Source organism: Spea bombifrons, chromosome 1 (assembly GCF_027358695.1).
Source record: "Spea bombifrons isolate aSpeBom1 chromosome 1, aSpeBom1.2.pri, whole genome shotgun sequence".
Lineage (NCBI taxonomy): Eukaryota > Metazoa > Chordata > Amphibia > Anura > Pelobatidae > Spea > Spea bombifrons.
The window spans coordinates 107198454-107270542 of record NC_071087.1 but is presented as its reverse complement, the minus strand read 5'-3'; the positions used below and the strand labels follow the sequence as shown (position 1 = coordinate 107270542).

Below are 72089 nucleotides of genomic sequence, written 5' to 3'. Positions count from 1 at the left end.
TGTTACTTGTGTCCAAGCTAAAATTTAAATCCCTAACCTAACCGGGCACATGGTAAAAACACTGCCAATTTCTATGTTAAACTTCTGATAGCAGGAGCAGCTTTGTTGTGAACTGTTGGTGTCTATTCATTAAAGTGTGTGTGCTTCCAAGTTGTCAGAGAAAAGCACGTTGTTCCTACCACTATCTTAAATATAATTTAAAATTGTATGGGACCCGGGCGGGCAGGGTAATGTGTAACACAGACCCCCGAAGTAAAAAGCACTGAATTTTTATCCAAAATATGTCGGCCCATATTTACACACACTCTCTCACCACACTCTCATTCTTGTTCACTCTCTCTCATGTTCTCTAAATATTTCCCTACCTTCTCTGTCCACCACTTCCACTTCTGCCATCTACTTCCACTTCAGCATCTTCTATCTAGAAGCATCTTCTATCTAGAAGTTCAACATAGGGCAGAATGAAGATTCTTGGAGGATCAGGAAGAAGACATCACCGGCGCAATCTCGTTTTTGCGGACATTCTCACTGGGTTATGTTTGCAGAGATTACGGCCGAAGACAGAAGATTGAAGATAGAAGAGAAGGGAGAAGATAAGCAAGTAGACAAGAATGAGTGTGAGTTAATGTGGGTACTGCACAACACATTTTGTTCCCAAATTAAAACCGTCCCTGAATTTTTGGCCAAATTTTTCCTGAAGATGAATGATCACTTGCTGCCTAAAATATCCCACCCACTGACAGATGCCATGATAACAAGATTACCAGTTATTCACTTCACCTTTTGGTGGTTATAATGCTATGGCTGATCAGTGTACACACACACACACACACAACAGTGGATCCTGTCTAGTGAGTTTTTTCTTTTTCTTCCGCCCAAAGTGTACAAACTAGACATGTCATCGAATAGGGCCCACTATGGGCATTATTACCAATTTCAAGAGATTTAAAGCTGTCTTATTGAAAATGCCCTCAGTAGGCTTTTTAAAAATGTAATATTTCTAGACAATCAAGTGTATAAGCAAGTGTATTCTAGGAAACTCCTGCCAGTTGTCGCCTTCCTGGTGTTTGATGGATATGATTTTCATATGAAAAGACTTAATTTGAATGCTTTTCTCCTGTGTTCTCTGCCTACTATGCTCATTTTCCTCACATGTGCATTGATATGCAATAGCTATTATCAAGAGCAGGATAATTTAAGAGGCTTACAATGAACTCTGCTTTTTTAGCTTTAACACATGCTACATTCTTTTTATCACAATTTGGCACACATTCTGCTAGCTGTGCATTCATTAACAGTGTCAAATATAATTACATAATGTATCCATTTTAGGCCAGCTCTGTGAAACATGCTGACAGCATTGATTACCTTTCCTCATGCCTCTAAACACTCAATACTTTACTCTATTGTTCTAGTATGACATTTACATATCTAAATTCCTTGATTGTAGAGTTTTGAGTAATACATTTTTAAACGAAACCAGATGTCATCTAGCTACAGTATAACACCCATGATTTAAATGATATTTCTTCCGATTAAACCCAAATAATCCATTAATCTTTTAAACTGCACATCATAGCGACACCCTCTTGGTTAATGAGTTCATGCATCTATTATGTAATATATGGCTTACATTACTCTACTAGACCACTGCCTTTCCTCTAGTCATTTTAGAAGACACTACTTACAAGTGATTGTATTGACAGTAAGTTAACATGGGCTCGCTTAAAACATTCAATAATGCACTTATAGTTGACAATAAATATGTGCACAAATTGACAAAAGCATTTGATTGTCTTTCACTGTGCACATATCTACATATCTTAATATATATATATATATATATATATATATATATATATATATATATATTAAGGACTGATTTAACAGGTAAATTGAATTGGTTCTTGCTTATAGAAATCCCTTCTATTCCCACACAGTATTATTATTATTATTTATTGTTTTATATAGCGCCATCAATTTCCGTAGTGCTGTACAACGGGTGGACAGGACCAAACAAGTAGTATGTAACATAACAATTTGGCTTACAGAGACAACAGGTGAGAAGGGCCCTGCTCAAATGAGTTTACAATCTAGAGGGATTTAGGGTGTCTTTACACAATAGGTAAACTTGCCATTGTTAGAAATGGACCAGCCACACTAGTACTGCAGGAGAGGTACTAGGAAAGGTGAGCTAAAGGAATATGGGAGGGCGTTAACGTGCAATGTTGTAAGCGTCCTTAAAGAAGTAGGTCTAGGGATTTTTTGAAGGAATAAAGGCACAGAAAAAGACAGATAGGCCGGGGGAGAGCATTCCAGAGGATAGGGGCAGCCCTTGAGAAATCTTGTAAGCGTGCATCAGCATACAGGTGGCATTGAAAGCCAAATGATGCAATTAGATTGCCTAGTGAGGAAGTGTAGAGAGAGAGAACAGAAGGGGTTCTAGAACTGAGCCTTGGGGTACCCCCACTGAGAGGGGGAGGGGAAGTGTTACCGGCGAAAGAGACGGTGAAGGTATGATCAGAGAGATAGGAAGTGAACCAGGAGAGAGCAGTGTCATGGAGACCAAGAGCATGAAGAGTTTGAAGGAGAAGAGGGTGGTCCACAGTGTCAAACACAGCAGAAAGGTCCAGCATGTAGTGGCCCTTGGATTTGGCAGTTAGTAGGTCATTTGTAATTTTAGTAAGGATGGTCTCAGTAGAGTGTTGAGGGGAAAACCAGATTGAAGAGGGTCAAGAAGGGAGTTAGAATCAAGAAATTTAGTTAATTGTGTATTAACAATTCTTTCAAGAAGCTTAGAGGTGAGAGGAAGTAGAGAGATGGGACGATAATTGGACAGATCAGTCAGGTCAAGGGAGGGCTTTTTCAAGATTGGAGTAATGGTAGGATGCTTGACAGAGGATGGGACAGATCCAGTAGTGAGGAAGAGGTTGCAGATGTGAGCTAGAGTAGGGACAAGAGTAAATGAAAGAAACTGGATGAGATGGGAAGGGATCGGGTCAAGGGGGCATGTGGTTGCACAAGAGGAAAGAAGAAGAGAACTTACCTCCTCTTCAGTGACAGCAAAGAATTGATGTAATGTAGTCAAGGGAGAAGAGGTCAGTGGGTAGGAGGGCACAGTGTCAGAGGGAGGGTGAGGGCAGGGTGGTCACTGTACAGATATATCATATCTGATAGTATCAATTTATTATTGAAATATGTGGCAAAGTCAGGGACATTAAGGTTAGTGGAAGGGGTAGTCGGGATAGGTCGAAGAAGGGAACTGAAAGTGCTAAAGAGTCATTTAGGGTTATGAGACAGGGAGGAGATGAGGGAGGTGAAGTAGGTTTCTTTAGCAAGTTTGAGAGCGGAGTAGCAGGAACGTAGCATACATTTGTAGTGCAGAAAGTCAGCCATGAAATTAGACTTTCGTCAACTATGCTCAGCAGTGCGGGAACAACGTTGTAAGTGTCGGGTTACAGTCGTGTGCCAGGGTTGGAAACGTGAGCGTCATGAGGAGCGAGTAGTAACTGGGGCTACATCCTCAAGACCAGATGTGGAGTTATAGAGAAAAGTAATGTTGTTAGGGCATGACATGTTAGAAATAGGAGAGAGGAGAGGGAGTAAATTGGTTGAGAACTTCTGAAGGGTAATATTAATAGAGCTGAGGTCTCTGGTTAGGCAACGATAGGGTGCAGGAGAGTGAGTAGGAGGCAGGGTTAGAGAGCAGGAAAGGAAGTGGTGGTCAGAGAGGGGGAAAGGGGAATTAGAGAAGTTAGTGAGAGAGCACATGCTAGAAAAAATAAGGTCCAGAGTGTGACCATCATCAGTACCAGATTTGTGCATATCAGGCTATACAAAATCCTGTCAGAGTTGATCTGTATTGACTTTTTTACTACATTTTAGTTTGGTAGAAAAATCTGCCCCCAGAAGTCATGAGATTGGTATCTGATCTGCATGTTGACATCATAGACAAATGCAGAGGAATAGTGAGCCAACTAGTGGATTTATTAGGCATTTCCCAATATTGAAACTTGCAAGTTGCACAAAGTATTATTAGTGCTTCAGACCACTATCTGTGGCAGTCAAATGCCTGTGACTTACTATAAGTCAAGTAGGGAATGAAAACACAAGACTAAAGAGCTATGTTTATGGAGGACCAGATATTTAGATGTAGTTTATAGAAGTCTTATTTTGTGAAGAAGGTGGTAGATAAAGAAAACAGCCTCCAAAATGCATAAACGTCAGAACCAAGGACTAATTAAGGACTCTACATCAGCAAAAATGAGCAGACTACAGTATATAGGCTGAATAGGGATCACACATCTGTCATATGCATTTAAGTGCATATGATGGCTGGAGGGTGATGTCATATATCGACTTCTGGATGCAAAACTCGTGTCTATACTGATAAGTTATCTTGTCATGTTTTATTTGCCTTGAGTTTAAGAATAAAAAAAGATGTTCCAATCCAATGCAAAGTTGTCTAATGTTTTAAACAGACCAAGCCAATTTTCAAAACTGGCCAAGGGTCAATCACAGAACTGTCCCACAAAAGCAGGGACACCTGGTCACATCACTTTTCTATTTAGTTCAACCTGCATTGGCACTTTAAACAGGAGTAAAAATAAGTCATATATTTTAGTGGAAATGATTGATTGGTTTTGTTATGTGCAGAAGGTAATATGAATTATCTATCCTAACCTCTTGCCAGCAAATACAGCCTGAAGAAGAAATTACTATGCAACTACTGCTCTGCCTGTAACAAAGGCTATAACGTATGTGTTGGCTTCTATTAATGTTTTCATAATTCTACAGTACCAACTAAAGCAGAGACAAAACACAAATTAATACAGAAAAACTAAAAGAACTAGGTCAAAGCCAAAAGATATTAATTGTTTTGGTGATTCCAGCTTCAGAAATTTCATACAGATAAAATTAAGATGATGGGCCTCACTGTGAAATTTTTATATAGAGAGATAACAAAACATAACAAAAATGTAAACAATTAAACTGAAAATAAATTGGTAACTTTAAACATTTACTAAGGTGCAAATGTAACCACGATTATCTCAAAAATAAATAAAATAAAATATAGGCATCCAAATATCTACTCAATATTGCTGGACACTTCTTCTAGTACTATAAAATAATACAAAACAGAAAACACTATTTTTTTCCAAAATGTTCACATCTGTTTTTTTTTTTTATAAAATGTTTTTTCCCATTAGTATAAATGACAGAAGTAAGTGACCAGCACCAGTGGGTTCTTCAGTTTTGAACCTGAAGCGTCTGTGAGGACCTGCATAGAGATCACAGTGTGATCGGTGCAGGGGGATAGCGGGGATAGAGGGGAGTGAGAAACCATGTCTCTCACCCCCCCCCCCTCCTGTCCTGAAACAGAGAAGGAGAAAAAAAAACTTTTATTCATTTAAAAAAATAATAATACAAAATCATTAAAATAATATAAATAATAATAAAAAATAATAATGTGAGCTAAGTGATGTCATTGTGACATCACTGGCATGTTCAGGAGGTCCCTAAGAGGACCTCTTACCATTGTATTTAAAAAAATATATATATATACAAAATAAAATAAAAATACAAAAAAAATATATAAAAAAGATAATAATCATAATTATTTTTTTTTTAAAAAAACCTTACACCCCATTGCCCTAGCACAACATCTACCCAGTATAACCCTCCTGCCCCCGTTCACAACCCCCAAACCAGTTAAGCCATAAGCATAAAAATTCTACAAAAAAATGTACACCTTAAAGTATGTTCCCTGGTGCTGGGAAAGTATGGAAAATCTATATAAATTAGGTATTTCTGAAATCAGGACACCTGAATTGATAAATTTGGAGGGGATTTTCCATCACTTTACCTAATTTTGTGAGGATTCAGAGGGAAAATTTTAAAAAAATTAGGTGTTTTTTTCAAATTTTCGCTAGTTTTTACTAAATTTCTCATTCTAAATTTTCAGCTAATCATCCAACTATGGTATCAAAAGAAAGCTCTATCTCTAAAACAATATATAGTTTACATGGGTACACTATTCACAGGAAAACAGCATAATCGCTGAACCGACATAGCGCAAAAATGAGGTACCAAAAACCCCTGGGATTGAAGGGGTTAACTAAGGAGGGTTTCACTTCCTTGATTTGCCTTTCATAACAAGTACAGAATTGAGGTTATTTTAAAGAAGTACTGACATTTCGTGGCCTGTATTTTTAGCTGGAAAGGTTACAAATTCAAATGTTTATAATAAAAAAAATATTAATAAATATACAAGTGCCAACTTTATATAACAGTCACATATGAGCTTTTGTTGAATGAAAATAAAAATCCCCTTTTGCTGAAACTCGAAATTGTCGGTCATTTTGATGTCGAAGTATTTTGAGAAACAATCAAAGCATTGTCTATTTTTATTCTAGTTTAGTGTGAAACCACCCACTGTGTTTTTTTTTTTTGCGTGAAGCCATGCATTTTCAATTATGGTTAACAACAATCAATGTTTAGCTAGGTCTTTGAATCGAACCTTGGTTACCTTAACCCCTTCGTGACAAAGGCTGATTTTACTTTTTGTACCCTTCGTGACAATGGCCGTTTTAACATTTCTGCGCTGCTCGTGTTTAGCTGTAATTTTCTTCTTTCCCGTTTACTGAACCCACACACATTAGATATTGTTTTTTTCAGGACAAGAAGGGCTTTCTTTAGATGACATTGTTTTGATTGTATCATATTATTTACTATTAAAAAAAGTATAAAATATGGTGAAACATTTAGAAAAAAATGACTGTTTCTAACTTTTAGTTGAAAAATCTTTTACTCATCTATAAAAGGTAATAAAAAACCCTGCTAAATAGATGCTACTATTTGTCCTGAGTTTAGAAATACCCAATGTTTTTATGTTTTTTTGCTTTTTTCTACACATTATGGGGCAATAAGTACAGGTAGCGTTTTTCTATTTCAAAGCCATTTTTTCCAAATCTGGTAATTCTTCCCCCCATTTGGGGATCCACTGCCCATGCCCTATTTGGTACATCTTTGAGCCGGGCCATTTCAGTGTGCCCAATAAACCCATATATTTTTGAAAACTACACACCCCAGGGTATTTTAAATGCTGGTATTTTAACTCTTTGCATGCACACATTTTACCACCAGCATTGTTTCAAAGTTTGCAGTAGTATTTTTGTGTGTATATTTTTCCCACACACATCTACTTTATGTATGAATTTACAGCTCCTGGTATAAGCCGCTGTCACACGACACCCCAATATGTGTTCAGCAACATCTTCTGAGTACAGTGATACTCCACATGCATGGGTTTGTCATTTTTTGGGGGAACTAAAAGGCCACATTTGGTACGTGTGCATTTTTCTAATTGGAAATTAGATGTGTGGCCATCCTTCCCCCCCGTGTTAATTGGGACCTTGTTGAACCCGGCCAATTCAATTTACCCCATCAAATCATACATTTTTTAAAAGTAGACACCCCATGGGCATTTAATATGCCAGTATTTTAACTCTTTCCATGCGAGAATAGTTTTAAGCTAATATGCTACTTTTAGGACTTGCTCACAAAAATATATTTTTTATATATATATATATATTTTTGCCTTTTTTTAAAAAAAAATTTTTACATTTTTTTTCAACTTGAAGGTTCCCCTGATAGTGAGAAATTTCCCCTGATCAGTGGGAAATTATTTTTACATTTTACTGTTTTTTTACAATTTTTTTCTAATTCTTATTAATTTTTATTTTATTTTTAATTTATTTTTACTAATCACACTGTGACTAGAAAGCTGAGCTCCATTGACTTGCATGGTTGAATGCAGTACCTGTATTCAACCTGCAAGTGGAGCCAGAGTTCTCTAGAGGGTCTGGAGACCGTCTAGCGAACTTTTTCGTCTTTATTGTTTTTTTTCCCGGGCCGCCGCCATCTTGCTTGATGGCGAAGATCACCGGCAGCTCTCCGGAGCGGTCACAGTCCATCCCAAGGTAAGTGTTTGGTGTCGCTGGATGCCTCCTAAACGCTTTTAAAACGGGCGTCTGCCGCCATACAAAGTATGGCGGATGTTGACGCCCCGGGGAGAGGCCAGAGATGGCCCCTTTGTGCCGATCATGGCGTTGCTGAATGCCTCGAAGTCGAGGCATTACAGCAACGCTGTTTCGGTGCAGAAAGCGAAAATAGTTCGCTTTCTGCACCCGTTTAAAGACGTGCCGGTCCTGGCACGTCAATTGTCGTTATCGACTTGATTTTCGGTGACGTGCCCGGACCGGCAATTGTCATCAAGGGGTTAAAAAAAAAAAAAGATCAAAATTAAACATATAAACACAATATTTATTTTCCTTGTTGAGCATGTATTGGAAATTCTCAGTTTCAGCACTTCAAAATTATGTTAAAAATCACATTAAAAAATGCTTCCCATAGAAATATTGTATTAAAAACATGATCATTGTGTTTCTTCATTTGTGCACACTCTGAATTGTCAGACCCCACCACTAGGTGGCTGACCTGAGCTGACCTATGTTAGCTATCAAGAGCTTACCGAAAGGTGTGTATATACTGGTTCTTGGAGACGCTGAAGTGAAAATAGTCTTGCTATTCTGTACAAAGTCAAGTTTGGTTTACAAAATACAATGACAAGCTAAATGCTTTGTGTCTGTCCTAAAGCAGTTAAGTTGTTTTTACTCCAAAAAAACTGCCAACTACTTAAGTGTATATTCTTGCAAGTTAACAGGCTTCTGGATGCAAACTGTTCAACCCCTTTGAATCAGCATAGCTACACTATATGGACAGAATTATTGAGACACACCTCTTAATTATTCAATTAATGTGTTTCAATCAGACCCACTGCCACAGGTGTATACAATCAAGAACGTACCATGCAGTCTGCCTTTACAAACATTTGTGGAAAAAAAAGGTTGTTCTGAGAAGCTCAGTAAATTAAAGCAGGGTACTCCAATACAATGCCACCTTTGCAATAAGTCAGTTTGTGAAATTTCACTAGATATTCCATGGTCAACTGTGAGTGGTGCTATTGGCAAAAAATTGTCCCAGCTGTAAAGTTTGACCTTTTGGACAATGCTATGCTTCCAACCAGGCCCGGACTGGGACAAAAAATAGGCCCGGGCATTTAAGTCTGAGCAGCCCATATTTATTTATTTATTTATTTATTGTTAAAGCCCACCCTTCATGGTACCATCTTTGCATTTAATCATTCACACAAATCATTAACACATTCATTAATGCAGTCTCACAAATCATTCAAGCAATTCTTCCTCACATGAATTCATTAATTGTCATACGCATTCACACAATTCATCCACACATTTATTCATTCATTCTCATACGCATTCACACTACCCCCTCTCATCATCTTATCTGCCCCTTCTCACTATGTTCCCCCTTTTCACTATGTAACCCCCTTCCCCACTTATCAATATGTACCGCCTTTATCTATCCCCTCTCCCCCTCTCTCACTACCTAACCCCCCTCTGCCCCTTCTCACTGCAGCCCCCTCCCTCACCCTACTTACCTTGTTGCCAGAGCAAGCAGCAACTGCGACCGCGCCTGTGGCAGGGCAGGATTGACTTAGGGGCTGATGGAGCTGCAGCTCCAGGCTAGTACCTTAAAATATGGCCGCATTAAGGCAGAGCCCCTTAAGCCCGCCGTAACTGCAACCGGGTCCGCCACTCTAAGGCAGAGCCGGCCTTAGGTGTTCTGGCGCCCTGTGCGGACTACTCCTTTTTACCTGTCCGAAACCGAAATGACCTCCCCACACCATAAAAAAATCTAACACTTTAATTTAAAGTAAGTAACACACCAAAATAGGACAAAACAATTAAAAAAACAATATTATATGTATATATATATGATTGTTAACAGCAATCACATTCCTATCATGCCCAGGCATACCCAGATTCCAGGATGTACTCGCAGACTTGGCATGATAGGAGTATGATTGCCCTATCTACCCCTTCTCACTCCCTTCTGCCCCATCTACCCCTTCTCACTCCCTTCTCCCCTATCTACCCCTTCTCACTCCCTTCTCCCTATCTACCCTCTTTCCCCCGTCTCACGCCCTTTTCCCTATCTACCCCCTCCGTACTATCTACCCTCTCCCTCTTTGAAGTTCACTTACCTTTCAGGAGTCCTGCGGTGGGGGTGCAAGGCCTCTGCCTCCCAGCTCTGCCACTGTATGGAACAGTATAGAGTGATGGGAGTTATGATGTACTTTTAGAGCATAATTAGATCATGAAAAAGACATTGGAAATGGTACAGCATAACACCCATCACTCTCACACACTTACCAATCCACACATATATACCAATCCACACGTATACCAATCCACACCTATACCAATCCACACATATATACCAATCCACACGTATACCAATCCACACACACATACCAATCCACACGTATACCAATCCACACGTATGCCAATCCACACGTATACCAATCCACACGTATACCAATCCACACATATATACCAATCCACACATATATACCAATCCACACATATATACCAATCCACACATATATACCAATCCACACATATATACCAATCCACACATATATACCAATCCACACATATATACCAATCCACACACATATACTAATCCACTCTCACTGAATATTTTCCTACCTTTCCTCTTTTCTCCTTACAGCTCCTTTTCCTTCTCTTCGCTCCTCTTCTTCAGTTCTTCTGTCTTCTCTGTCTTCTTCCGGTTCAGAGGGCAACAGCTGCTGTGCGCCGGGGTTTGTTGTCAGATCCCGGCGCACAGCAGCTGTTGCCGCGCAGATCACAAGGGAGCGGTATCGGAGGTCTTTAACAGACCTCCGGCTCCCTTGAGTGATTTTAAGCCGGGTTGAACCCGGCTTAAAATCACTCAAGGGAACCGGAGGTCTGTTAAAGACCTCCGATACCGCTCCTATGCGAACCTGCTCCTCCAGCGGCGGACATTACTGTCCATCTTTGGAGGGGTGCCGGGTGCCGCTCATCAGGGGGTGCCAACTTGCGGCACCCGGCACCCCTCCAGAGACGGACAGTAATGTCCGCCGCTGGAGGAGCAGGTTCGCATAGGAGCGGTATCGGAGGTCTTTAACAGACCTCCGGTTCCCTTGAGTGATTTTAAGCCGGGTTCAACCCGGCTTAAAATCACTCAAGGGAGCCGGAGGTCTGTTAAAGACCTCCGATACCGCTCCCTTGGTGGTGACCGCCCCCGCCCCCTAGAGTGTGACGCCCTGTGCGGTCGCACACCCCAAAGGCCGGTCCTGCTCTAAGGGGCCGGGAAGCCCCCACCAGGGCCGGCCTTAGGGGTCTGCGGCCGCACAGGGTTTAAATTAAAACATCGGGGTTTTTTTTCAACTTTATTTAACATCCTCCATGTTAAATAAAGTTAAAAAAAACTTTATTTAACATGGAGGATGTTAAATAAAGTAAAAAAAAACCCGATGTTTTAATTTATACCCTGTGCGGCCGCAGACCCGTAAGGCCGGCCTTGGTGGGGACTTCCCGGCCCCTTAGAGTGGCGGACCCGGTAGGTAGGGTAGGGGCCTGGAGCTGCAGCTCCATCAGCCCCTAAGTTAATGCGGCCCTGCCGTGGCCCGGCCCACCGGGCAAATGCCCGGTGTGCCCGATGGCCAGTCCGGGCCTGCTTCCAACGTTGTAAGGACAGTTTGGCTGTGCCCCAGTGCACAAACCCTAAGCCCCCATTCTGTAGTTAGCATATTTGATTTGTAGTAGCTTAAGCTGCTCTATCACTGTCAACCTGTGCTGTCTGTGAGCTCTAAATTGATGTGAGGTACTTTTATAAGATGAGCCAGCTTTAGCTGATTAATCCAGTAGAGCCAGCTCCCTTCTCCCAGTGTTTATCTCCACCAAGCAGGAATAGTGGGAGGGTTTTAGGTAACAGAATATGCTCTGATCAGTTGTCTGACTTTCCTTTCCCTCTGTTACAATGGCTTGTGTGTCACAGGCTATAGTTTGTACACTGCAGGTAAGAGGACTGCAGCCTGTCATGCAGCAAGGAAGTTTTCAGAATTGCAATGGCTGATTGAAACTCTAGGGCAGTTTAGAGAATCCTAAGTGTCTAGTGTTTTCCATCCTAGTTTCAAGGGCAGGTTTAAGGTTAGTGGTGCTTGGATGTAGTATTTGTTGGTGCCTCCCATAACAAACATACATACATACATATTAACATGCAAACTTGCTCTAACACCCAATCACTGTGCACAGTCTTTCTCCTTCTCTCCCGTCGGCCACTAACCCTAGACTGCACTAAACACTATACCCTTACATACACTCTAACACCATACACTAATGCACACACACTTTAGCATTATATGCTGAAGTATGTTCAGTCTCTCTCTCTCTCCCAGGGGGGTCTTGTTACATTTTCAGGGTGTCCTGTTGCTTAGAGGGGGGGAATGAGGAGGAGCTTGGTTTTGTCGTTTGGTTGAGCTACTTGTTTACTTCACGTGTGTGTGGCGGGTTTTGTTTGGTCGAGCTACTCCTTTGCTTCGGGGGTGAAGGGGGTTTCATTTGGTAGAGCTAGTCGTTTGCGTTATGTGCTAGGTGGGAGGAAGGGAGTTGAAGTTCATTTTGTCAGAGCTGCTCACCAGCTCAACTTGTTCTATGTGTTGGGAAAGAGGAGCTGTGGGAGTTTCAGGACACTTGGTGTATTTATTTATAGGTGTCATATCTGTTGTAGCCTCTAGAGGCCACCAGCACTGTGTAGACTAACGACCTGACCAGCTACATCTTTTTACCTGGGTGCAGCCCTCCTCCTTAAATACCAGCTGATTCCACCATTCTGGGCCTTTGCATTGTGGTGTATCTGCCTTCTGCCTGGCCCTGTTCTCCTGATAGCAGCGTTTTCATTTAGATTAACCTGTTCTGACTTGGCTTGCTTCTGATTCGGCATTGATATCATCCTTCTGGTTCTGACCCGGCCTGTGAGACTACATCTGCCCTGCCTGAGGGCGCCCTGCTGTGTGCCCTGGCTGACAGCTTCCTGCCATGTGCCCTGTCTGAGGGCTTCCAGCTGTGTGCCCTGCCTGTGGACTTTATGCCTTATTCCAGAGAGCGGGCCTTGCCAGTGCAGCTAAAGCATCCTAGTATCTATCTTGTGCCCGACTAGGGGGCTATCGTGGTGTATATCTGCCTTTGTGCCCTATTTGGTTGTGTCTACAGCCTGTACTTGTACCTGTCTTGCCAGCTTCTCCAATACAGACCATCTCATATTAAGAATCAGCCTGCTGTGTGTTTAATTTTGCATGTCTGTATGTTCCTTCTGGTACAAACTGAGCCTCTGATATCCCCTGCAACAGGGCTTCTACCTGACCTGCTTATCCCAGCCCTGACACTTGGGCTGTTTTGTCATTACTGATAAACTTTCTATCTCTCTTGGGGGGTTGGATTGTTTAAGCATGCTTGGGCAGTTTATCTCTTTACTAATATACTTTGCCCTCTATCAACCCTTTAGCCCCTGCTGGATTCTACAGTTGTTCACAGCCTTACTCTGCTCCTACACTCTGCATTGGTTCTTTCTTTGGCTCCTTTCCTACCTAACTAAAGGGATGTTTTCAGGGTCTAGGCACCTATCCAGACCCACTGAGCATTTTGCACATGTTTTACACCTATTCAGAGATAGTAAGATGGGGTAGATAGTGAGAAGGGGAGAGGGGGTAGATAGTGAGAAGGGTAGAGGGGTAGATATTGAGAAAGGGGGGGATAGATAGTGAGAAAGGGGGGTAGTAAGTATATTGAAATAGGAGTGAGAATGAGGGAGAATTAATGAATTAATATGTGGATGAATTATATGAATGAGTAAGAGAATTAATGTGAATGTGTGGATGAATTGCTTGAATGATCTTTGAGAATGCATTAACGGATATGTGCATCATGGATGTTATTTAGGGAAAGGCAAAGATGGCACTAGCAGGGTGTCTGAGCCTTGGGGACCATGTTGCCACAGGACATGCTGTTTGGGGACAAAGTTGTCTCACTCTGGACTGCAATCTGTTTGTGTAATCTGGGTACTGGTCAGGTTCTATGTGAGCAATGTGGATGCCAGGGCTGGCTTTGGGCGCAACCTGTGATCTATGCCTGTAATTTAGTGGGTTTTATCTATACCTTAAATGCTGAGTTTGCATGTGATTTCTAATTGATCTAAAGCCTTCTGTTTCTGTATCTGATATGCTATGTTTCCATACATTATTTATGTACACCTGCAAATACAGGGTTTGTATGTCTTATTCAGTTGATTTATACCTGCAGTGCTGATTCAATGTGCTGTTTATTTGATCTATAACCTCAAAGCTGTGTTTGTGTGTTATTCTGTTGATCTATACCTGCAATGCTATGCTTACATACACTTTTGTAAGCATAGCATAGCATAGATTTTGTTTATTTGAGCTATACCTTCAATCCTGAGTTCACATGTGAATCTTAATTGATCTATACCTGCAAAGCTGGGTTTTTGTGTTCTGTTCATCTATACCTGCTATGCTATGTTTCAATTATTTTTGTATACCTGCAAATATAGGGTTTGTATGTCTTATTCAGTTGATCTATACATGCAATTGCTGTTTTATGTGTTTATTTGAGCTATACTGGAACTACAGGTAGTAGGTAAAAGAGGTGTGGCTTAGTGAATGAGGGGACACAAGGACTCTGGAGATGATTATGGGGGAGAGGACCTCTCAGAGTCAGGGTCAGAAGATTAGTCTTCCCCTAATCTGCAGTCAGTGTGGCAAGTTTTATTTTTTTGGTGTGGGAGTGGATGGAATGATTCCATACTAGGGAGCGTGTCCCTAAGGAAATGTTTGCCTAGGGTCCAAGTTTTCAATATTTTAAAAAAAATGTTTTTGTTACAAAGATTACCTTTTCTTTTCTATATTTAATGTATTAAACGTACATTATTTTTACCAGTGTTTCAAGTTTTATTTAATTTTACTTGTTTGCAAAAAAGAGATGGGGAGACAGTGGGGTAGGGGGATAGTAAGGAAAGAGGTATCTGATGGGGAGAAAGAAGGGGGTATCTAATGGGGAAAAATGCTACCCCCCCCAGATTTTTAGGGTTTCCTACGCCCATGTATAAGTGGTATCCTTACCTCCACATAGGGCATGGGATGGTAGGTGGAGGAGCATAGGCAGGCTCAATGCCTCCCAAGGGTACATTTTAGCCCCTACTCCACCAATAAATTAAATATTAAATATATTTTTAATTAAGGCAGATGATTTTTCCCGTTTCTGTCATGAATGTCAACTTTCATTAACTTTACTGCAGTTTTACGTAGACACCCTCATAGATGCAGAAGTAACACATATATTAATGCAGGGCTTGACAAATCCCAGGTCGCCATGGCGACTCAGAATTTTGTCCTGGCGCCTAGGTGTTTGTCAGCCTGTGATCGCGGGGGGCGCTGCTGCTGTCTGCCCAGACTCCTGCCTGACTCCTGCACAGCCACTCAGAGCCCGCCCCCGAGCCTGAGATCACTCCCACGGAGTGATTCTGTAGGCTGAAACCGCGATCGCAGGAAAACCTTCAATTGCGTTTTCAGCGGCCACAGGCAGCTTCAGGAAAGGGGGTTGAGTGTTGATTGGGTCCCCACACAACATCCCCCTGCTGCCTGATCGCTCCATAAGAGCGAAAGTGCAGCGTTAACCCCTTCAATGCCGCGATCGCAGCATTTAGGGGTTAATTCCCATTTTGTAAGGGGCTCTGCTGCTGGTGGTCTGCCTGGAAGCCCAGGCAGACCAGCAACAGCAAAAACGAGCCCCCACAAGCCCTTTGATGATTCCTGTAGGCATGGAAGCCTACAGCAGTCATCAGAGACTCCCCCTGCAATGGCTGGTCTATAGACCAGCAATTGTGTCCCAGCTGCCAGAGGCAGCTTCAGGGACAGGGGAGAGGGTTCTTTGGTCTCCACATGAGTGTGGAGGCCAGCCCCAACACCCCTCTGCTGCCTGGTCGCTCCATGAGAGCGACAGTGCAGCGTTAACCCCTTCAATTCCACAATTGTGTATAACACATTCGTGGCATTGCAGGGGTTAACATTTGTCCCCACAAGCTTGTGGGGACTAAATATCAGTCAATGCTGTGCTCCAATGGAACATCAGCATTGAAATCGTTAAAATAATAATAATAATAATAATTAAAACAACAACAACAACAAAAACCAGCACTGACCTAAAAGTCCAGGGTGCTTGCAGGTCAAATGCTGTGAGTTTAGTAAGTGGGCTGATAATGATCAGATCACTCCTGACCAACTGTTAGTTTAAAAATAAATCCTGGCTCCTAACTTTTTTAGCTGGCGCCTAGATTCACAACAAATTTGTCAAGCCCTGTATTAATGGATATAGAAATTGCTTTGTGAGTTGTAGAATGTAGGTGTATGAAAGTTAACCCTTAACTCAAATCACAACCCTTCGTCTTATAAAGAGGCCACCCTGGTGTTCTCTAACAATGGTCAGTTTGGTATTTCATAATAAAAACACAGATACATAAATCTGTCAAATACTAGTATTGTTCACAGTTAATCTTACTAATGTTGTTATGCAGTAGGCAGAGCCACCCAGCCATTTTATGTTGGAGAAACTTACCAGGATTAGCTCTTCATAAAACATAGTAAAATCAGTGTGTTGCTGCAGATCAGTACATAATGGATGACTTTCTACCAGGAAATAATCAATGTTATAGACATCAGCATAGATTTGTTTATTGTTGTCTTCATTTTTTTATATCTGTGCATGCAGCATGCTGGTTTATATAAGTGATTATGCCAACTGACAATTTACTATTTTGTTAGTTTACTTAAAGTTTATTGACATTTGATTTGGGTAGAAAATTATCATGGTTGCGGGGTACCATTTTTAGATCATGTCAATAAAAAAAATCTGTGAATACTTATTTATATATAGTTTTAAAACTGTGGATACAGTTATTGCAAATGCTGTATTTAGTTTTGGTGTTATGCCATTTTCATACAGAGAATTTTTGTACTTTATCATATACTTTATATAATAGATCCATGCAACACTTTGCAAAGTACATAAATCCAAAGGGTATGACAAAACCTAGAAAAAACATTATGTGAATGCTTGCGATCTTATAATCTAGTGGCCAAGGCCAGTTAAATTGCAAATGCCCAAACCTCTGAAGCTGTCTTTGAAAATATAAAAATACAGTATCAAGTAGACCTCTTTTATTTAGGGTTTTAAACAAAAATAAACTCTGTGTGTATTCTTTATAATGCTGAAAAGTACAAATAATGATTTCACCTAGTTTAATCTTTTTCTAGTTAACCCACATAGAATATTTATTAAGAATTTTAAATTAAAAAAAACATGGTAAAGAGAGCATATTTGTCCTCGCCTAATAAGGAAAACTTGATTAAATGCGTATCTGCAATGAATAAATAACTCAGAACAAATAAATTACTAAACTCTTGGCAGGAGCTGTTTAGAGATAATATCCAAATTCAAGTCCAATTATCCTAATTAATTCCCCAGATATTTGTCCAAAGGCCTCCTCTGCAATTTCAGTTTTTTCTCCCCCTACACTATAGTAATAACAGAAAACTTTTGTTAATGTGTGTTATATAAAATAATTTTATAGCAAAAGCGCATACTGTTTCTGCCTGCAAGAACATTTTGAACATGCTTACATATGCACGTAAGCATCTAATAACTGGATGCATTGTATGTGCTGTTTTCAAGACACTAATGAAAGCAGTTTTCCTTTACGTGTCCTGTTAGATTGGAAACTGTAACTGAAAAATATTGCATCCAATTCTTTAAACGTTTATGTGGACAGTCTAGTCCCCACAATTTTGCAAGAACCCCTATGTAATATTTAGTTTTTAGAGTTAGACAATTGGACTTCCCAATGAAATTATGACAGTAGTGACAGACAATTAATTGTATGGTAGGTGAACATGTTTAGCTATCATACATTTAATTGGTTGCCATTATGCCCATTAATGAGCTCAGCTCCTGTTGACTACAGTAGTAGTACTCCTGAGCATGTGAAGTAAGCATATTTCAGTATGCCTTCTGCTTTCAGTAGAGGCAGTCAGAGGAAGTGAGAAACTCTCGTTATCTAATCGCAATAACTAAATAATGCTAAGATATTTATTTACCTAGGAAGCACTAGTATATTTTCAATGTGTTAGAATTTAAAACTCACATGTGACTTAGGTGTGACTCAGTAGGTGTTAGTTTCCATGGGTGTCCTTGCATGCATGCAATGTAATCCCTGCTGTCTTCTGAGCGCAGGGGTTGGAGAGTACCAGAGGATCACAGTTTGATGAGTGTGTGAAACATAAAGGTAAGTACAATTAAAGATTTAAAGAGGTTTCAGATAAAGCATTCAGTATGTATGACTTACACACTATATATTAAATTAAAAACATATTGGGCAGGTGGTAGGAGATCCCTTTTAAGATAGTTGATACTCAAATGATACATCAGTTTATTTGTTAAAATAATAATATCCATGGTTAAACCAAAATGTCTTACTTTATGCTTCTTTTACTGGGAATTTTTTCCACTGACAGAGACTCTAGGACATCAACAAAATTCAAGGCACAGTTTTACAGAGTGTTGTCCGTTATACAACATAGAAGCCCATTCATTACATCTAGACAATCTGAGAAATAATAAATACGATTTCTTTGCCATTTCAGCTTTTTTTGTTTACAACAGATGTCTATTTCTACTGATTAATGGTAGCATGGACTTGGTTTTCATGAACTTATCAAAGTCAAAAGAAAGACCTTGGTCAATGTAAAAATGTTTTTACATTACATAAAGGATGTAAAAAATAATTTTAAACTTTGTTCAGTCTTTATGTAAGAGCAATTTATATTTCTGACGAACTGACCTTGAACTGAACTCATGTTCACTGAAGACCAATATACTTTTTCTCAAATATAAGTACATTTTAGAATCATGGGGTAGTTTTTATTCCAAATGAACAGACACGTTTTTATATAGGTTAATGAATCTTGGCCAATGTATATATATTTATTTTCATGCTATTTTTTTCTTGTAATATATTTATCTCCACCATTGATCTGCCATAAGATAAAAAAAAGTCTTGGCTTAAAAGACAAGAAGTAACTCTATTACACATTATTTATTTAACTTATCATTTATAAAAATCATTGAACTGATTCATTTGGCATTTTTTATAATGTGAGACAAAGCCCACATTGAGGAGAAAAAACAAAGTGGCTCTTATACGTAGATTATCCTCTTCTTTATCTGCAAGTTATTTTTCTGATGTCTGTTACCATAACCTGGAAAAGTTTCCCTCTGTCAGGTATTGTCTTTAAGGGAATGTTTCCATCACAAGTGGAGAATTCTACTACATGTAACTGTAAAGTGGACCATACCACTTGGCAAACTATTGTGTAAGTGTGTACACAGGTTCTAGATCCATAACATTTTTTTCTTCTATAAATTCTTAAAATATTGCTAACAATTTATATAAATACTTTTTTTTTAACTCTTGTGCTGCCATAATGTATGAATCCAAATCTAGCATTACTATTATATAAGTAATAATACAAGAAAAAATAAAGAAGCCCACTGTAACTTTTGAAGTATGATTCCTGTTGCTAGTGGATATTAACTAAATAAATAAAGTAAGAAACAAATAGGTTAAACAAAGACAATAAAATCGAGACAATGGAGAAATCATATATCACTTACCCACCCAATATGTAACCCATCTTTTAAAGTGTATAGTAAACAGTTTAGTCCCAGAAAAGTATAATGTCAAAATAAAATTTTTAAAAATATGATTGTAAAATGAAGTTATGCTATGAAAAATCAAATGGATGGGTTAGCAGAGTGCAGACGTTCTGTGTTTTCAGTTGACACTTTTATAAATGTATTTGTATTGATTACTTTAAAATTGCTTTTGAACTTTTGTTGTAATGGTCCTGGCTGCTGCTGTACTAAGTGCGTATATAGATATTTAGCTTTTTCTGTATGTGGGAGATGACTGAGTGTCTAGGAGGATGGATGGCCAAGAACATTTTGAAATGGTACTTTGCAGTTGTCCTGCATGTGAGTTGAAAGCATATGATATAGGTTAATAAAGCCACTGAAAAGTGGAAATGATAAACGTAAGATGTAGCAAAATCATCAGAAATATGGTGGTAAGCATTAGATCTCAGAACCAGCTATCGTAACAAAATATTTTCAGCATCTTTTAGCATTTGTGTTTTTATCAATTATTCTACTACTAGTAATTTAATTATGACCTGTAATTCTGTCATGCTGGTTATTATCCACTTAATAAACAAATGATTCCACTACCACTAATGTAATTAGGTCCTGTAAATCTGTCATACTGGTTATTATGTACATTATAAATCAATAATATAATAACAATAATACATACTACTAAACGGTGATGGTTAACTAGTGGAAAGCAAATATATATTTATACTGAGAAATTATTGAGGCCACTCCAATAGTTCCTAGGTTAATATGATTAACTGCCTATTTGTAATATTTCCAGGTATTCCTCTGGGAGACATAAAGGGGCTGTGCTGTGGCACAGGTGGGCTCAGTCTGGTTAGGTGGGTAAAGTTTTAAAACTAAGCATGGTGTGGGTAGTACTGGTTGAATTAGCCCCACTCTGCTTCTTTTGAGACATCCCCCTTCCATTGTACTTGTAAATTGAAAACTCTTCAGTAAAAACACCCAAGTCAGATTTGATCATTTATATACTAGTCTTTCCAATACCTTTCCATTAGAAATGGGAACATCTTTATTTTTATCTTTTACTTATATAGCTCCAACAATTTAACCACTGCTTCTTGCAATACATATATTCAAGGAGAATGACAAGACTAGAATAGACAGACTAAGACTACATTGTAAGCTTACACTCTAGAGCATGAACAAAATATTGGTAATTGTACTCTATGGAATACACATCTGCTCATGTAAAAACTACAGCTGTGTGAGTCAGTTTTGGCTTTACTGAGTATTTTTAACAATATAGTAATAATAAGATATATTATTATACTTCCCCCATCCATCATAAAGCCCTTTCCCTTAAGACATTTATAGACAGATCTAAATAAGTTTACACACCATAAAAATATGGGATGAAAAAATGGATGTTTGTCAGCAACGTGCTACAAAGTTATGTGAAGTAACTGCATCAAAAGCTTGCTACAGTGTATCAATGTTTAGAACACGCTCCTTTCTCCAATGATAACTGTCAGAATTCTGGCATAAAGCACTGACAAACGACTCTTTATATTTTGTAAAAGCCCTCTTGCTGACATACACCCTGGTAAAACAAATGTTTTTGGCATCTGGGTGTATGTTTCGCCATGTTTTTCTTAATTGAGCATAACTATTCAATTACTTTAAACTAAGTTTGTTTTCCATAGGTTTCATGTAGACCTGTTTAGACAAGCAGTGATTCCTCATTTACGTTTTTCAGAAAGTTCCTGAAATGAATAATAAATGTATTATTCTATAGGAAATACATTTTAATATCAACAGGGTCTCGTGTACTCATATATCTGCTTTTGGTGTTTCAACCTACATGTGCATTGGACTGGGGTTTAATGCATGAAAGGTCACTTTTTGAATCTGGTATTTGGGATGATGTGCTGGCATATGCCTCATCAAAGGTCAATTTAGTCACAATTAATTATTCTTGATGTGGGCTCTCAGGCATGCAAAACAGAGAACCAAACATACTGTGCAAGTCTTCTTGCTAGAAGAGTGAAGGAATCAACTAGCGAATTAAATTTAATCACTGATCATTCACCATTTAAAAATAATGATACTATATCTGCTTTAGTGGGTAAAAAGGCCACAACAATTAACACCCACAGCATTGACCCAAAGTCACTGCCAAAGTGTTCATAATTGAACCAGCAACACCACTAGATTAGCTAGGCTTAGCGGGCATTTCCATTTTCATAGACTAACCCACTTAAAGTTCCTTCTCAATTCATGGTATCTCTGGATGCTGTGTACTGATCCCTAGCAGCCTAGGTCTTTTTCTTCCTGCAAACACAGAGAACAATTCAATTTTCAATGGCACAAGAAGGGGTTGCCTGCCCTTGATCCTCTTGCCCTAGAGCCCTTACTCTGTACCCTATGTATCCACCTGAGAATTTGGGGAGTTTTGGTTTGGGATAAGCAATATTAGGCAGATGCTCATGCTGATGACATGATGATCTACCTAAATCATTTGATACAACTCCCTCTCACAACTGTTTCAAAACATATTTTATTACTTAGCCTTAAGAGTACAAAAGCACCTTGCCTTGCTATAGTTTCTCTAGTCTTGCTACGGTTTTCCTCCCTTTGCAGTAATCCATTCCTGGATTTCCCTATTCTCTGTCTTGTACCTTTGATTCCTTGCTTCCAGTCTTGGTCTTTGCTTGTGACAGAATGAGCTGTCATACAAGGCCCCAAGGTAGTCAGAGATGGCTCCAGCCTGGTTACCAAACAGGCAGGAACTCCATTGTGTAAAATAATCCCATTAACAGGATTGCTGCCAGGGGGATATTCAGTAGCTAAAGGGGATTAAAGGTTGGGTTGTCTACATGTGCCTGTTTATCAATGTTAATTTATGTTAATGAAGTTCTGTGGCTATATGAGTCTATGTTTTACTACAATAAACTGCTCATTCCTGCTGTACTCAATTCAAGGTAGTTGTGTCTACTTATTGGGTACACATAGCAGGGTTCCAGGGTGTGCATGCTGGCTGGTGCTGGAAGTGATTCCGGGGACAACAGGAGGATACATGTGGGTGATCTCTGGGAGTTACAACAGCTCTCTTGGTGAACCCGTTACATTGCTTTAGCTCTGTTTCCTTTATAAGGTATGCACTTTAATATAGTCCATTGCATAGGTTCGAGGTCTCAGGTGAAACAGGATCTCGCAGGAGGTTATAAACGTACGATACTTGCTCTGATCCCCAGCGAAACGTTCAGGTAAAGGAACTTGAGGTTCTAAAGCTGAAGCACCTTCCATCACAGGTGGGGCGGTAGCAGGTGTAACAGCAGGAGCTTGGTCAGAAGCGTTTAGTTGCATTTGAAGGTGGTGTACCTGTTGTCTCAGATGATCTTGTTCAGCCTGGATCTCCTGCAGCGTGTGTTGAACATGAGACAACTGTTGGGTAAGGGCAGCAATCGTGTCAGCCAAGCCTGCGGGTTCCATATTTAGGCTCAGTTATTGTGTCAAGCTGGTAGGAGCGAGGTGAGGAACCCAGTACGCAGGCTGCCTTCCAGTAGATGAGGGAAGGTTTAGTGGACAAGGCAATATCAGAGACGGTCCGAAGATCAGGGCGGGAGAGAGCAGCGAAGTCCGTAAGACAAGCCAAAATTCGAGATCGGAGAAATCAGGATAAGCGAAGAACAAAGCCAAGGGTCAGAACCAGAAATCGGGAAAATATCAACCAAAATATCGGGAGCGCAAACTAAATAGCTCTGTCTGGGAAAATAACTGAGCACTGAATGAAGCTCAGTGCCAGTTTTTAAATCCTCCACTAGAGGTCGCCCCTGCTCCTTGCGTGGTGCCGTTGACGTGCATTCCCCAGGCTACGTTGTGCAGGAAACTAGAAGAGGCAGGAGGGGGCGCGCGCGCGCCTAGACACAGTTGAAGGAGCTGGTTCCGGGAGGACGGAGGTTGCGGCGTGGGAGACAGTACCCGCTATCGGCGGGTACTCAGCTAAGTTACTGCAGCGAGGATTCTCTCGCTGCGGACCCTGACACCCAAACAGCTTGTTAGTGCTATCTTTGTCCCCAAACAGCTTGTCAGTTCCCCCAGATTGTCCATGCCATCTTTGCCACAAAATAACTTTTCAGAACCCCCAAACCACCTGTATGTGCCATATTTGCCCCCAAACAGCCAGCCTGTGCCATCGTTGCCATCAAAAAAGATGAATAAGAGATACATTCGTAGTGGTGTGCTCATCTGGAGAGGGGGGTCATCTGATCAAGGGGCCCCAATAATCCTGATGGTGGTCAATCATATACTTAATCACTCTCTCACACTCTCAGACTCTCATTCATTTTCTCTCACACTCTCATACACACAGTGTTTTCCTACCTTCTCCACTGTGTCCTTTCCCACAGCTCTACTTCTTGTCTTTCCTCTTTTTGTTCTCCTTTCTTCATACACTTCTCCCTGTGTCTTCTTTCTTTTGTCTTCTCCTGTGTCTCTGTGAGCCTCACACTTCCCCAAAAGGGTGGATCTTTCATGCACCCCCTTTCCTCCATCCATCAGACCTTTTCCAGAAGTGCACTGATAATACAAGAGCTCAGGTGCATCAGAGAAGCTTCATTAAGTGGGCCTAAAGAATGTAGTGTCTAGCACTCAATAGACTGAGGATAATAAGCATTAACGACTGCAGGGGCTGTCCAAGTGTTATTACTAACATCATTTGGTTATCCATGGCTCAAAAGATACAACCCCTCTTTAAACTGGGAAACTGAAGAACTTAGCTCCTGGTGTTCATCTTGTTGAGAGTCATGTCTTTCTAAAACCTGCACAGTAAATATAAAAGATGTGCTGTAGTATCTGGCACCAAGACATTAAGAGCAAATCCCTTAAGTTCTTTAAGTTGCGAGGTGGGGCCTCCATGGATCGGACTTGTTTGTCCAGCACATCCCACAAATGCTCAATTGGATTGGGATCTGGGAAATTTGGAGGCCAAGTCAACACCTTGAACTAGTTGTTGTGTTCCTCAAACCATTACTGAACCATTTTTGCTTTGTGGCAGGGAGCATTATCCTGCTGGAAGAGGCCAATACCATCAGGGAATACTGTGTCTATGAAAGGGTGTACATGGTCTGCAATAATGCTTATGTAGGTGGTATGTGTCAAAGTAACATCCACATGAATGGCAGGATTCAAGGTTTCCCAGCAGAAACCCCAGGGCATCACACTGCTTCCACCGGCTTGCCTTCTTCCTAAAGTGCATCCTGGTGCCATGTGTCCTTCAGGTAAGCAACATACACACACCTGGCCATAAAACGTGGCCAGTACTTATGCTCACATACCTATTGTAGGCGCTTTCGGCATTTGACAGGGGTCAGAATGGGCACCTTGACTGGTCTGCGGGCACGCAGTCCCGTATGCAACAAACTGCAATGAGGTGTGTGTTTTGACACCTTTCTATCAGAACCAAAACAAACCTTTTCAGCAATTTGAGCTACAGCAGCTCATCTGTTGGATTTGACCACATGGGCCTACGTCCCCACATGCATCAATGAGCCTTGGATGTCAAGACACTGTCACTGGTTTCTTTCCTTGGACCACTTTTGATAGGTACTGACCACAGCAGACCAGGATCACTCCACAAGAGCTGCAGTTTTGGAGATGCTGTGACCGGGTCGTCTAGCCATCAAAATTTGGCCCCTGTTAAAGTTGCTCATTCCATTGCTTTACCATTTTTCTTGCTTCTAACATATCAACTTTGAGGACAAAATGTTCACCTGCTGCCTAATATATTCCATCCACTGACAAATATCATGGTAACAAGATTATCATTGTTATTAACTTTACCTGTCAATGGTCATAATGTTATGGTTGATTGGTATATAACTTGATCTGCATTAAAGAAGCCAATGAGCTCCCATCATGTTCCAGTCTTCTGTCAGTGACGTTTTTAAGATTTAATGTATCATTTGGTTAATATTTATGTGGATGACATCCTCAATTTTTTTCTCCTAACCTCATGTTGTATGAGAAGGCTTAAATTACATTTCTAAGTCACATTATTTGTACTTAAAGAATAGAAATTGACCCAGCCACTGCTATATTGCAACGGCCTCCTATAGCTTTCAACTACTATCTTCTGGTAGTCCCCATTACAGCCATGACCAAAAAGGGAGTTAATAATCAAGTGTGCTCACACATACTTGCACATACACATCTATGCTCACACTTAAACATACACAACCATGTCACATACACTTATTCATTGTCATGCATGATCACGTACACTTATACATAGAAATCAATGCTCACATACAATTATACATAGACATTCATGCCCACATACACTTAGACATTTTAATGCTTACATACACTTACACACATCCATGCTCACACGCAATTATACATATATATGCATGCTCACATGCATACAAACATACCCCTCCTACCTGATCTCTCCTGCAGATTTCGGTCTGCTGCTTGCACACTGAGCCAGCAGCCTGGGTTTCACCGTGGGGGTCACGTGAAATAATGTGACCCACTGAATGCATGTCTCTCTGTGACTGTTCAAAATTGTTTAGAAAGGGCCCTTTTCACCTGGACCGGCGCAGTCCTGTTGGAAGGGCTCTTTCTGAACAACTTTGAACCGGAAAGGAGAGAGACAGGAACAAGTGATTGCAGGGGTCATCTGCACACTCTAGAGAGCCAGCCCCGCTGCAACCACCGTAGTTACGCCACTGATAACTTGCTGTTGTATTATTCCTCTTACACTGATGCTGTTTTGAAGGCAAAGAGTGGTCACACCAAATATTGATTTTATTTAGATTTTTTTTTTTTAGATTTTTTTCGTTCATTCACTTTGCATTTTGTTAAATAAAACAAAAGTATTACCATGTCTATTTTTAAAGCACTCTTATTCTATAGAATTTATTTCACCTGCCTTTTGCACAATACTATTAATTAAAGGAAAACTCCAGCCATCATATTCACTTTAATGCATATGATAACCATGTCTCTTCATTATCATTTTTCCCCTTGCAAGTTCATGGTGGGATGCAATTTAACAAATATTAATGAATGTATAGGCACACAGGGTACAATAGGTCACAGGTCAGTACAGACTTCCTTAAAACTGTCAGAATAAATATTCCAAAATATTGTCGAACTCCACTTTACTGTGGTACTATTGTGTAAATTATTCACATAAATCAAAAGTAGATTATTGAAGTAAGTAATCATTTATTGTAGCCAAAATATTGTTATATGTGCCTTTATATTCCAATCAGTCCTTTATTATAATTATTGATTAGTATTATACAACCCAAAGCATGATTTACTTATCTGAAAAAAGTGAAACATATGTAAATTGCAAAACCACCAAAAGATCACAATCTAGAAAATCTGTAAAAATCTGTGAAATTCATCCAGACATCAAATAGTCAATGTTCATCTAATTGATGCAGGCAAATCAATAATCATTTGTCTTTTTGACAGTCCCCCAGCTCAGCTACACATCTCCTGCAATGCCAGCTCTGGTTTGTCCAAGAACTTTGGGGGGTGACAAACAACAGGGTGGTGGGCTACAGCTCTGGAGCTGCAGCTTCTTCTAAAGGTGATTGTGTTTCTTAGGTAAACAATGCATATCAAAGTACTTTAATAGACATTATTTGCTATATTTGGTATATTTTGTGTAAAGTGACTAACATTTGAACACACACACACACACACATATATATATATATATATATATATATATGTATATGTGTGTGTGTGTGTGTGTGTGTTCAAATGTTACTCACTTTACACAAAATATACCAAATATAGCAATTAAAGTCAAGAGTACATAACTACAGCAGTTTTTGATACTGAATCAAAAAGGAGGCTTGTACATCTGTGTTTGGATTAAAAAAATGCCTCTGCCAGGATTCAGCCACCTACTATATATGCTAATGAGTGACTATGTTCTGGGCAATTGTCATTTCAACAGATCTCCCCAGTAAAGGCTAGCGCAGAGGAACTTTCAGAAACACAGGGGAACTTGAAACAGTCTGCAGCTCAGGGGTGCAAAGCTTAAACTGGCTCTTCCACGTTAATCACGCCTAATGCACTGTCCAGAACCTGGGTGACATGGCACGCTGAACACAATGTGCATCAAAACGTGCTAGATTTCTAAGTAGAACGATATTTCCTCCAATAATCAGAAGACAAACCAGCTTTTTTTTCTGAAAAAAGGGGAATGTTCCAAGAACATTCAGTAGGTGGCACTTAAAAGGTTTCTATGAATGTTCAGTCGCCATTAGAAGGATCATCACAAAGCTGGAGTCCATTCATCCTTAAGCACTCACTGAAGGTACTCTCTGTAGCCAAACTCCTGTGTGCTACAGCATAAAGCAAGGCCCTGGGAGTAATAGCCAAGAGGGGAGGGCAGAGAGAGCTTGGATGCTGAGAGTACAAGCAGCGCACAACAAATCCAACCTCACAAGGCAACAATCGTGCAGGATCCCAGAGCCCAGCAGATCGAGCTCCTGATATCTGTCACACAGGGGAAGAGCTCCTCGCCACCCAGATCCACATTCAAAAAGCAGCACTGCCTCTATTATGAAAGCCAACAACTGAAGAAGACCGCCGATCAGTCCACCCAGCAGGTAATCGTCCGTGTACAATGTGTCTCTTTGTGATGTGTTATTGCGATAGATGTTGTGTGGAAGCTGGACACGGTGAACAGGTCACTGCAATGCTGGACAGCTGAAACAAAAGGTCAGGACACTTTTGCATGATAGCGAGGGATGATCTGTGATTTCCTGACTCACTTTTACAGTATGAAGGTAAATCATTATATTTTTAATATCAGTTACATAGGTCCTCTGGAATACATACATCCTTTATATCACACCCATTGTACAGCGCTACAGAACATGATAGCGATACATATATAAAACTAAATAATTCTAATATATGTGTACTTTTAAGAGCCCCCCAAAAATGCATCTATTTATATCTATGTCTGTATGTGTATATGTGTGCAGATATGCAATGGATCTATATATAAATCCATGCATACACATGTAAATATATATATTCACATATATAACTATGATGACTGATTAACACATATATATATATATATATATATATATATACTTTATATAATGTGTGCTTTCTGCACATACTTGCCATGTATTAATTGTATACTATGCATATGAGTTTTCCAGTAAGGTGGGTGTGAAGTTTGTTGTATACTTGTTATGGAATTCTGCATAGGTTGTGATAAAGCACATTTTTGCTCTGGTCCCCTGTCTCTGCTGGCAAATTGTATGCTCAGCGGGGCAACAACATTAAAAAAAGGAAAATCCATGGCTGTGCTGCAGAGGATATTTTCAGTTAATGTACTGTAATCCTGATTTAGAATCAATACTTTGCACAGGGGAAGCAATTAGATTTTCCCTGTTCTTCTAACTTTAAGAAATAAACAATACAGTGGATGTATATATATATATATATATATATATATATATATATATATATATATATATATATATATATACATGAATGTGTTATTTGACCCTGCTAGCCATTATTTTGGTACTCTGAGTGTTTTAGAAAAGATATGATGTAAGACCACATTTTGTAAATCAGCTTAGCTCTCCCTTCATTTCAGCAAAATGCAATGTTTGCTTAAACAAAAAGATTAAACCTTAGAATGTTTTTCTAATACCGTTGCTTGAATTGATTTCATCTAATGCCATAAAGACAAAAATAAATTGCTATTAAAAATATTTATACTACAGAATTTCTTTCTGTTAAATAAATATAGAATGTTTTCAACATCCCATGATATAGCTCTGTGTGTTACAATGTATTAATGTACAATTTGTTAACTCTTTCAGTGTTAGAGGGGGTCTTCAATATTTCTGTGTTTTCTTATCTTAAATGAAATATAGCGATTAAGGCAATGTTGACGTCTGTTTTGGTGTGCAAGAAAATAATTAATCAAAAAGCATCCACATTTCACAACAGCCCATTCTATCAGCAGCTGGGTATGTGATTTTCATGTTACAATGTGACCCAAATAAGAAGCCATAATGGATGCACGGGTACTCTATGGATTTCCTTTACTCGAAGTGTTAATAGACCTGTCTTTAATTTTACGGTATAACAAAGTATAGCTTATCAGACTCATAAAATGGTCCAACAAAATATAACATCTTTTCAGTATCACTCATGGTTTGTGCAAAAGAACGGAAATTATTCTATATTTAAAACATTCGTATTTTTTCCATGAGTTTCAAATTTCTGAGTCTGAGTGGCTTCTTCTAACTGGCAATGGATATTGGCAAAATGAAATCATTACGGGTTTCTTATGGGTTTGCCTTACTGTAATGATATACTTATTCTTACAAATTGTAGGTTTATATTTAGCCTACATGGTTCCCCCCCCCCCAAACTTTCAGTCATACTGCTAAAAAGGGTTAATTGATTTGCTAATTGTGTGGTTTCTGGCTTTTGTAGGAGCTGGCAACGCAGATTCAATTTGTTGGTGGATATATATAGAAATAGATAATAATGGCCTATAATAATACAGTTCTAACTGGACACTAATTCCCTGTAACACACATTACTCAAAGGCGGTCTGTCGGTGACGTGGATAAATCCCACTACCAGCTTCAAGGACTCCTTATCTTCTATCAGTACTAAATAATGCAGTGGTTGAAAGACAGATCTAAGGAAAATATTATTGTGTAAGCCCTTTTCAGAGCACAAAAAGACTATACATACGTTTTGTTATACCCAAAACTATATCCTTGTGATGACTGCAGTTATGTAATGTCTGGTCTTAAATATATATATATATCAAAAGAGGCCTATCATTCAGAAATACCTGGATGAAATGGCCTGTATTGTGTAGGGAGTGAAATACTATGAGAACCAAATTGCGAGCACAGATATTACTAGATATTTTTAACATAAAGTTATTTTCAGCTCTGATGACTACGGATTTTTACATTGCTCATAATGCATTGGTCTCCAGCCAACGATGGGCATAATTGCATGAAATGCATTATGGGATAACGTATTATTAATTGTGGGGTCACATTTCTTTTCGCATCCCACTCAACAGCACACCATGTGTTCATATCAGTATGTCAATGGTTTTCAATTCCAACAGAACATATCAGTTATGATTGGTCTATAAATGCTTTTAAGGTTTTTGGATAGATTTTTTTTTTACTAATTTTACTAGATTCATTTTTACGAATTGTGAAAAATCTATATTTTATTTTATATTGCTAACACAAAAGTAAATAAACTGTAAATACCTTATCATGCTGCTGCTACTAGGATGGTAAGTGAAACTAGTATCCCTGCTTGCTTACCAGTTGCTCATGCAAGATATATATATACCAAGACCTAAAACAAATATGTCATCTCTGCAGGTTATTCCATTAACTACAATTTTTCATTTTACAATATAGATTAGTGAATTGTTGTGCCTAGTTAGCAAGTTAGATATATTATATGAGGTAGAAGCTGCAGCTATTCTGCTGTCTTTGGCAGAAAATGACGTCTATTGAAATAAATGGTGTATGTGGATGAGGGTCTGATCATGCAGATCATGCCAAACTAATCGTATAGATTTTTTTGATTGGGTGACTAAAAAATAGATTAAGGTGCAGTAGACATTGCGTATATAGATTTCAGTTAGGCCTTTGACACTGTCCCACATAGAAGACTTATCAATAAACTGCAATCTTTGAGTTTGGATTCCAATATTGTTGAATGGATTAGGCAGTGGCTGATTGACAGACATTGACAGAGGAATGTAGTCAATGGCATATATTCCGAGCAAAGTCTTGTTACCAGTGGGGTATCTCAGGGATCTGTACTCGGGCCCATTCTCTTGAATATTTTTATTAGTGATATTGTAGAAGGTGTTGATGGTAAGGTATATATGTTTGCCGATATCGAAGATCTGGAAGAGGATTGATGTCCCTGGAGGGATAAGCCAAATGGCAAATGATATAAGCAAACTAGAAAAATAGCTAGAGCTGTGGCAACTGATGCTTAATTTGGACTGATGTATCGCTTGGAGGAAAGAGGAGACAGTGGGATATGATAGAAACATTTAAATACATAAAGGGAATTAACACGATAAAGGAGTAGAGTATATTTATGTTGTTAGATAAGAAATTTATCTATGAGCAGCCATAGACAACCTTGGGCATTCTACAAGAAGGGGTTTGGAGGCTGCAGTGGCTGGGATGTTTGTCCTTGCACGCAACTTAAGTAGTTTTTACGTATCTTGCACACAATTACAAAATATGACTCAAATGGCATTCTGTCATGTCTGTCAAAGTAAATGACAGTGACATTTATGGTCTGTCACAGAGGTCTACAAGGATTTTAACCTATGTTTGTTTTAGTTTACATTTAAAATAGACTGCTATAAAGTATTATGTAGCCATGCATTATATTTGTAATAAAACCAGATGGTTCATGGGTTAATTAATATATTCAACCTTTAGTATTGTAGAGTAAGTGGTTTACAAGAAACACAATACAAGTCAAGCTATTGCGACATGTTTTCAGCTTTTATGTATTAATAGGATTTAGGTTTACATATAAAAAAGTGCCTCTATTTCTATGTCCCTTTGGGTGTCGGAAAACATTTGGGACAATTTTAGGAGATAAGTATTTTTGAGAGCTACAACTTCCATCACATTCATGATCATTTTGCTGATGGTGAAAGGAATTGTACTTCACAAAATCTCACTTAACCTCCTCATGACAATAGATGCAAGAGTACGTTACAACTCTGGCAGTTGATGCCAGAATAATGTGCTGTTATGCTCTGTCCCATTAAGCATCGACAGGTCTAAATCCCTGCCGGTACACAGGAAGTGAGGCTGTCAATTAACAGCCTGGTTTCCCCCATGCTAGCTGGAGCCAAAATGTATGGTTCCAAGTTCAGTGTTCTGATATGACAGCGCTCAAGATGAGCACTTTCACACTGTGGGGATTTAAATGCCTGAACTTCCATTTAGGCACTTCCTTTCCGGTGACATCAACACTGATGTCACTGTGCTTAAAAAACTGCCCGAAAAACTGAAATAACAGCCATACCACCCCATTTCCCTCACCTAACAAAAACCGTCTAACATACTGCCCCTCACTATAATTTTTAAAGTTCCAATTTTGACCCACAGCTTCCCTCAGAGCATGTCAAACCTATGCATGTGGGGATTTGCTGTTTTATTCTGCAATTGGGCAAGAATTCTAAAGTGCCATTACTACGTTTGCTTACAAAGTGGATTTTTTTTATTGTTAACTTTGGATGAGGTTGGTGGTAAACTAAATGCGCAAGAGCATGCAAAATCTGCCATAGAGCAATACCCTAAGTTGTCTACCTTCCAGAAACATATTATTTTATTGAAATCTGTGAGTACTAATAAAGCCTCAAAATACCAAATTTCAAAGAAGTACAATTAGGAAAAAGAAAAATATGCGCACCTTTTAATATATTCCCTATAACAAAAATAATGCAAATCCTAAACTTTAATTTTGTTATAGGGGAAGGGGTTGGACAATGGTAGCTGGACAAATTATGATAATTGTCACAATTCATTGTCACAGCATGTAAGCAGGGATCAAAGTTATTTTCTGACATGCAGACCCAATGTGCTTACAGCAGATCAGCTGGCAGCATGCTGTCACTTTATTTTCATTCTTTTTCCAGATATCCTTATAAGGCAATCTGTCCCATGTACTGATCCCTACGTATAGGCATAGATCAATTGTTTTTGTTTACTGCTTTGTCCTTATTGAGAAGCTGATGGTCTCTTCCCAAAATATTTCCCTAAGTATTTAAGTGCAAAAGTGAATCATCCAACAGATGTCTCAGGTGTATACTTAAAAGTAAGGAAAGGCTACCTATTGGGTTATCACTTTAAGGCTTAGTTATTGGATGTGTACCTGTATGGTATGGTGTAAAACTGTCTGAGTGGATTTTATACAAGAGAACAAAAAAGCACAACTGCACCGATAAAAACAGGAAAAGAATTGAGATTTCATGAGCATAAGAAAGTAAAATGAAATACAGGCATTGCAAACATTTGCAACTTTTGTATTCAGAGGTTGTGACAGAATTCTAAAAGGTACACGCAGGTACTCATAGGCACTTTAATGCATTTCACATTGTAGTTGCCATTCTACATATTCTATATCCAAACCTATAGATGTTTTCCTCAATTCCTGAGCAATATATGCATTTTGGCTGAAAGCATCTCCTGCAAGGAACTGGAGCTGGGAGGGGGTATCCTACTAGTTAGATACTCCAGTCTTATACTTACAATTGATATTTGTTTAAAAAACATACTGTACTTTCCATATTATTACATCTTATTTATTTTTCACCTAAATAATGTTAGTTTCAGTTGTGCTGTATGGAAGAGCTGCTTCGCAGGGTTTAAATTACTGCCTCGGCCTAAAATATGTATGAAAATAGCTTTACAGAGAACTGTTAATAATATGTAGCGCTGGAGGCTTGTGTGCAGTCTCCCAAAGCAATGCAGATTCAATCTAAGAACCCTGTTTGAAAATTCCAGTGCAGTCTTCACTAAGGGATCATGGAGAATAAAGGAACCGTTTACTGAAATGATCTTGCTATGACTTGATTGAATGTCAGATCTGTAAAATATAAATTCGAACAATAATAAAATAGTTAAAATATATATATATTTTTTTTTAAAAAAAAAACAAGCAATAGAGGATTTCAGTGCTACATTCATTTAATTTTGGCTTAAGTTAAAATGTTATAGTATGAATATAATAAAGGTGCAAAATTCTGGAATTATCTGTACTGATATATGTTTTTTTTCTTTAATTAATTACAGCACTAACCTTGTAAATTACTAGTTCTTCTTAAAAGAATAAAATAAAATGGATGCATGTTTTTTGTTTGATGATCTAGTTTTGACATGTGGCACTGCCAATGGCAAGTTCTAGGATTTAGTTGGAGTTGGAACTAACATAAATTCTTAGTAATATTATGATTTGCAAATTATACAGAAATAAACATTTCTTTCTAGGATGACACAATTATGTAGACATTTTATGTTGCTTGTAACATAGAAATTGTTTCTCATTATTTGACTGCTTTTTGTTTTTTTGTATACACTTCTTCATAGTTTCCTATTTTATAATTAGAAACATAATTAGTTCATGAATCGTCTTGCACAGTGGATGCGGTAAAATAACATCAGGTCTTTTCAGCCCTATTTTCCATTCCATTTTTTAAAATGATTGCAGGTTCTTTTGTGTCAGTAAATTAGACACATTTGGAAGGATTTTATTTAGGATTTTTTTGCATACAGGCTGTTTCAGCTTTTTTACTAGTTTACCGGGTTTACTGGTTCATAGAAATATATACAATATGCTGCTCTTAGAAAGAAAGCGTAGAAAATTGCTGTCTAAGCATTGCCCTGCAACTTCAATGCTTAATTGCATCGGATATCATCTTAAAGTTTGGCACCATTCCCAAAATCAATAATGAAACTGAACGGGATAATTGAAAAAGAAGAAATCGATTTTATTTTAAATACTCTGTTTAACATTTTTCCGTTGATAGAAACACTACCAGATTTTATATTTGGGGTCTTTATGGACCTTGAATTTTGAATAGATGTGAGAGTATAAAATGTCTATAAATATTTTGTTTGTATTCACCATAATGAAATGTGTTTAATAATATGGAAGCACATCTATCTAAAAAAACACACAACCACATTAGGTTTTGAGACAAAAGAATACAGCATTGAGACATTGCCATAATATATATATATGCTTGTGGTTAAATAGCAAATATATGTTACATTACAAATTAAAGAAGATTTTTTTCATTCAGACAGTACATTAATTGCCCTCTCAAATATGTTTGTTGAAAATCTGACATTTTATTCTTTCTTTCAAAGGTTTAATAACATAACAATACCACAGAAACTTTTAAGAAGTGTTTTCTGTTTCTATGGCAACTATATATCAGTGCCTGCTTTTGTGTTACTTGACAATAACCTTTATCAGACATTTTTAATAAAAGTAAATATCAACGATTAGAATTATTATGTGAATGGTTCTAGGAATGATTCAGTGACATGACTAAACCTTAATTGCTTTCAACAGTGCAACAAAATACACAGTAAGAACAATTCTGTGGCCTGACTAAACTTTATAGAACAAGCGTACATTCTACGGTACGAATGCTCAGAAAAATGCCACATTGAAATCATAGAAAACCTTGCTCAGAAAAAGATTCAATGAAGTGTGTACAAAGTGCCTAAAATGGATACATTTTGCACGTACATTTTAAACCATGAAATCCTTTGTCTCAACTAGACCTGACAAAATTAATGGACACACTGTACAAGAACTAATTAAATACACTGCATATTATTATTATTTATTGTTTTATATAGCACATTAGATTATGCAGCACTGTACAAAAGGTAGACAGGACCTATCAAGTAGTAAATAACATAACAGGATGACATGCAGAAACAACTTGCATCTGTGGATATGAGACCATATCTCAAGGATATAGTAGACGTGCAAATGGGCCAAGAAATGATTTGGACACATTTTTTTGGTCCGTCTTTGGCCCATTTGTTGTTGGGCAATAAATTCCATTTCCTGTCCATTCGTTTTGGGGAGCATTTTAGATTTGGAAACTAAATTCGTTTTCCGATGCCCACATTTACTCTCCCTCTCTCAGACTCTCACTCAGTCTTTCACACTCTTATTTTCGTTCACACTCTTTCATGCTTTCTGCATGTCTCCGTACCTTCTCTGCCGACCACTTTTACAAACTTGTCTTGCAGCACCATTTCTATGTCTCACATTTTCTTGTTCTACATCTCCTTGTTCTCCTTTCTCCTCTCTTTTACCTCCTCTTTTCTCTCTTCTTTCTACATCTGCATCCCTGCACACATAACCTACTGGCGAACTTCTGCCAAAACGGCTCCACTGACAACAGAAGCTCCACTATTTTGGGGAAGGTTCACACAAGGTTGTCAATGATGGAGCTTCTGGTGATGTCCTCCAAATGGGGGAATAAGTTGCACAGGCAGTTTGTTGAGGGAGTGGCAGAAATGGCACAGGCAGGCTGTTTGGGGATAGAAATGACACAGGCTGCTTGGGGACATTAATGGCACAGGGAGGCTGTTTGGGGACATAAATGGCACAGGGACATTGTTTGGGGCAAAAATGACATAAGAAGGCTGTTTGGGGCAAAGACAAGCTGGGGGAAAAGATGGAACAGACAAGCTTTTTGGGGCACTGACAGGCTGTTTTGAGACAAAGACAACAGACAAGCTGCTTGGGGACAAGGGTGGCAGAGGCAAGCTGATTTGGGAGACAGATGGCACATACATGCAGTTTTGGGGCAAAGGTGGCACAGATAAGCTGTTTGAGGGCAAAGATGAAAATAAATATTTGTCTGAAGCCAAAATGTTTCTAGCATACGTGTGTCTAGCATACATAAGATTGGCTGCTGCTACTTCCATTTATTTTAATATAATTTCTATTAGAATTTGCTTTGTACTGTGTAGGCCCACTGTGTGTGCTCTGGGCCATACCCATGGTGGAAGAGATCATGTAGCCCATACTGCTTACACACATCTGCTCCTGTGTTCCTGCTATTATGCAATGTTAATAATTAGACAGGGAAAGCTAATGCATGTTATAACTTCATTGATATAGAGCTATATTATTAATCATGTAGAGGTTATGGGGCATTAATTGTTCAAGATTTGGAATTAGACTGAAAAGGGACACTTTATTAGTAATAGCTCTCACGCCCCTCATCAATTGATGAAATAAACTGGACTTTACCATAGGGAAATGAAACGACATAAAAAATATATTTTGTTATGTTTAATATTGTGCACTCTTGTTTAATGCTTTGTAGATAAACCCCAGGTGTGTTTCTAGATGGATGGAGAATTATTATATCCACCGGCATGTTATTTTGTGATATCCAGACATTTTGTGATGTTCAGATATTTTGTGAAATACAATAGGTCGTATATGCACATTTATTTGCTTCATTTTTTTTGCACAAGGCACAGTGCAGTTTTTTCCTCTTAATAAGGAATGCAGTAAAAGATTGTGAGAATGTGGTAATAAATCTGATTTGCAGAAAAGTCAAAACAGCAGGTGGTGTCTCTAATATAATTAGACTGGCTACTTGTACTTAAAACCTAAAACAGATTAGGTGATTCTAGACAGAAAAAAAACAGAATTCTGCCACAGTACATTGCAAATAAGGGGTGCATTAATTACAAGAAAAAAAAAGACTAATTTAAGGAATGTATTTTCTAAAGAAAAAGTTTGCATTATTAGGCACTATGAAAGGCCTTTCCTGGCAGATTTATTTTGCAAGAGGGCACGGGCTTGTCCTGTATAATGCACAGTTCTGTAAAGTGACAACACACTAAATATGCATTGTGCATGGACAAACAAGAAACATTTTTTATTAAAAAATGCCTTTTATAATGCATTTGGATGTTGCTGATAAACTGATATCCTCCTGCAAATTCACCTGCAAATTGTTTTAGAGAGTTATTATAAAAATGTCCCAATGTCCCAAATGTAATAAGGTTGATGAATGCATGCCATGAATAAATATACTATATGGACAAAAGTATTAGGACACACCTCTCAATGATTGAATTCTGGTGTTTCAATCAGACCTATTATCACAAGTGTATAAAAACCAAGCACCTAGCCATGCAGTCTGTATTCACAAACATTTGTGAAAAAAAAGAGTTGTTCTGAAGAGCTCTGTGAATTCAAGCGTAGTACTGTTATAGGATGCCACCTTTACAATGAGTCAGTTCGTGAAATTTCATCCCTGGTCGACTGCAAGTGGTGTTGGAAAGTAGAAGCCTTAAAGAACAGCAGCAGCTCAGCCACGAAGTGGAAGACCACTTAAGACCACAGGGCGGATCACCAAGTGCTGAGGTGCATATTATGTAAAAGTCGCCAACGCTCAGCTAATTCCAAAAGATCCTAACTTTCACTGGCATAAATATCAGCACAAAAACTGCATGACAGGAGATTCATGAAATGGGTTTCCATGGCTGAGAAGCTGCATGCAAGTCTCACATCACCAAGTACAATGCCAAGTCTCGGTTCGAGTGGTGTAAAACAGGCCGCCTCGGGACTCTGGAGCAGTGGAAACATACTCTGTGGAGTGACAAATCCTGCTTCTCTAATTGGCAGTCTGATTGGCGAGTCTGGGTTTGGCGGATGCCAGGAGAATGTTGCCTGCCTGTCTGCATTGTGCCAACTGTAAAGCTTTGTGAAAGAGGGATTATGGTATGGGATTGTTTTTCGGTGTTTGAGCTGGGCCTCTTACTTCCAGTCAAGGGAAATCTTAATACTTCATCATATCAAGACATTTTGGACAATGCTATGATTCCAACTTTGCCCCAGTGCACAAAGCAAGGTCCTTTAGACATGGTCAGATGAATTGGGTGTGGAAGGACTTAACTGGCCGGCACAGAGCCCTGACCTCAACCCCACTGAACACCTTTGAGATGAGCCATGCCTTCGTATCCAACATCAGTTGCTGTCATCACAAAAGCTCTACTGGATGAATGGACAAACGTTCCTACAGAAACACTCGATAAGCTTGTGGAAAGCTTTCCCAGAAGAGTGGAAGCTGTTTTAGGGGACCAACTACATATTAATATCTATGTATTTAGAATGCAATGTCATAAAAGTCCCTGTTGGTATAATGGTCAGGTGTCCTAATACTTTTGTCTATAAAATGTATGCGTGTTTATCTTTTTAAAAAATTGATAGGATCCACCAAAACAATTTCATTTTGCAGTAAATTCCATAGATTTTGTTTTATTGGTTAGCTGCCCACTAAGGCAGAGACCCCTTTTCCAAAAGAAATTGTTTAATGAAAAATTAATGAAAACCAGCACTTAGTGTTTTCAAAAGATGCTTAAGATTATACGGTTGGATTGGTCAAAATGTAACTGAAAATATACTTCACAATCAACGGTATGTTTGTTCCAAAATAATAAAGGGTGAACACGTAGATTGTTGATGTGCATGAATGCTACTAAATTATTGAGGTATAATTGGGCAGCTGTACAAAAACCCCTAATGGCTTCCAGTTTGACACTGTAATATGTTACTGGTGAATCTATATTGTTGGTCCATAAAGATTTAAGGAACTAGATTAAATAACTGAACATTCAGGTGACGCTAATCATTACTCACCGTGGGTTACTTTACATTAATGATTTTGTTTTCAGGGAAGATATCTGTTAGCTTCTTGTCAATAAGTGAATTATAAAACATCTAAAAGAAATGTTTTTTATTGTTTTTCAGTGAAGAGACCTTTTATTGAGAGAGAAATGCAAAGCATACTATTTAACAGACGTGGAAAGAGTATGGTAATGCTAAAAATAGATGGATACAAATGTTGTTTTTGATGGTGAAAGTAAGGAGAAAATAAAATGACAAATATAAAAACGGTTCTCTGTTTACGTACATGCTTGTTAAAGGTACTGTTTTATCTATGGTGCTGACGTATTAAACTGGAATATACTAATATATACAGACTAATTATATGACAGTAAAAATGTCTCATATAGATAATTAATATCCAATAAAACATACCAATCACAAGCAAATGAAGAAATCTTTATACATCCCCAACATTTCTGGTGTCCAAATAAGGACATCTGTGTTATGGGGAGTGACAATAGACAGGGGGGGGGGGCAGGGTTAGAGCTGTGAGTGAGCTGGGTTGAGGGTATGGCCACTTGCCTTGCAAGAAGGGCAATCATCTTCAGAGTCAACTGGAGGGAGCTGCAATGGAGGCCTATGTGGCAACATCACAGATTTCCATTGATTGTAGAGCTCCCTCTGCCGTTCGGGAGAGATCAGAGGATCTACCCCATCTTGTCCTTTATACCCATTGCTCGCACATGCAATGGGTATAATGGACAAGTGTCCAAAAATTGGGACTATCCTATGAAAACTGGGAAGTATGAATTAGATAATATCTGAGATTTCTGACCAGTCTTACTAAAAGATGACTGAAAAACCATCTATCCTTACCATATGAAATTTACCTGTGCAGAATGGTTTTCGCTACCCTTTGAAGAGTCCTACAAATAATTATAAATAATTTCTGTCAAGTTATGAGGACTTTCAATTACCTTCAATTAGAGAAACATTTGTGATTATTGCATATTCCTAACATAAATATGGTAATAAAAACATTACATACGATATTAACCAAATGGTTTGCGAGCAGGGCTCTCTCCACCGAATGTATCGGTTTGTCTTAGTCTGTCAATTTTTGTCTTGTCATATCCTTTGAATTTATGAATTGTATTAAGCGCTGCCTAAACTGTTGGCGCTATAAAAATAAAAGATAATAATAATAATAATAATAATTATAAAGGGAAAAATATATTGGTAGGTATTTTTTCATCTAATTCTCAATGTTGTTCTCTATATGTGTCATTTGTTGTAGTACATTATATTCCAGACACAACTAGGACCTTAGTAGAGCACATGCTGGATATTGTATGTTTATAAAATTAGTATAATTACTTTATATTATACTTATATCTTGCTTATAAAAATTAGTAACACTGGTAATATTTATTAATATACATAGGTTGTAAGCAGATTATATTGGGGGGACACTTCTTATTTTTCATGCACTGTTACATATACAGAGATTGTAGAGCACTTAAAGAAACATGTACAAAACCCCCCAGGTATATTGCAAACGCAGACCATTAACATAATGTGCCTTATATTATATTTGCTGTGCAGAATGTTCTTTGCTGGGTCAAGCTCTTAATCCAGAACTGCTTAATCTATATTATTAGTGCCATACTATGACTATGAATAACTAATTCATATATTCAGCCTCAGTAACTGACTCTTATTTGGTGGCTTTGCCAGCATTGATTTACAAACAAACACATTCTATACTACATGTCAAAAACTCATGATAATATGCTGGAAATGCCCTCTGGACAAATTGAGGCATCTATTCTAGACCTGGAGAAAACCAGAGAGGTAATAGTCACATTTCTTAGCAGCAAGACAATGCTAGAAACCTGTGGGGATTTCGAAAGAAGCAATTAAAATATTTACAGCTTCAGCAGCAGATCTTAAAGAAAAAAAGGAGTAGGGCCTAGATTATAATGTAAGATATTAAAATGCCATTATGGTGTATATATTAGATTTATGTATTAGTATTATCATTATTTTATCCTTTTAATATAATATTTCTACATCATGTAACAGGGTTATACATTATTTATAGTGTCTCGTTTCACAAATGTAGCATTTTACAGTACTCTAAATAAATGCATGTTATAATAAATAAGCAATGTATGTCAAATGGTGCTGTTACCTTCTGTTTTCAGGGTCTGCATGATCATTCCTCTCCCCTATGTTTCAGTTTTCAACGCCTGTTGATTTGTTCTGGTGCAACAATCCGACAAGCCTTGAAAAATTACCACACCCACTGCCCCAAAGCTCCACCCACTCTGTCACACAGACAGAATTACCATAATTTAGCCCTTCCTAGTTACTATGGTGCAGATTATATCACCAAATTCTCCCTCTGACCTACTATTGCCCACCCACAGGACTTGTCTCTGCACCCAGTGACTTGCCATTGCACACCCACAGGACTTGCCATTGCTATGAACTCTTTAAGTACCTGTCTGTGTCAGGCTAACGTACCATCATGGGGTAGGCCCAGACTCTTTTTACAAAACCTATTATGTTAAAATAAATTGATTTATATTGGTCAGCTCTCTTGCTTTCTGCACTTTATATATACACTTTCTGGTGAGCCAGAAAAGAAACATATATTTTACCTTGAGAGAGAGAGAGAGAAAGAGAAACAAAGAGAGACAGGGAGGAATTCTGGTAGCATTTCCTGCTGTTCTATTGCATTGTCTACCTACCTTTATATCTTAGATCCCTTTCCTCACACGTTGAGGTTAGGACAGTATCAAATATTCTCTACTCTGCCCTTGGGTTTTATGCCCTAGATGCATTACTTTGCCTTTATCCACATTTAACATCAGTTGCCACAGCTCTGACCATTTTTCCAGTTTAGCTAACCCATTTCCCACTTGGCATATCTCTCCAGGAACATCAACTCTGTTGCAAATGTTTGTGTCATCAGCAATAAGACATACCTTACCATCAAGACCATCTGCAATCTGACTAATGAAAATCTGAAATAGAATATTAATATTAATAATAATCCTAATGTTTTGTATATTCGACCTTTGTTTTCTTTATAGAACTATTTATTCATCCTCTGAAGGTAGTGAATAACATATCATTACACTGTATAGAGCTCCTTACTCTACTGAGTTTTACATTTTCCCAAAATATATGTGCCTCCCATGATAGCTGTGTCCCTTGAAAATTACATTTTCTTTCTGTTGCAAATGCATGAAGGGATTAATCAGAATCCCCCTGTGCATTTGCACCATTTTTCCACCCTCCGCACATTCACAAGCAGGAGATGCATTTGGCTGATCACATATCCTCTTTGCCAGTGTGCCTGCTTGGCTGCTAGCCAGGTCTAATACCGGCTTGTATTCAATTTCTGGTAATTTTCCTGTTTTAATGGAAGAACTTAGGAGGTAGTATTTATTTTATTTTATTTTTACACATGAATATTGTATATTCAAGTAACTTAATATGCATATTATAGTAATGTAATACTCATTCTTAATTTGTGGGGTTCTATGGGACATTGGAATGTACCTTTAAGCCATCAATTCAGGAAATAACACCTTGATCCTCCTCATCTCTGGATTTCAATATGCAATTAGCAACATAAATTTGTGCTCAGATATAAAATGTATTCAGTAAGCCTGTGTCCACATGGTATGGATGACCTAATTTATGGATGTGTTTTGCCCTTTACAGTCATATTGCTTAGTTACGCTAAAATGAGCTCTTGGCTTCCAAATGCTGAACATATGTTGCACTTGATTTGTGACGACAGTATATTTACAGATTGCTTTTGAAGACAAGTGCATGTAATGCTGCTATAAAAAAAAAAAAAAACACCAGCGTTTTTTTGGGGGGGCAATAAGGCTTTGCTGGAATGTAGCTAACTCAAAGCATAGTAGTTTCTTTACACAATGTTAAAAGTGAAACATTTGATAAACATATTTTCAACTGAGGTAATGAATTGAGTAAAAAATTTGGTAACTACAGTCATCTTTGGAGATAGCAAGCCTTAAAGTAAATATATTATTGGCAGTTCTTATTCAGATACTGTATTCCAGTTCATCTGCCACAGCCAACATGATATAATCTGCATTGAACATTCTAAATAAAAAATGTGTTTTTATTACAGAATGTTTTGAAGCAAATGGATACAGTATTTATCGGACTTCCCAAGAGCCTATGTAACGTTATGGGTTTTTTTCTATATCGGTCCACAAAAAGTATCAGCTTTGATTAAAGACTCCATTTTCTCTTGGGCTGATACAACTTTATCTATTTTTCTTAATAATATGGTTTTGCACCTTTGATACATGGTTTAACTTTACAAGGAATCCAGTGCCGATGAGCAATCTGTAGTTTGTTTTTAGAAGTGACAGAATGAACAATACGCAGTTATGAGATTCTGAAAAGAGAGCTAAATAATGTGGCCTTTGCCTTTCCTTCCCAGTTATTATCATCAATTTGCATATGTTCCCCTTGATGTGTGAATTAATGTCCGAGAGGAGTCCTGTGTTGCTAGATGTATATATGTTAAATATGATCAATAAATATGGAAATGAAGCTTCAATTACAATGTCATTAAACATGAATTAACATTTTGTAAAGATAATTACCACTACATTTCATAGAGTAGAAATTACTTGTATATGTAGGAGCCAGTCACTAAATGCATGAGCTACCATGCTACAATTGTGGGGGTGATTAGACATGGCATCATATTATCTGGCTGAATGTCCACCTTGTGGCAGAACAAAAAATCAAGCTGCTGGACACATATCCAGCAGATGAAACACTACAAATAAGTCACCATGATAACCTGATGCCTAGGATTTGTCAAGCCACGTTGAACAGCTTAAGTGGAACACATACTGATCTGGGAGACAGCTGGTTGCATAATGGGTTTATAATGTCATCAGTATGCATATACTTAGATTGACAAATTCACACATCAGATGTGGTACAAAACGTAGTAAAACATATACATACACATCTATGATTTTGGTACACCCAAGGTGCCTGTGAGACTGAAGAGAATGCTGGAGGTGTACATGACAAGAAGACCCACCACCATGAAACAACCACACTAGTGTATGTTGCTTGGCAAATGTTATAGCAATTCTAAACAGCCATTAGTAGATATGTCACAGTGATGAGGATTAGCTCTCAAGAACAAGTGACAAGCTGCTCCTTCTTCATGAAGATTAAAATCACTGCCACATTGGATGTCCAATTTGAAGCTGCTTGAAGTTGTTATAACACCAATGACTTTACACAAACAATGGTATACTTAATCTAAGGCACACCATAAAGGTGATTTATATTGCAGACATCTCAGATCCATCTGATGAGAAAATGAAAAAACAAATTCATATTCTTGCTTCACACAGTATTGCTGTATTGAAATTGATTTACAATAAAATATAACAAAATGAGATTACGCTAGTACAAGGGTAGCTGAGAAATAGCTGTTCATTCATTTTGGAACTGTAGCTCCTACAATAATCATTTTAAACAAAAAATAACTTCATATTTTCAGGCAGGATACATATAATAAAAATGAAAAAAATTATACCCACTTTCTATATCTGCTCCATGTCCTACCAATCAAGTTACCAAACTAAGGCTTCCTAAGATTAACATTTTTGTGACATATAGGACAGGAAAATTCCTCTACACTATGTAATCTGGAACAAAACCCTAAAGAGCACAAACATCCCCAGGATCATACATACATTATCATACATAAAAATTACAACTGATCCCTCATCGCTAATGCACAATCCAGATTTCTCTTAAGGTCTGAACTACTTACCTCATAGATGTTTTTTTGCTAGAATACAAATGTATCAAACCTCCTTGTATTTCCAGAATAATTTCCAAATTCTGATCCTAGGAAAAAATATTTTTTTCATTTTGCACTACATACAAAGACTTACTAACAATCACAGCCAGAAAAAGATGGAAAACTACCTTTGAAAGATTGTGCACTAGAACAGTATACCATTTCTATGATATATACAATTCTTAATACACCCAATCCAATGTATGCTATGCCAACCTATGCTATGCAATGAAACAAAGGAGAAGAAACTACGAGAAGAAATCTTAGCTCAAAATCTAGTACAAAATATCTTAGATTCATGCACACTGCTCACACAGTAACCAGATCCGAGAGGCCCCTCACAAACTAGTCACAAGATTGCACAAAAACAAGATTGCACCAAAGATTGGAGAATATATTTCTCTTACAAAAACCAATTGCTTTAAATTTGTTGTTACCTCCTCCAGCCCCCACCCCAGAAGTAATTCCAGTCATTTTCACCAGCTTTACATATTTCACATGATTTATAACACGATAAACACAGTTTATGTATGATATATTTATTCTGCAGAATCCCCCGATATGCATTTGCCCCTTTCCATTGCACCACCACTAGTGTTCAAGCAAGAGATGTGTTTAACATGCTATATGTACAGTTAGTCTTAGACTGATGACTTCACCTCTCAGTGAATAGGCCCAAAAGTGTTTCCTGAACCATTGGATGGTAACTGTACTGAGTGCTGTATTAAAGATATGGACTGTTTTTAAAGTTTTTATGTTAAACTTTGTTTTATTGTTCTACATATAAATACTGAGAGACATGTACTTCAGTAGAATCCTGTGTGCCACTCCAAGGATACCATAATGCTGATTTTATCAGGTCTTATATTTTAGCTTTGTGCTTGCATTGTTCAATCTGTAAGCAATAAGAGGGAGTGGTGCCCACAGGCATGTCACTTGGCTAAGGCATATATATATATATTTTCCCTAACGTCAATAAATATGGCATAATGAGTTTTAGTGTGAATTGTATAAGCAAATAGTGATGGTGCTTATGTTATCAATAGTTCTCAATCTTATAATTTTTAGTGACATGTTTTAATAACATGCTTGTTTATCTTTTTTTCTAGGTGTTTAATAGCAAAGACATCTGATAGCAGTAAAGAAAATGCCAGAACAAAGTAATGACTACAGGGTGGTTGTGTTTGGAGCTGGAGGTGTAGGTAAAAGTTCCTTAGTGTTGCGGTTTGTGAAAGGCACATTCAGAGAAAGCTACATACCAACCATTGAAGATACCTACAGGCAGGTGATCAGCTGTGATAAAAGTATATGTACTTTACAAATAACTGACACCACAGGGAGCCATCAGTTTCCAGCCATGCAGCGCCTGTCCATATCAAAAGGACATGCTTTTATTTTGGTCTATTCCATCACCAGCAGACAATCTTTGGAGGAACTGAAGCCAATCTATGAACAGATTTGTCAGATCAAAGGGGATGTGGAGAGTATCCCCATAATGCTAGTTGGAAATAAGAGTGATGAAAGCCAAAACAGAGAACTAGAAAGCTCAGAAGGTGAAGCAATAGCAAAAAAGTGGAAATGTGCCTTCATGGAAACCTCTGCCAAGATGAACCACAATGTCAAAGAGCTCTTCCAGGAGCTTCTGAATCTTGAGAAGCGCAGGACTGTAAGTCTACAGATAGATGGTAAGAAGAGCAAGCAGCAGAAAAGAAAAGAAAAACTTAAGGGGAAATGTGTCGTCATGTAGAGTTTTGGCCATCTAAAGGAACAACAAGGAAACCACACATCTTTAAAGCACTTAAGAAGAAACAAGACAAATATCTGCATGCATCACACCTTGAAACACTTTCATTCTAAGCATGGACTGAACTTATTGGTCCCAACAACAAATTATTTATTTAGCTGCTTCACTGACAAACCAGTGTGTTCTGTAACAAATGTGGTATCAGCCACATGCAAGTAAACACAAATAATCAAGTTTGTTAGTGTACGAAGAGTATTCAGAGATCTTTTTAAATAATTTCATGATGTCATAGACTGAAGTTAATGAAGCTGCCTGTTAGAGGTATCTATTTTGCAAAAAAAACAACCAACACAACAAACAGTGACAAACAAATGAAGACTTGTTTGTGGGATTGGAGCACATAATGTGTCTATTACAATTAATCTAGCTAAAGCAGTACAACAGACATTGCTTGAAGAGAAATGAACTGCAGTGTATGATAGTACCTCCTTAGCATGATTCTGATTAGCACACAGACTTACTGTAGGCCGGCGTCTCACTTACCATTCAGGAAGCTTTTTAAATGTTTCCTACCGGGTTTCCATTCACTGTAACAGATTAACAGGTTTGTATGCCACCGATTCACATATTCTGTACAATTAACATAGGAACGTGTTTTTCTTCTATATCTTTTCTTCTATGATGACTTTAGGAAACTACATATCAGTTCAAGTGTTAAAGACATTGTTACCTAAGAAATAATCTTAGTATTTATTTACACAGAGCGTTGATTTACACACATATACAGTACATACTTGGAGAATATCTGGTTTTGCCTCACAGCCTGTGAACAGAATAATATTTCTGGCCCAGTTAAATATCAGTGTTCCCTGTTTGTATAATAATTATATATATTTAGATGTAGATTAACCAGCTGTATACTGCAACGCAAAGCAAGCCGTTTCCCGGCCCTTGTACAGTCCTACCAGTAAGAATATGCAGGTCCTCATAAGCATCCTAATGGAAGCTCAAAAAAAACAAAAGATGGAAGGTAAGGAGGCATATCGGATATCTCAACATATGAAACACTCATTCAATATGCTTCGCTCATAATGTTTTCATAACACAAAACATTTTACCACCATCACAATGTTAAATGAAAGGTTTTGACTTGAGCACCATAAACTGATTTTGTGTTTTTATGAAAATGTTAGTGTTCATGAAATTAACATCAATTAGTGGTAATGCTACCGCTTCGCAGAGGATGTTTCATTAAAACCCCCTTTACGTTAATCTATAGGACACAATGAAACAAATATTCAATTTCAACTAACCTGCCATTAAACTCATTATGCTAGGCGCATCATGGAACTTCTCCATGCTTACTTGCTAGTTGAGTAAAAAATCAAATTGCAAATATTTAAAAAGATACAAAAATGGAAGCTAATAAGGTTCATGCTGAGAAATATTGTGTACTAAGCACCAGGACAGATAATGACTTAAATTCTGGAGAACTGCTTGACATTTAAAGACAATATTAGGAATCAACTGAACATTTGTGTGCTCTATTGATTACTATTAGTATTTGATTTTTTTTTTACTACAGACAGCTTTAGGAAATTATTCTAGAAATAATGTAAAAAATGAATACAGAATAAGGGGCAACTATTTCATTTATATTTCATTTATACCTCTGGGAAGTCCCAAAAGGTCTCCAATTATAAATACGGCTGAGGTATTCACAATTAGTGAGTTATTTTCACTATATTTGGTAGTATTTCCTTAATAGCAATATATCATTACTGTGGATTACTGTATCTATATCCTCCACTAATAAGGGAGAGATAGTTCTGCTATTTGAGTAAATAACACTATAGCAGAGCCTGTTAACTAAAACGTCACTCACAAAAACAAAACATTTTAGTATGTAAGCTCCATATTAAGTCCAGTTAGTCCTATTCCCTAACTATTTGGTGTTTGAACTGTTATTCAACATTTTATGCAACATTTTTTTTTATAAAGATATCCCTATATCACTTGGACCAATATTGATCTATTTTTCACTAGAGCTTGAAAAAGAAGCTTAATACAAATTATTGCTAATGAGGAAAACCTTTGTTTTGATGACTAGCCCAGAGCTGTTACTTTATCTCTTTTAAGAACTGCCGGGGTACCATATACACAGTACAGTCCCTGAAGCACTTAAGAGGACTACAGTCTGATACTGGCTATATATTAAAGCACAACGGGGACAGCATCATTGTTTCAACGTGTAATGAGGAATAGAGGGCAGATGATGCATCATGGTGGCATATGAATAGCAGCACTAGTAGGTAGGTAGGTACATAGATAGATGCATATATGTTAGTGCTTCTGTTACTTAATGATTAGAAGTTTGTTACTAGAATAGAAATTAGAGTTTATTCATCTTGATATCAATTGCAAATCCAAGTCTGAATAGCTCTATTACTGTTCCCCTGTGTGCTTTTATTTGTTGTTTTGCTGTTTGGACCAGGCTGATATTATCTTTTCTATTAACCGACAAGGAAAATGCTAAAAATTGCCCTATGTTTTGTTCCTGCTTTACAAATTCTCATTTACATGGAAAGTTCCAACTTTATCATGTATTATCTCACCTTTGGGACAGTCAAAGGCTCTGATAAGTACGTATTACATTGCAGTGTGTTTAAATTTAACTTATACCACCGACCCAGCAAAGTTTCTGCCCTTGTTGATGTTTCTTAATCCATGATGACCGAAATATTGAAAGGCTACAACCAGACACTAGTACTATACTGTGGATTGGTATATTTTTTTCCTTTTTTTTTGGAGCCTGAAATAAGCCTTGGTGGAAAAACAGCTAGTGAAACGTTGTGTCAGATGTAGAGAACAGCACTGACAGTTCTAATTTTTTGTCACAACAGTCGTTTAAGTGTTAATTTTAATGAACCAGCAGCAAAGTAAATTCTTTTTCACTGGCAAAAAAAACCCTTCAGCAATCAGAACCATGAAGTCGTTGATTGCAGTACATACAATATATATATATATATATATATATATATATATACATTAACATTTTTCATATTTAATAGCTAGTGCATTGATGATCAGAAGGGCAGCTACTACTTGACATTGTGCACTCAGCACCACTCGTAAGACGTATTGATGAGGAAATGTGCGTATGTGCTTGATCAAGCCAATGGCAGCACAAAACCTAAATATATTATATCAAATATATAAAACTAGTCTTTTTAAAATTAAAGATAGCACAATTATTAATGGTGAAATGTACTGTAGAAATATAAACTTAATATACTGCAAAAAAAATAAGTAAACTGAAAACTCAAATCCCTATTTCTGTACTAGCTTCAGTATACTTTAAAAGTGACATTAGTAGATGGAACCAATGGCTGTCCCTGTATACTAGCCTTGAGTTTTTATGTAGTCAGAGATGATGGAGATTCTTCATTGGTGAAAAAAAGACAACGTCCAGGTGGAATGGGCATTAAACCATTTTTTAGCCTGCTCCAACATGTATTTAAATGCAATGATGCAGCCAGTAAAATATATTAAAGAGACCCTATCATGACAACATGATTTCAAAATTCCCCATATAATGAAGCCTAAATGCACTGGGAGTTATGTTTAAAACATGGTTATGTTTTAAAAATGGTTTTATCACCATAGCAAATGATGGAATGTTCCTACAGATTGGATCATTGTGTTGTTAATATCAACACTTTTCAAACCTTTCATAATCATATTTTATGCATGATCCTCATTGTTCCAAGCAAACATCTAGTATTCTCTTTTGTAGAATAAAATGTAAAATGTATACATACTATATATATATATATATATATATATATATATATATATATATATATATACTGCTATGAGTTTGTTTATTGGCAATAGTGTTCTAACTTAGCTTGAGGCTAGAAATATAGTCCCTGGCATTGTTATCTTTCTATTATTATTACTAACCTCGAGCTTTTTTTTCTCATTACTGAGCTCCTCGTACAGGCCAAATTTCTCAACAACTAATAAAATGTATGTGTATATAATGCCCCTAGGGTAAAAAAAAGTTGTGTGAATATGTATTGAAAAAAGTTTCCATTTATTTTATCCCTGCATATTTACTGGATTGTAAAATGTAATATTTTTGGAAGAATTATTTTTCATTTTCTTTTTATTTAAGAAGATACCTACATTCTTGATCAGACATTCCAATGTCATTATTAATGTACTGTCGGCAGATATTGTGTGAAGGGTTACTAGTGATTCAGCTCAGTGAATGTGTAAATAAATATGATAAGAAAGGTAGAGGTGTACATATTATCAGTTATGTTCTTCTGAAAAATACTAGTTTCCTACCCCTTTCATGAACTATGTATTAAAGCCATGTTCTATACAGTTGTCTTGCATGAATCCAGGCAAGGCCAGTAAGCAATACTATATATGGACCAGTAATTTATGACATATTTTATACCCTTGTATTTGTTCTTGTAATTTTCTGAGTACTTTTTGCATAGTATGCTGGTCAGAATATTCGTTATGCTATAATTGGTACAAAACGCTTATTTTGGTAGTAAATATAATACATTGTAGAAAACATAAAATAATATACAGCTTTAATATATTTTATGTTGATTTTTTGGAATGTATGCGATTGTACACTAGCTCTTTAAACTGTACATAAATCATACTGAACATGTAAGATCAATGGTTAACCAACACAGGAGCATGGTATATAGTACAATATACAGCGTAGCTTTCAGATTGTATTTATTGTTAAAATGTTACACACTGTATTTTACTCAAAATACAGATACAGAACTCATTTGTGCCTACATGTTTATATGTTCCCAGTTGTTGTAATGCATATACATGCCCATACAAAAATAAAAACGCAAAATACTCATGGTTGAAGGAATTTTTTTGACATGCATGGCGTTTGGATTTAAGGCTACCCTCTACTTCAACAAATTAAGTGTGTTGTATGTTCAAATATCAAACTTGAGTTTTGGATCAACATTTTCAACACACATGCATTTTGAAGTAAATGATTAAATGGAACTTAGCAGAAAAAATGTTTAAAAGAAAAACAAAAACATGTAAGACCAGGCCCGGACTGGCCATCGGGCACACCGGGCATTTGCCCGGTGGGCCGGTCCACGGCAGGGCCGCATTGACATAGGGGCTGATGGAGCTGCAGCTCCAGGCCCCTACCCTACCAACTGCGACCGGGTCCGCCACTCTAAGGGGCCGGGAAGTCCCCACCAAGGCCGGCCTTACGGGTCTGCGGCCGCACAGGGCTTAAATTAAAACATCGGGGTTTTTTTTTACTTTATTTAACATGGAGGCTTTTAAATAAAGTTGGAAAAAAAAAAAACCCGATGTTTTAATTTAAACCCTGTGCGGCCGCACACCCGTAAGGACGGCCCTGGTGGGGGCTTCCCGGCCCCTTAGGGCAGGGCCGACCTTTGGGGTGTGCGAGCGCACAGGGCGCCACACTCCAGGGGGCGGCCGCTCATCAGGGGGTGCCAACTTGCGGCACCCGGCACCCCTCCAGAGACGGACAGTAATGTCCGCCGCTGGAGGAGCAGGCTCGCAAGGGAACGGTATCGGAGGTCTTTAACAGACCTCCGGTTCCCTTGAGTGATTTTAAGCCGGGTTCAACCCGGCTTAAAATCACTCAAGGGAGCCGGAGGTCTGTTAAAGACCTCCGATACCGCTCCCTTGTGATCCGCGCGGCAACAGCTGTTGTACGCCGGGGTTTGTTTTCAGGTCCCGGCGCACAACACTGAAGCCGCGCCCACCGCTGTCCGTGCCCTCTGACCCGGAAGAAGACAGAGAAGACAGAAGAACTGAAGAAGAGGAGAAGAAGCTGAAAGAAGAAAGGAAAGGTAGGAAAGCATTAAGTGAGAGTGGATTGGTATGTGTGTGGATCAGTATATATGTGTGGATTGGTATATATGTGTGGATTGGTGTATGTGTGTGGATTGGTGTATGTGTGTGGATTGGTGTATGTGTGTGGATTGGTGTATGTGTGTGGATTGGTGTATGTGTGTGGATTGGTATATGTGTGTGGATTGGTATATGTGTGTGGATTGGTATATGTGTGTGGATTGGTATATATGTGTGGATTGGTATATATGTGTGGATTGGTATATATGTGTGGATTGGTGTATGTGTGTGGATTGGTGTATGTGTGTGGATTGGTATATGTGTGTGGATTGGTATGTGTGTGTGGATTGGTGTATACGTGTGGATTGGTGTATACGTGTGGATTGGTGTATACGTGTGGATTGGTGTATACGTGTGGATTGGTGTATACGTGTGGATTGGTGTATACGTGTGGATTGGTATATGTGTGTGGATTGGTATATGTGTGTGGATTGGTATATATGTGTGGATTAGTGTATATGTGTGGATTGGTATATGTGTGTGGATTGGTATATGTGTGTGGATTGGTATATGTGTGTGGATTGGTGTATATGTGTGTTGATTGGTAAGTGTGTGAGAGTGATGGGTGTTATGCTGTACCATTTCCAATGTATTTTTCATTATATAATTATGCTCTAAAAGTACATCATAACTCCCATCACTCTATACTGTTCCATACAGTGGCAGAGCTGGGAGGCAGAGGCCTTGCACCCCCACCGCAGGACTCCTGAAAGGTAAGTGAACTTCAAAGAGGGAGAGGGTAGATAGTTAGGAGGGGGTAGTTGCGGCGGGCTTAAGGGGCTCTGCGTTAATGCTGCCATATAGGACCAGTCAGTCCGGTCCTGACTGGGCCTATTTTAAGGTGGGGGCCTGGAGCTGCAGCTCCATCAGCCCCTAAGTCAATCCTGCACAGGCGCGGTCGCAGTTGCCGCTTGCTCCGGCAACAAGGTAAGTAGGGTGAGGGAGGGGGGTGCAGTGAAAAGGGGCAGAGGGGGGTTAGATAGTGAGAAAGGGGGAGAGGGGATAGATAGAGGCGGTACATATTGAGAAGTGGGGAAGGGGGTTACATAGTGAGAAGGGGCAGATAAGATGAAGAGAGGGGGTAGTGTGAATGCGAATGAGAATTAATGAATAAATGTGTGGAGGAGTTGTGTGAATGCGTATGACAATGAATTCATGTGAGGATGAATTGCTTGATTTGTGAGACTGCATTAATGAATGTGTTAATGATTTGTCTGAATGATTAAATGCAAAGGTGGTACATGAAGGGTGGGCTGTAACAATAAATAAATAAATAAATAAATATGGGCTGCTCAGGCTTAAATGCCCGGGCCTATTTTTTGTCCCAGTCCGGGCCTGTGTAAGACCTATATTCTTTGTTAAGCAAATGAGGACCAGCTTATCTCATTAATACAAAAAAATATGAATGTAACTACAATTATAACTACAGAAAGGAGAGATTCTCGAATTATGGTTTTCAGCACGTTTTAAGATCTATGCAAGTTGCAAATCTCCTACTTACAGACGTAAACATTAAGGGAGTAATGTAAGGACATTTTTACTGAAGGTGGTGTATATGTGTATATATATATATATATATATATATATATATATATATATATATATATATATATATATATATATATATATATATATATATATATATATATACTCCTGAGTCTTACAAATAGTTTATGAGGGCAAGACCACAGAATTTTCACAATATGTACTCTATTCTATGCATGCTATGGGCTACCATATCAGCCATTTTTTCCAGAACACAACTGCTTTTCATATGTTTATGACCAACATCTATAAAGTGCTTCCTTGCGATATGTGGGATGCATAAACTTTATAATGTCACACTGTGAAATTGACAAAATTAAAGTCTTTGGCTGTCTAAGCTGATCTTGTCAATGGCACCTAGCCCAAATAATCTCATTGGTTTTATGATAAATATTATGGTGTGCAATATGCATATACCAAGCTAATTTTTATCCAAAAATCAGTAATTTTTCAGAGGAAGCTCTTTACCTACTCAGGTTCTTTTGTTGATTTGGGACCAAAGTTTGTATGTCTGACAAAGCATGGTGTACTGTCAGCTACTAACAAATATATGACTATAGTTTGTCTCAAAAGTCTACAATATTTGTGATATAGCTCTCACTATTGTAGAAATGGTTCCTTTTATTAATAACTAAAACCACACAAAGCCAATTCCATCAGGTATCATCAAAACTATGTGTCCAGCTCTCCACAGTCACTAATTGCCATTAGTGACCCAAGGTCTGACCTCTCTCACCAAGACATATAATTCAGGCATGAGGGGTTTTGTGTCCTTATTTCCATAATGTTTTTTGCATCACTTCCTGTTATTCATTATTATTTGTATCTTTTATTTATATAGCTCCAACAATTTACACAGCATATCTTACAATACATATTTACAGACTAATACAGACATAAGGTAGAGAGGGCCCTGCTCGCAAGCTTACAATCTTAATGCACAAGATTGCATGTTATTGTTTATCTACGCCTATTTTTGAGGAAATGACAGAGCAGAAATTAAACAATTCTCAGTTCCCTCTTACCCTTTCGGGACCATATATTTAGAACAAACCACTCTAATTTGATAAGCATGCCTATACGCTGACATAAAGTCAGTAGTCAGCAGCCTTAGGTCATAACTACATCAACTAAGTTTTAAAAGAGCACAAATAAATGTCAAAGCTGCAATTAATACATGATTTATGAGCCCCTTTGCTTTCAGTGAAAACCATAATAGAGCCTAGTACATCTTTCCCCTACAATGTTAACATGAGAAATAAGTGTAAATGTAAATTACAGTAGTGTTGCAGGGTAAATAAGATATAAAAAAAATCTTCTAAGAATATTGATATATAAATCTCAGGTAAGAATAAAGAGGAATATCTATAAAAAGATCAGCATGTGACGTTTAAGCTTGCAGATGGACAAAAAAGATTAGTAACAAATGTATCCCCAGGCAACAAAATATATTTTTTACTGGCATGGGTCAATAACATTTTGCATAATTAATCACTAGAAATGAAATATATGTCTAAAATGGGAAATGCTGATGTACTGAAGGAGTAGGATTTAAATATTTAATGCTTTGGGTGGATTACAAGAACTAAAAGATATAAAAGGACTTCCTAAAAGCTGAGCAATGAACTTTGCAAAAGGATAAGGTGAATTATCTCCCCACCACTACTCCCAGAGCTTTGTGTCACATATCACGTAGTAGTTTAACATTATTGGGTCTGAGTAAGCAAAAATAGAATGACCGAATCCCATGTTTCTGGCCAAACGTTTCCTGTAACCAGGGCCAGCCCATGACATTGTTCTGCATAGGTCCAAGGTTGAAATGCTGCCCCCACACCAAAAGCATGACCACCAAAATGATGCTAAAACCCAGACACGCACACAAACCCAGACAGACATACAAACACACAAACACAGACACACACTCATAACCAGACATACACACACAAATCAACACACATGTACTGCCAGATACACTCATAACCAGACAGACACAATCACACCCAGACAGACATGATAACATACCCAGACACACATACCCAGACACACCCAGGCAGGCACACATATACTAACATACCTAGACACACCCAACATGTACCCAAAACTCACAAATCCAGACACACATGCTATCATACTGAGACACACACGTGTACCCACACACACAAATCTAGACAGACAGCCCGGGTGACCCCATGACCAGTGGTTCCTGTCTCTCTCTCTACCGCTACAACATTGTTCAGAAAGGCCCCTTCCAACCTGAACCAGCACATTACCTCACGTGACCCAGCAGTGAAACCGAGACTGCTCCTGCAGTGTGCAAGCAGTAGAATGAAATCTGCAGGAGAGGTAAGGAGTTGCAGGCGAGAGGGAGGGGATATGTTTGTATGCATGTGAGCATGCGTGTCTATGTATATTTGTATGTAATCATGCATGTCTATGTATAAGCAGGGCCGGATTAAGAGCGTCATAGGCCTGGTGCTGAGGTTTTGGGTGGGCCTTTTTATGGAAATAAATAAATTAGACACCTTGGCATCCGTGTGTACTGGATAAAGATGTCATCAGTGCATGGCAGATAATATATGATAGAATCTTATGTGGGATTTCATCATACATTGGATGCCTGAAGCCAAAATTTGCTGCCACTAATCCTTTTCAATAAAATATGCAAACTGAAATAGAGTAAATAACAGAAAACCTTTAATTTTCCTCTCACTGATTGAGATGACCAAAGACACACCAGGACAGGCTCTGGCACACTGACACCCAGACACACACACCAGGGCAGGCTCTGCCACACAGACACCCAAACACACATACACCAGGACAGGCTTTGCCACACCAACACCCAAAGACACACCAGGAGAGGCTCTGCCACACAGACACCCAAACACACACACACACCAGGACAAGCTCTGCCATGCCAACACCCAAACACACACCAGAACAGGCTCTGCCACACCAACACCCAAACACACACCAGAATAGGCTCTGCTGCACCGACACCCAAACACACACACCAGGACAAGCTCTGCCACACCGACACCCAAACACACATACCAGGACAAGCTCTGCCACACAGACACACCAAACAGACACACCAGGACAGGCTCTGCCACGCCGACACCCTAACACACACACCAGGACAGGTTCTGTCACACAGACATCTAAACACACACACCAGGACAGGCTCTGCCACACAGGCACCCAAACACACACACACACCAGAACAGGCTCTGCCACATCAACACCCAAAGACACACACACTAGGACAGGCTGTGCCCCACCAACACCCAAACACATACACCAGGGCAAGCTCTGCCACACTGACACTCAGACACACACACCAGGACAGGCTCTGCCACACCGACATCCAAACACACACACCAGGACAGGCTCTGCCACACCGACATCCAAACACACACACCAGGACAGGCTCTGCCACACTGACACCCAAACACACACACCAGGACAGGCTCTGCCACACAGACACCCAAACACACACACCAGGACAGGCTCTGCCACACCAAACACACACACCAGGACAGGCTCTGCCACACCGACATCCAAACACACACCAAGACAGGCTCTGACACCCAGACACACACACACCAGGGCAGGCTCTGCCACACAGACACCCAAACACATACATCAGGACAGGCTCTGCCACACCGACACCCAAAGACACACACCAGGACAGGCTCTGCCTCACCGACACCCAAACACACACACCAGGACAGGCTCTGCCACACCACCACCCAAACACACAAGCCAGGACAGTCTCTGCCACCCACATCCAGATAGGCTAAGCTACAACAATAAAACAAATATATATATTTTCAACACAGAGATGAGATGGGCCCCAGCTGTGCCCCTTTCGTATTGATGCCACCAGCCCCTACGTATATTTGTGCCCTCCAGCCAGCCCCACAATGTGTATTTCTACCACCAGCCACCACCACCTAGTATTGACCTATGTGATGCCTCTTGTGTATTGTTGCCCCTACTACCTTGAATACTTATGTTACCCAGCCCTACCTTTAGTATCATGTCATCAACATCATTTTTTTGGTTACTTTACTTTTTTCTGGACTTTCCCGCCTGCTCTTTGCTCTCCTCCATGGGATCGACTGCCGGTGCCACATGAGGAACTCCGTTGACTCTGTGAGCCCGCCCCCTCGAGGGTCACATTGAGTTTGTAAGGGGGCAGGACGAAGAGCCTCATTGAGGCATTCGGCGGCATGTTGTCTACAATCCAGACGCTTTAGGAGGCCATCGGAGGTGATCATGGGGCCGAATCAGCTGCGTTGAATAACGCAGCTCTGTCGTTCAACCGGCCCCTGGACCAACCAGCCCACCGGGAAGTGTCTTGGTTTCCCGGTGGGCCAGTCCGGAATCATGACATCATATTCCGGCGCTCAGCATGAAATGGCGGCACCGCGGCCAAGACAGAGGCCTCACGGAGGAGCGTGAGGGACGCTGAGCAGTTGCTCTAAACTTATTTCTGAACGACCGCTTGGCACCCCTCTCCTCCGCGTCAATCATGGCTGCACAAAAAGAAAAAAAGACGGCATTTCATTTGGGGGGCCACACGGGGGGTACAGCCTGATGTAGGGGGGCCATGGCCCACGTCTGTCCCTCTGCTGATGCCACTGCATTAGGTATAAGTGCAACATGAGTAACAGGAACATGTGTTGTAATCAAGTGGCAGACTAAATGGGCTCTATGAAGGATGATGTAATAGTAAAATCTGTAGATATGCCATTGCCATAAATAGTAATCACTTTAACCCGATCAATATAGAAAAAAAGGAATAAAAACTTGAAGCTGTGATTTTGACTGATCTTTGATCACGAATTAATTTAGATATTTAAGTAATCTAACACTATCATGGAGAGAAGGTGACGTGTGAGTTTGTACACTATAATGGCAACTTTATTATGCAGCAGCTAAGTAGAATCAGGTAGAGATGAGTTTTCAAGTATGCAGTTGAGCTACCTTTAGAGAATATGTGACTGCCAGCTAAACTGCATTGCTCTATTTATGAACAAACCCTTAGAGAGCTAAGTTGATAAACATTTTCATTCATTTAACTCAACAAGTGGAACAGCACCTTTAAATGATGCTGCAGAGTTTTACACAATACCAATAACATGCTGTGAAAACTAGTTCTGCAAAGGCTGTGATCCTAACAAAGGGATTATACATATATCCTAGACACATGAAAGTGTGAGGATGTCAACAGAATCTGCCAGTGTATAGTGGCAGGTGTGATTTCATGTTTATAAATAATTGCTGTTTGCCTTTTAACACATTCTCTTTTGATCTCAGAAAGAGAAGGTGTGACATACAATTGACTTGAATTTAATGAAAAGCCTAGGAAAAAATAATCCTTTTATGTTTTCTTTATGCAATTCTACTTGTTCAGCTTGATTTCTGCCCCTACACAGCCATCCATACTAGATACTCCTACTCCAAACCCCTTTTTCCCTATCCACCAGGCTCAGAGCACACCACACAAATGCCCAGTAGAGTGATGCCTTTTGTACCTCCCACTTACCATTAACAGTCCAGTCCTTTAGAGTGCAACTGTCTGCTGGAAAAACGTGGCCGTGTGCAGTAAAGGTTTAGGCAGCTCACTAGTGCTTTTTAATCCTTTAATGCTTTATTAACAAATCAGACTATGGTGATCTGATATTTGCTACTGAGTTGAAATGAACCATGAATTTATCGTGAAGCATCTGTTATCTGCATCTTCAGGTGCTCCTCATGCTTTGGTACATTTTTGGCAGTGTCAAGGACGCCCCCAAACACAACAAGTCTGAGTCTGAGACAACCGCTCTGAGCAACTTGGCCTGAGAGGAACAGATTTTAGTCCCCTCATAAAGTACACTTAGGAAAGTGCAATTTTCTTATGTAAGGGCAGCGGCTCTTCATTGGTTGATGCCATACGAGTACCCTGCTTGGTGCTAAAGCTGGCGCCAAAGCTACCGTTGTTACAGTGTTAACCCCATATTCACCCCTGCTAGAGAACGGAAAGAAAACGTATACGAAGAATGTATAAAAATATTTGCAAAAAAAACGAACACGGGAACGGGCGAATATTTGTAGAATACGAAGATTTTTGGGGGCTGGTGCCGAAGTATACTTTTAATCCTTAAACATAATTTTTCATCACAGCTTTCGGCAGTGTTCTTGCATTTTTCCTGTTTGCACACGTTATATCTGCTTCTTTTATGAAGCCTTGTTGCATCACTCTTTGTGCAATAAGACGTTACGTGCCTTGGCATCCTTTTCAACGTAGATGCTGACTGCACCCCCCAGCCATGCAGTGAACCTTGTTGATCATCTTTGGCTGTAGATGAGGATGGGCTAGATGGGGTAAGAGTCTTGCCCATGGTATAAACAGCAGCCTATGTCAGCATTTGGTGTTATATGTGATGTATATGTGATATATAGGTGATTCCTGCAATTAACAAAAGGACACAAATTCATCTTGGGTTTGATTTGTGCAATTTGAAATTTCCTAATTCTAGTTTTATAGAATAATATACTATTAAATAAATGTTGATTTTTGAGATTACCCCCTGGAGTCATTAACGTTTGTATTCATCATGTATGAAATCAATGATGAACACCTACTAGCATATTTAAAAATATTGTGCAGAGTCACATGAAAAGCAATATTGTATGGAAATAGAGCAGAATGCACTGCTTTTTGGAATACATTATCAGTATAGATAGTATCCACATAAATAAAGCAGCTGCACCTGGTTGGTGACAGTTATCCCAATGTAAACACAGCCTAAAAAAGGTGATGAGAACTGATCGTCCAGATCTCTGCAGTTTGTAGACATGTAAACACTTAGACAATTGGCATAATTCTGAATCAATACTGTGCGGATATAATTTAAAATCACTTGAAGTTGTTGCTGTATGAAAATAAAATCTAGATTGACCATTCTGATTTTGATAAATGCTTTCTTTGTTTTCATCCCATGGTCTGTCTATCTATCTATCTATCTATCTATCTATCTATCTATCTATCTATCTATCTATCTATCTATCTATCTATCTATCTATCTATCTGGGATAACCAGTTACTCAGTTATATATCCCATAAATGCAAGGCAGCACTTTACAAGTACAAGTCAGAAACATGTCAAAAGTATAGGTGTCCTGGAAAAATCCTCTGGTCACAATGTCAGGATGTTAGGGTAAATGGGCAGATTCTTGGGTCAAACAATCCGCTGAGTATCCATTATTTCTATTATGATTTATTGATATCTCAACATCCCAGTCAGTGCTTTCCCTTACTTTAGTATTAGAGCCCAAACAGTTGCCATAATACACGGGGCTTAATTCAGAATATCTTCCCCTCCTGTCAAATCATGGTTTTCACAATGGCCATTATTAGAACCAATTGGTTGCCACCATTAGAGACCATTCTAATCAATGTGATACCTTTGTTGGCTAATTGAGTAGAATAAGAGCGCAAACGTTTAAAATGTAGGTCTTTTCTTCATAAAATATTGTTACAAAATATTGCTAAAGTGTCTCAAGTCTATTGATACAAATATTGCTATGGCAATGATACTGGTAAGGTCTGTACAATCCAGGCTTTTGATCAGTCATTTGTAAGTATGATCTAAAACTGCCCAATTGATGTCAAAGGTCTCAGGGGAAGTCACACATCTGGCAAAATGCAATGTATTATGTTATCTAGGTTATTCCACAAGGTGATAGTGTGACAGAAATTTTCTATCACTGGCATGGTTATTTTATCTCCCATAGACTCTTTAAGTGCAGAACTGTCTCATTAATATTGTTAACTTTATATCTCTTATTCCATGACTGTACAGGCAGAAACTTTATCCCAATGGTGTATGTGGTTGTTCTTCTTAAATCTTTTCTACAGTGAGTGTTGTTTTTTGTGCTGTGGGACATTTCACACATATGATGAGGTATACCACATTGGGTGTTTGACAGGTGAAGAGCCATTTGATGTTGTGGTATAAAACAGAGTTGTTGATAGGTATCTTATCTGTGTTTCACACCTCTTTTGTAGACAGGGTATATTCCATTTATTTGAATCCTTGAACTCGTCATTAACAGTTGCTTTAAAACAGGAGCTTGTTTGTAGGAAAGTAATGATGGTTTTGGAAAACAAAAGATTGTTCATCTGCTTGTAGGGTACTTTAAAGTTCTCTGGAAATTTTTTTTTAGAACTTCAAGTAAGGAGTTGTAAGTCACCACAAGTGATACCAGGATTCCTTTATGTCATATTTGTTATCATAGTAGGTTTGTCCTGAAAATGTTGGCTTTTTAATAAATATATATATATATATATATATATATATATATATATATATACATATATACATATCAGAAAAGGTTAAAGAGTCTTTTTATGTCTGAGATGGAATCTGTTACTTCTCAGGTATATTTGTCTGTAGGAAGGATTTCTGAATACAGCACACACTGTAATTCTGCTTTCTTAGCCAATAAAGGTGTCGTCTTGACTATACTTGTTTCCTGTATTTCCATGGCTATATGGTACCACTATCAATTTAAATCTTCATTAGGGAGTCTCTACATCTGAATATTCATTGTAGGCTATCAAGCAGATCCAAATTACAGTATTTGCCTGATTAGAAGATGAAAAACTTAAAATGTCATTCCCGTCAGCCAGAGAGGGAGATCCAGGTCCCCTGCAGCGCTTGCAGGGGATCCTCCGCTCTGGTAGCCAGTGAACGTCTGTGCGATGTGCACAGACAACCTCCGCTGCTACCCGGTACTTTCACCAGGGCTTCTATGGCGGCGCACCGGAAGGTCATATCACGCCGCGCGCCATCATAGAAGCCTCCGCATTGCAGGGACGTTCACGGCTGCCAGAGAGAAGGATCCAGGTCCCCTGCAGCGGATCTGGATCTTAAGTTTTGTAGTCAGACCTCTATTTGAGGTCTGATTATAAGACAACCTCAAATATAAGAGGAGGGTATTATTCAGAGAATTTGCTCTGGAAAAAAACCTCCTCGAGCAAATACGGTATAATGTTTGCTTTGAGTCACTTACCTTGCTTTCAATGGATAATGTCCTTGTCGTTATAAATCGTTATTTCTTTCCAGGTACCCATGAATATGTTAGCATATGAGTGCGGAAAAGTCAAATTACAAGTAAGTAAAATTAAAAGAATGAAAAAATTAAAGAGGAAATCGATAAGGTCTACATGTGGAAATTCTCCATGAAACAAAGTAAATCCTTACAAAGTAAATCCTAAAAAAATCTATTTTAAAAGATAAGAGCAAACATAATGTTTAATTTAGTGGAGCAGAGACTTCTTTATCCTCAAGGACAATTTTCTCATATTTTGCATCTTCAGCAGCCTCCTCCCCAACAGCTGATTTGCTTTGAAGCAGATCTTTCAAAGTTGGAGACGTGTTTAGTGAACCTGAAAATACAAAAAAACGACCAAATTTGTGCCAGACATAAAAAAAAAAGATCACGCAGAGGTATGTAAAAAACCCTCCCGAGAACGTACACTAAATGAACAAATGTATTGGGACACCTGACCATTACATCAACTTTTATGACATTCTAAATACATAAATACATAAACACATTGCACAAAGCTGGAAGCATAGTCAGACCTTAGAGGGACAAACAACCTCACAAATATGTCTGCTAAATAGTGTATGCTCAAAGGGCCCTTAATTCTCATAAACTAGTTCCCACAAATTACCTGATATTTCATACAGGGGAAATATTATTTACTTAACTTAATTTGATTTACAGTTACCTTTTATCTGAAATTCATGCGGCTATGTAGGTGCAGCTACCTAACAAAGTGAAAATACCATGGAAAGACATGGCATAGACATCTTTTAAGACTACTTCTGCTTGCATTCATGTGTATCACTAAAATGTATCTGTTTTGTACTTAATTTCCTATCAGATAATGAAAGCACTTTATTGCACTTCCTTCTAAATATCTCACAAAAAATCATTTAATTGCCTATTTAAATTTTAAATGGCTAAAGGTCCTGAAATATAATGTGCTGTAATAGGCAGCACTGAAGCAGAAGAGGAATCTCATCATAAAAGTCAATTACAGGAGCGGGAGAAAGCAGTGGAAATGTCTAGACAATGTAACAATATAACAATGAAATGAAAGCTGAAACAGCCTCTTAGCTTAACTATAAACATTTTCATGCACCTGTAGTATCTGTAAGGGAATATTGATTTACTTAAGTATTTCTTAAATTTTTTGGCAAATATTCATTAACCTCTTTGTGACAGAGTTTTACTCCCCTAGGTGACATTTTTCGTATTTCTTTGTTCACACATGTTCCCCTTTTCCATGTTTAGTGTACCCATATATTGCTTTTTTAAGGACAAATGGGGCTTTCTCTTACCACTTTTTTGTGAAGTCTGTCAAAAAAACAAAAACAAAAAAAAGTACCTGTGATCAGTGTGCAGGGGTAGGTCATGAAAGGTTTCGGGGGGTCTCAGGTAAACTTTATAGATTTAATATTGTTTCTGGGGTGTCAGGACTGACACAGCTGGCAGAGAATTGAATACACAAGCACCATTACACCAGATCGGTCTTAAGGAAGCTAGCAATTTATATGAGTAACACCACAGACTGATGAATAACACCCTCATCTCCTGTGCAAAAAACATATGATGTACTATTATGTCCTCTGTCCCCTTAGAGCATGTTTAGAGGACATGTTTAATTAACACATACATACTAAAACATGTATCTATGTCTGATTGCACTAAACATGAGTAATTTAGGTTGAAAGATGACAGAAGTCCATCAAGTTCAACCTAGCTATAGAAGGCAAAAAAACCCACATTGAAGTGATTTTCAATTGTGCCACAAAAGACAAAGGAATCCTTCTTGATTGCCAAATAGCAATGACTAATTTCCTTATGGATCAACATGCTATAACTAATCATGTCCTTATAATTTGTTATATCCCTGCATATTCATCTTTGCTAAAAAATAATCTAGTCCATATTTAAAGGCATCTATCAATTTAATAGTACAAGATCTTTGGGTAATGAATTCCAGCTCTATTGTTCTTACTGTTAAGAACCCTTTTCGCTGGTTTAAGTGGAAATTACAAATTCAACTTCTCTTTCGTCATAAGGTATTCCATTTCTCCATTCCTAACTTTGTAGTCCATCTGTGCACTTTTTCAAACTCCATTTTTTAAGAATAAATGCACAGACTTACACTGCATATTCAAGGTAGGGTTTTACCACTGACTTATACTGAGGTAAAAGTACCTTTGTATACACTCACTAAACAGCCTAAGCTCAAGTCCTCACCGGAAACCTGCAAAATTATGCCCCCATACATATATATATTTTACATTTATGAAGTGTGGTCATAAGATTGCCTGCCCCCCCCTCGCTGTAGGGTAAGGAATTATAAAATTAACTTATAAATTACCATATATACCCCATCCCATGCATCCCTATCACATTCTATCTGTCCCTAATATAGTCTATTCTCATAAACATTAACCCCCAATCTCACTGAGCAGAGCATGGGAAAGAAGGCTATATAATTGTTATTTTAATTGGTAAACATCATTGTGTGGGTTAATATAGGTCTCAAAGTAAAAGGTTCAGCTAGGCTAGCACGTGGAGAGGTAGAACGAACCATTTCTGCAGCAGAGATAACCTAGACAACCTTTAATGGGTGGAGAGTTGAAGGGGAAGAGGGCAGGAAGTGCAAGTTGCCAAACACTACTCTTCTACCCTGAGAAAGGGTAAACACCAGTTGAAGCAGTGTTTCACAGAGCGACCCCTGGGTTAAAAAAGGGAGAGTTCCCAGATATTATTGTAATGCACACTTTTCTGTGTAACAATTCTAGGTTTTAAATTGCTATCTAAACTAAATTCTAGCCTGTTACTTTCTCCCATAGTTATTAAAAGCAATGATGATCCTGATTTCAAATATTGGCAGGTGAGGTCAGGCACCTTTCTGGCACCACTCTACATTATACCCTTTCTGATCTGCATTCCCTCACACACTCACCTGCATACGCACCCACTTTCTCTTCCTCACACGTATACTCTCCCTCATCTGACTACACACTCACCTTATCTGGTGCCTATCATCATGTTGTGATACCACTGCTGGACCATGTAACATTGCCTTTAATGAGCCCATTGAGTGCCCGCCTCTCAACCTTGAAGAATTTGGACATAGCTGGGTCAACAGCCCACCTGCTCCCTGGGCTAGCCTGGAATAATATGAAAACATATGAAATATGATATGAAATGAAGTTAATTATATTATCATAAGACAGACTTTTTTTGCTGGTTTGATTAAATTTGTATTTACAATGAAGTACTGTATGACAAAATTCCCCACCTGGCAACAATCGTTTCCATAGAGATAATACTGTGTGCAGGACGACTGTGACTCATTCTATTTTCTATGCTTCAGTAAAGAAGAAATAATGTGTGTCTGGCCTAGGATTACCTTTCAGGATATTCTCTCTTTCACTGACAGTCAGTGAAAATGAGTTGAGTACAGCCATCTTATTAAATTCAAATTTGCTTCAAAACATAATGGATGTGCTATTTGATTTCCCTAAACACTGCAGGAATAACAAAAGAGAAAAACCACCCTATTGTGTAAATTGTATTAATGTCTTGTGGTGAGTATAATTTCTTTAGTTACTGATCAATGGCAAGCTTTGTGTGTTTGCAAACATAACAGCTTAATGTCTTTTATACCATTCCGTATACGTTGAGATATGAAAATAAGGCCCAGAAATAGCAAGTAGAATGTTGTTTTATCATTATGCCACATTTATATTTAAGTGTTTATACCGTTATGCTTGGTTTACAGTGAAATACTTCTGTTTCTGGATATACAGTGCTGTTCAAAAGTTTTAGGCAGGTGTAAAAAAAATGCTGTCAAAGCGAAAATGCTTTCAAAAATAGACATGCTATTTTACTTTTATCAGTTAACAAAATGCAAATTGAATAAACAGAAAACAAATCTAGATCAAATCAATATTTGTACACTTGCACAAAGTCAGTGCTTTTGTAGGCATGTAGTTAGCATGCCCCCCAACTGTCTCTGGGTCTCTGTCCCGCCTGTCCCTTCCTCTGCCCCACCTTGCAGGGGCAGAGGAAGGGTGAGGCCAGGGCCGGTGGGCCAGCAGGTCCGTGGGCCTGGCGGCCAGCAGATCAACAATCAAAACTGCCACTGATCGGCTGCGAGCAGGATTGAAAGCCTCTTCTGGCCGCTGGTGCCGAATGAAATAAAATTATGGGGGGCATAAGGCTTTTTTGAAGTGTCCCATGATATGCCTTTTAACCCCCTTTATGCCACTCTGCCTCCAGAAATGCCTTTTAACCCCCTATTTGCCACTCTGCCTCTAGAAATGCCTTTTAACCCCCTATATGCCACTCTGCCTCCAGAAATGCCTTATACCCCCGTCATGAGGAACTCTTCTGTGAGCCCCGCCCCCTTGAGCGTCACGTCTTGAAAGGGGCGGGACGAAGAGCCAACTAATCGATTATTAAAATAATCGTTAGTTGCAGCCCTAGTAAAGTTCTCTCTTGTACATTAACCTGCCAAACCTCACTTCCAGCACACCTATCACAACTCACTCTCATTACTCCTATCACACCTCACTCTAATCATACCTCATTCCAATCACACACACCGCTCCCACGACCCCCAGCCAGCACATCTAATGGCCATTATACCCAGCCACCACACATCCCAACTCACTCCTATCACACCCAGCCAGCACACATCCCAACTCACTCCTATCACACCCTGTTACCACATATCCCAACTCACTCCTATCACACCCTGCCACCACACATCCCAACTCACTCCTATCACACCCAGCCATCACACATCCCAACTCACTCCTATCACACCCAGCCATCACACATCTCAACTCACTCCTATCACACCCTGCCACCACCCATCCCAACTCACTCTTATCACACCCAGCCACTACACATCCTAACTCACTCCTATCATACCCAGCCACCATACATCCCAACTCATTCCTATCACACCCAGCCACCACACATTACAACTCACTCCTATCACACCCAGGCATCACGTATCAGGCCCATCATACCCAGTTATTACACATTACACCTCACTCCCATCACTCCCAGACAGCTCCTTTCTTCCTCCTTTCTTCTTCTTACCTTGAGCAGAGCTAGAACGGGGAAGGCCAGACGAGCGGAAGCAGACCAGGAACGGAAAGGAAGGGGCATGTCAAGACAGAGACACTCAGGGGAGTGGCTGAGAGAATGAGAGAGGTGGTAGATGGCAAGATAGTCCCTCACCTTGTCTCTCTATTGGTGCTGGCTGCTGCAGGGCAAGCTCCCCGCTTTTGAGCAAGTCTGTTGCCGGTACCCCGTCACAAAAGCATGGTGTGCGTACCGCGCTGAACTGTGAGCAGGGCCGCACGTTGGACGCCCCTTACCTAGGCGCCAGGAGAAAATTCTCAGTCGCCATGGTGACCTGGCGCCTGGGATTTGTCGAGCCCTGGTATAAGGCATATCTGGGGGCAGGGTGGCAAACTAAAGGAAATAAAAACAAAAAAATATGAAAACAAAATGTTTACATGTGAATTAATATTTACTACTAAAACGTGTTTCTTATAGGGTAATCTTATATTCAGGCTTTTTCTTTTTTTCCCCAAACTAATATTCAAATTTTGAGGGGTCGTCTTATAATCGAGCAAATGCGGTGTATATATATATAAATATACATTATACACAAATATATATATAATGATGACATTTTGAGTTTTTCATGTTATAGCATTTATATTTTGGAGCTTTAAAAACGTGCCTTCATCATGTGTCTATTAATTCTCATAAAATGCAATATGCTAACAAGAGAGGACCTTTACTTCTACAACATCACATCTGGTTTCCCAGATGGTCACAGAGAAAATAGATTTTTTTTTCCATAGGCAGGATTATGCTGTTATACTGTCCTTCATTTGAAAACCTTGAATGCCTTTTGATAGATGTAATTTTATATTCATTATCTATGCAATACATTTCCACTATTGAAAAAGGAAACATTTAAGACTTTTAATTGAAGACTGTAACAGTGATAAGCAAGTACCAAGAGTTTTTTCTGAGAAATAATTTTGCAGACGTCAGAGGGGTGATTTTAAATTGGTGATGTCACACAAGAGATCGGATATCATCTAACTCTGAAACTGGGAAAACTTAACCCATAGAAAAAAATAAGTTAGGATTATTTCTAAAAGTGTACAGATCTGCATGGTACTCCAGTAACAGGTATTAACCCTAATGTTGAACAATGGGAAAAACTCCAGGGTCCAGTATTGCAAATGCCAAAAAAGAAAGAAAACAAGTCAATGGTTTGAATGTACTATTTACAGACAAAAATTAACTAGTTATGTTCCAATGATCCACAAACATGCATACAGATTTACAAGAGGTGATTCTCCATTTTATTGGACAGTGGAGCATGAGATATCACATACATCTGCATAAGGTCTTTATGTGTTTGCTTAGTATGTATTATATTCAAATTGATGTTGTTAAACATGTGGGCCATGCTTTCAGTGTTATTTTTGTATGAGTAGTATTTATTAACCTGTGTTAGGCATATTGTTGTCCAACATCAATAATATAATAGTGCCCGGCTCCTTAAAATATCAAATAAAGTCACCTGCCCGGTAAAGTGGACATGTACAGGAATTCAATGGGAGATGCTAGTACCAGACATATCACTTCCACTGTATGCCACTTTGATTAACTCATGATATCTGTATAAAATCAAATGAAGTAGCTGTGAAGAGACTGAGATCGCCAATATATTGGAAATGCAAGGAATGTTTTCATTCCATTTTCACCATATTGTCTTTGTAAATACTTTAGTTACATAAGGAATTATAACATGCCTTATGATGTTATCAATGCTACTTTTTATATATCCTTGCATGTCACTTAGGGTGACCACATCTGCCATGTTTTCCAGGGCACTTATTAGTTTTACATATTGCTGACCAGCCCTGATAAAATGTTGGACTATGAAAAATAAATAACAGTGTGTCCCCCATTATTTTTGTTAAAGCGCATTGGAAAGATTTAACCCATCTACCCACATCTATGAAAGTTTTTTCCAATTACATGACGAAACTCCCCCAAGACACAATTCAGAACTATGGAATTAATGTGAATTGAAGTACTCTGCATGATAATTGTACAGGAAGTATTAGTACAGGCTCACAAGCTGCTTCAGCATTAAATGCCAAATGGAACTTTAATGTTTGCAGATAATTCCAGGGGCAAAATGATTGTTTTCCTGAGGGGAACGTTTCAGTGTGATTACAAACTCCTACCACTCACTTAAAGGTTATGCATTGTTTCTTTAGATTCCTTTGATTGTATTTTGGAAGTTACTGTTTTGTATAATGAATAATTCATTGCAACAGTAGGTGTGTGATGCATTCAGTAAATATCGTAGCTATGGTGCATTCAATTAGAATACTAATTTGATGCCACTCTCTAATAACATTTGGTGCCTTTGTTTCTTTTTCATACTGTAAGAGTGAATAACAACGCTCTAAGTGTTTAGAGTTTTTACTGTGTTTTATTATTTTTATTACAAAATAGAAATGGTGCCACATTACAGTAGGAATTGATTTTATTTATATTCAATCATGGTTTCTGCATTTAACCTCTTTAGCCCCACGTTAACAAACACAACTTACTTTTTGGTGTGTGGTGGGTCTGGCAATCATCTTCCACTCAAAGGCATCCACTTGGTGGTTTTGTAAGTGTTGAGCATATTTATTTACTCATGTGAAACAATACATTGCATCATCCTGCAATATACCGTAATAGGAATTATTGCAATGCATTGTCTAATTAGGCCACTAATGCCCAAGAATATATAGACCCACTCTCACATAAGCAGGGCACATTTTAAAGTCCGGTGCCATCTTGATAAAAG

General features: G+C 38.6%; 1 protein-coding gene across 1 annotated transcript; it reads left to right on the top strand.

The window, feature by feature from the left end:
• The first annotated feature begins 28024 nt into the window (after positions 1 to 28024).
• On the top strand, positions 28025 to 47670 carry DIRAS2 (DIRAS family GTPase 2). Its single transcript, XM_053467809.1, has 2 exons — positions 28025 to 28351; positions 46962 to 47670. The coding sequence occupies exon 2, from the start codon at positions 47000 to 47002 to the stop codon at positions 47597 to 47599; it is 600 nt and encodes a 199-aa protein (XP_053323784.1). The 5' UTR covers positions 28025 to 28351; positions 46962 to 46999; the 3' UTR covers positions 47600 to 47670.
• Positions 47671 to 72089: the final 24419 nt, after the last annotated feature.

Excerpts from the sequence above, each read along its gene's own strand:
- DIRAS2 (XM_053467809.1), top strand. The coding sequence starts at position 47,000 with ATGCCAGAACAAAGTAATGACTACAGGGTGGTTGTGTTTGGAGCTGGA.